Source organism: Dreissena polymorpha, unplaced genomic scaffold (genome assembly GCF_020536995.1).
Source record: "Dreissena polymorpha isolate Duluth1 unplaced genomic scaffold, UMN_Dpol_1.0 chrUn021, whole genome shotgun sequence".
Taxonomy (NCBI): domain Eukaryota; kingdom Metazoa; phylum Mollusca; class Bivalvia; order Myida; family Dreissenidae; genus Dreissena; species Dreissena polymorpha.
In genome coordinates this window covers 316,116-388,204 of record NW_026273335.1, presented here as the reverse complement: position 1 = coordinate 388,204, position 72,089 = coordinate 316,116, and the positions used below count along the sequence as shown (strand labels likewise).

General features: G+C 33.9%; 3 protein-coding genes and 1 long non-coding RNA gene across 5 annotated transcripts; 2 read left to right on the top strand and 2 right to left on the bottom strand.

Annotated features, from left to right (window-relative positions):
* Nucleotides 1–2,679: 2,679 nt before the first annotated feature.
* On the bottom strand, nucleotides 2,680–6,107 carry LOC127863633 (uncharacterized). The gene is made up of 2 exons (XR_008041130.1): nucleotides 5,748–6,107; nucleotides 2,680–3,337 (listed from the first exon to the last, which is right to left on the bottom strand). It is a non-coding gene; the product is annotated as an uncharacterized LOC127863633 (long non-coding RNA).
* A 20,390-nt stretch (nucleotides 6,108–26,497) lies between these two features.
* Nucleotides 26,498–40,739, top strand: LOC127863634 (partner of Y14 and mago-like). Of its 2 annotated transcripts, XM_052403262.1 has the most exons (4): nucleotides 26,498–26,527; nucleotides 26,952–27,006; nucleotides 37,749–37,845; nucleotides 38,575–40,739. In XM_052403262.1, the coding sequence occupies exons 1-4, from the start codon at nucleotides 26,513–26,515 to the stop codon at nucleotides 39,038–39,040; spliced, it is 633 nt and encodes a 210-aa protein (XP_052259222.1). In that variant the 5' UTR covers nucleotides 26,498–26,512; the 3' UTR covers nucleotides 39,041–40,739. The 2 variants fall into 2 exon arrangements, with proteins under 2 accessions (XP_052259222.1, XP_052259223.1); XM_052403263.1 differs by lacking the exons at nucleotides 26,498–26,527; nucleotides 26,952–27,006 and adding an exon at nucleotides 32,535–32,693.
* A 4,290-nt stretch (nucleotides 40,740–45,029) lies between these two features.
* On the top strand, nucleotides 45,030–61,963 carry LOC127863637 (protein FAM221A-like). Its single transcript, XM_052403267.1, has 8 exons — nucleotides 45,030–45,202; nucleotides 47,212–47,290; nucleotides 51,089–51,183; nucleotides 55,283–55,473; nucleotides 56,510–56,719; nucleotides 58,005–58,118; nucleotides 60,172–60,296; nucleotides 60,660–61,963. The coding sequence occupies exons 1-8, from the start codon at nucleotides 45,126–45,128 to the stop codon at nucleotides 60,750–60,752; spliced, it is 984 nt and encodes a 327-aa protein (XP_052259227.1). The 5' UTR covers nucleotides 45,030–45,125; the 3' UTR covers nucleotides 60,753–61,963.
* Nucleotides 61,964–65,130: 3,167 nt separating this feature from the next.
* On the bottom strand, nucleotides 65,131–71,423 carry LOC127863635 (uncharacterized). The gene is made up of 3 exons (XM_052403265.1): nucleotides 71,219–71,423; nucleotides 69,584–70,872; nucleotides 65,131–65,910 (listed from the first exon to the last, which is right to left on the bottom strand). The coding sequence occupies exons 1-3, from the start codon at nucleotides 71,407–71,409 to the stop codon at nucleotides 65,444–65,446; spliced, it is 1,947 nt and encodes a 648-aa protein (XP_052259225.1). The 5' UTR covers nucleotides 71,410–71,423; the 3' UTR covers nucleotides 65,131–65,443.
* Between the last annotated feature and the right edge of the window lie 666 nt (nucleotides 71,424–72,089).

Sequence of the window (72,089 nt, the reverse complement as noted above, 5' to 3'; positions counted from 1 at the left end):
ATGTATGCATCCGATTTTACGAAATACATGAACATTTAAAACGGGCTATTTTGTACTAACATTATGTTTGAAAAAAAATCATCACGACATGTGGTGATTAATTTGATAAATAATTCATGTCTTATTCGCACATGAAGGGAGGGAAACAGGAAGCTTAAGAAAATGGCGGAAAAGCGTATATTAGCGGAGAAAAAACGTAATGCGAAACTATTATGTAGAATGCGACACATGATAATAAAGTCCAGTCTATCTTTTTCATTTACGTATGTATATACACATGATATAGCTTAATAATTTCACTGCGGGGAATCACGTGAACACAAAAGTACATCGTACGCACAAAATGGCGGAAAAAGCACTCGCTTAATGACGAAAATCAATGTATTCTCATATTTTACAATGTCAAAATAAATGATAACTATGCGCAGAGTACCCGCTTAGTCGCCTTATGTACTCAAGACGACAAACACCGAAATAAATACAGCATTTTTTTGCTTGATAACATGCTTAGAATATTTTGTACAAGGTTTTGCACGTTGTTTAAGCTTTTTTTTAGATCTGTGGCGAGGTATTTGGAAAAAAAGTACATCGTCTGAACGTGTTTTTGTTTGAGTACATCGTCTGAACGGTTTTGAGTACATCATCTGAACTGCTTCTGTTTTTACTTTTAATGCGATGTTTATCATAATAAAATTGTAAAAACATCTGTGATCAGCCAATAACTTTATTTATAACGCTAGTATTCTTTTAATTTCACTACAAAAATTAAAAGGCAAAGAAATCCTTCATGCCCATCTGTAAATGTGTGTTTATTCAATGTGTTAGTAAATGTATTTGGTGTTATATTGTCAACTGTATGTTATTATCTTTAGATCAGATTGTACTACACAAGGTCCAATAAGACTTTACCATATATACCAACAGCAAATCGAATCCGGTAATGTTCTCTCTACATATCGATGGGCAAATAAATTAAGCCCTCAATATGAAGTGGACAAATTACACTGGATTGCTTTTGATTTTTTCATATTGAGAAATAAACAACAGTGAACGGAATGAAACAAGCTTCAGTAAGGGCAATTTTATAACTGCACTACCATGACCACGAATATTTGTGCTTAGGTACAGCTGGCTTGGTTTGGACACGTCACCAGGCCCGAATCTCTGTGCAAAACTGTTATCCAGGGCACATTATAGGGAGGTCGACGCCAAGGCCGTCAGAAGAAAAGCTGGATGGATAATGTAAGAGTGGACATCCCTTTCCATGGACATGAATTACTCTAAGCAGCACACAACAGACCTGACTGGAGAAGGATTTCTGTATGGTTGTCCCTCATTTCCCCCCAACAGCCGAACCGGTCAAGGGATTGATGAGAAAATTATCACCGTGATATGACTTTAATAAATCTTGAGAATGACTGTGATAAAGAATTTATTTAATCTAACAGTCATATATTTGAATTTGTGAACATGCCATTCTATGTACTGTATATGAGCAAATTTCTTTACCTCTCTAACTATGACATAACCAATACAAAGAACTGGAATTTAGTTTAGTGCAAATAAAAATTACATTTGTTTCATAAAAAATATAACGTTTAGTTTCTTATTTTTTGCTCACCTGAGCACAATGTGCTCATGGTGTGCTTTTAGGATCACCATTTGTCCTTAATGTGTCGTCAGCATTTTTCCTTGTTAGCACTATATAGGTAACATTTATTGCTTGATTGTCATGAAACTTGGTAAGAAAAGTTGTCCCAATGATATCGTGTCGTGTTAGAAACTTAGTCACACCAGGTCAAAACCTAGGTCACTAGGTCAAAATAAAGAAAAATATTGTTAACACTAGAATATACATTTATCATTCAATCTTCTTGAAGCTTGGTCACAACGTATGTCTTAATGATATATCAGCTTTCTTTGAAAATGGTTCAGGTTCGATGAAAAAGATGGCCGCCAAGGGAGGGGGGGGGGGCATATTTGCTCACATGGCTATAGTAAAACCTTGATTACACTCTAGAAGTAACATTTATACTTCAATCTTCGTGAAACTTGGTCCGAACATTTGTTGCTATGATACCTCGGCTTAATTCGAAAATTGTTTCGGTCCGTCGAAAAGCAAAGCCACTAGGAAGCGGGGCAGTTTACCTTGTATGGCTATAGCAAAACCTTGTTTTCACTATTGTTTATAAAAAAATATTGCTGCACTGATGTTGTCTATTGGAACTCATATTTGACAATGAAGAAAATACACAAAACACTAGTTGTAATGCACCACATGCTGAAGTGTACAAATGGATAATGTCAACATTGCGCTAGGCTATCAACAGCAGAATATTCTGATAGCAAAACATTCATGTACCGGGTATAATAGATATAAAATAGATAATAAATATAAAAGTCCCCAAATTGCTTTAATCCAGTAAATTTCTCTTGAAGCATCATAACTTGTGTAAAGTGTATTTGCTGTATTTACTAATGTCTTATATGTGCCCCACCCCCATCCGATTGGGCACATGCCCGGTAGGAAGTTATTTTATCTGTTATTTTACTTATTTAGCTTCAATAAAATATTTTACTTCCTGCGTGTGGCCACTTCTGACCCCAGTCAAGATTAAATAACACATACATGTATTCGAGGGCCTCTATATGATGTTGCATTTAAAATATAACACTAGATCATAATGACTTTTTTATTAACATTAAATTTTATTTCATGAAATAACATTAACATAATTTGGATTTGGCATAAAATAGCACAAAGCATTCTTAAAGCATTATTAAAGTCTATAACAATTCATAAAAATGGTATCAAAAGGAGGTGGTAGAATCTGATAAGAGTTAATATTTGAGATGTAGATATACAACTATTTCATATCTTAGATACATTAGTACAATTTTTTTTATGAATATATATCTCGTTCAATTGTCTGCTTGTGTTGTAGCATTCTCATAGCTTTGAGATTCACACGATATCGATTCCACTTAACTGTTCGCTTTTCGTTTTGACTGATCCATTGTTTATGTTTAGAAGAAAATCTGATTCAATAGTGTCATGAAGGCCACGGCATATTTTTCACAAGATGGCTACTGCTCAAAAAGAGCTCTTGCAGAAATGCTTTTCTTTGCTCGCTTTTTGGTTGGAGATACTTTATACACTGGTAAACGAAATGGTGACTTAATGGGCGTTAGCACAGGTGTAATTTGTTGCAGACAAACTCCAGTGTGACATGCAGTTGACGAAATGCATTTTGGTGTAACTAATCGTATTGTTTGCGATGTTTTCAAGCGCTTTCTCTTCAAGCGATGAAGCGATATACTTGACATTTGGCGCATTCTGAAATAACAAAACAGCTTTATATATCAGACATCTAATTTTACCAATTTATTTTATGACATCAATATTTTATCTTCACAAAAATAATTATATATCGATTATCACATATATGTAATTCAGACTAACATTTACATTTAATATTATATACTACATATATTATTGAAGCTTGACAAAATCACCGCATGCTCAGAGGTGCCACTGTTTCGAACCGAGCATAATATTTGTAATAAGTTCTCACATGCGCCAAGTATGTAAAAAGAAAAGTAACATGCGCCAAGTATGTAAAAAGAAATGTTATGTTCAGTTTAGTTTTACTGCAAACCACATTTGGTCTTTTTGAATATAAATATGTGAAAAGCCAAGGATCTTACGTCCTCGTATTACATTATTTTCATGCCTTTATATATATGAATAACAACTTTTTTCGAGCGTGACTTGTATTTAATTAAATTAATTTAATTAAATAAAATTAAACACTATGTAAACATGTAAAAAAAACACAGATTTTGTGTTTTCTGATCACAGAACGCAACGTGATTTGGACGAAAAATCGCTTGGCTGATCACAGATGTTATTAAAATTGTATTATGATAAACATCGCATTAAATGTAAAAACAAGAGCAGTTCAGATGGTGTACTCAAAACCGTTCAGACGATGTACTCAAACAAAAAACGTTCAGACGATGTACTATTTTCCAAATTACTCGCCACAGATCTAAAAAAAGGTTAAACAACGTGCAAAACATTGTACGAAATATTCTAAGCATATCACAAAGCAAACAAAGTTGTTTTTTTTCGTTGTTTGTCGTCTTGAATTGCACACACGTCAAAATAAAGTATGTGCAGACGATGTACAATTTTCATTGTTTATTGTTCCTGAATGTTTGAGAAAACTACAAAAATCTGAAGAAAAAAAACACGACAATTACCAGAGTACATAAGGCGACTAAGCGGGTACTCTGCGCATAGTTATCATTTATTTTGATATTATAAAATATGAGAATACCTTAATTTTCGTCATTAAAGGGATCTTTTCACGCTTTGGTAAATTGACAAAATTGAAAAAAGTTGTTTCAGATTCGTAAGTTTTCGTTTTAGTTATGATATTTGTGAGGAAACAGTAATACTGAACATTAACCATGCTCTAATATAGCCATTATATGCATCTTTTGACTATTTTAAAACCTAAAAATTATAAAGCGTTGCAACGCGAAACGATTGAATAATTTGGAGAGTTCTGTTTTTGTCGTTAAATTTTGTGAAACTACGAATATTGCTTATATAAGGTATAAAATACGTCAAGATTGTGTACTCGGCGGAAGAGCTCAGTAGGCTAAAGCGTTTTTTCTTCAGGACTCTGGCAGGACTCCAGGGGTCACTGGTTCGAAACCTGCTCCGGACAATGTTCTTTTCCTTTTTTTATTTTTTTTTCTTGATTTTTTACTGGAGCTTTTATGATCCAATGTTTACATTTATCAATATAAAGCATTTAATGAATAAGTTAAAAAAATGCCAAAATCTGTGAAAAGGCCCCTTTAAGCGAGAGCTAGTTCCGCCATTTTGTGCGTACGATGTACTTTTGTGATCACGTTATACCGCAGTGTAATTTTTTTGCTTTAAACAAGTTGAAACACGCGGCAAAAAATTTGTGTATGCATAGGTATGTCTATTGGTATGTCAAAAACTGATACGTATAAGCGGTCAACGCCCACATAAGCTTTTGGTCGTATTATACATTTTAGTATGTCTTTTTTAAGGCAAACTTTGCTTATATTGTTTAAGTATAACCAAGCATGGGTGATTATAATCACCATAGTAGATACTATTAATAGTGAATCTCGTATTATATTTTTAAATAATGTAATTAGTGCTTCCTAATGTACAGGCAAAAGCTTATTTGATATTTTGTGATGTATATTTCAGCAAAACGATAAAGTGTATTTAGATATCAGATGAATTAACCAAAATCAAATTTCTCAAGTTAGGCCTTAGATATAGTAACCCATACAACTGTTTTCAAACGCTTTAATAGCAATATTATTTGATTTTAAAACCATGTAAGAATTTTACATTTTAAAAATCTGTTGAAAAGAGAAGAGACGACATTTAAAGAAAAAGATACATGAGAAAGTCAGTTGAAAATTCATTTTAGATTATTGAGCGTTTTCAAATCGCTGCCCCAACAACATATCTCTCATGTATCTTTACATGTCTCTATGTTATTATTATAATTATTGTTGTTGTAGTTATTAAACAAAATTTTAATTTATGAATTACTGTAAGTATTGAAAGTATCGCGATAAATACACATACATACAACCAATTATTAAAAACAACAAATAAATAAATAATAATAATTATAATAATAGTCCCAGTTGTAAATTTGATTAAAACAATTTTTATATATTACCTGTTATCTTGGGCCATTTAAGCCAGTACTATGATCGACAATGATAGTCTTGATTGCATAAATACCCCATTGTTTTTATTCGATTATCTTCTTCAAACTGAACAAATATTGTTTACATAGCGAAATATTATGAATCCTGTTTCACTTTCGGTTTGGATTTTTGTAATCACCGTCAATTCATTTTCAAATGTGGATTATAATGTGGTGAAATAATATTATAAAAGTAAATTGTTTGGATCAGAAATGCACAAGAAATAACCGTTTACAGTGTTCTTTTCATCGAAATTTCGGCAGAAAGGTTGGCTCTAGTTTTAAAAAAAGATGGCTCTTAAAAGACACGAGATCTATCTTGCGGAGGAGTCCGGAGATAGTCGATGTATCACGAGTGAAATCAATTAATGTGAATTATATCCCTTTGAGATTTGTGTATATTGCTTTTTGTCTTCAAAACCGTAACGGCAACATTTTGATAAACACAGTTTTATCAGGTTTCTTTGATTAAAACATTATACATAACGATTACAACGAAAGCCAATAAAAGTAAAAAAAAAGATTTTAAAGTATTAAAAATATTTAAACAAAACAGTACAGTGACAACGATTTAACAGGCTAAGTAGAAGTAGCCAACCACCATTTCACAGCGTATATATACAAGAAATGACTTCATGATAGAGTAAGGTCGCCGTGGTGTAATGAATATGGTGTCCGTCTAGCGACCCGGAGGTCATGGGATCGATCCACACCGTGGGAGCGTTCGGTAGATCTCCCCCAAGGACACCAAGTACTGGTTCTGCCCAGGAAATAGGTCCGATGTATGCGAGCGGTAAAAACCCTCAGAGAGTTATGAAAAAGTAAAAAAAAATACCCTCATTATCGCTGTTTAAATAGTATGGCTTCGGTGGAATACCGTTAAAGGGAAAAAAATAACCCTCATTATCGCTGTTTAAATAGTATGTCTACGGTGGAATACCGTTCAAGGGATTGTCTAAACAGATAACTGCACGCATGCTAAATTAGACCTTTTTGTCGCTTAATTTATGATTGGTGACTTTTGTTAATATGTCATATCATGTACATGAGTGGCCAGGTGGTCAGGACGTGAAAATCTATAGCGGACAATAGAAAATATATTTTTGAGTGATTTAAAGTGTTTATTTTCGTGCAACTTAGCATAAAATGGAAAGCTGTTGTGAGGAATATAGTGGTGTCAGTAGTGGTGACGAGGATTTTGACGTTTGTGAGGATATATCGCTTAAAAAAATCGTTTTGTGCTTTGTGATTTCGGACAAAGGAGAAAATGGCGGGAAATGGCAAGCCGTGACAAAGAAAAGAAAAAAGGCAAGTAGTAGTAGCAACGAAAGTTTTGCTAACTTGTCTACTGATGAGAAACTAAACAGTATATTCGCTCAGTTAAACAAAAACTTTGAAAAGATAAGTGATGTAGAAAACGCGTGCAGGAGGGACATTCAAAATGTGAACAAGTACTGTAGCGAACTTGAAAACAAAATTGTCAAAATGGGACAAATGTGTGAGAGACAGGAGCATATGTCAAAGGTACTGTGCTAAAGATCAATAGACATTGAGGCACAGAGCATGAGAAACAATCTGATATTTTATGGAGTAACGGAAAAGTTTACGCACAAATTCGGAGATAAACACTTAGTACTTCGTTTTTTGGAAAATGAGTTAGACATAAACACAGAAGATAAAGTAATTGAGAGGGCACATCGATTAGGACGAACGTCCCCGCAATATACAGACATGGAAGTGACCAGAAGCGTCCTTTAATTGCAAGGTTTAGGGACTATAATGACACTGAAGTGATCATGCGAAAAGTGTACCTTCTGAAGAACAGCGGCTTCGGGATAGATAGAAAATACCCAAAAGAAATCTCTACAGCAAGATAGGCACTGTACAAGTCAAAAGAAGCAGTGGATGCCAGATCGAGCAGAAGAAATGTCCAGATACGTTACCCAGCCAGATTATTTATTGACGGCAGGTGCGTAAATAGATATTTTTCCTGACTGGTTCAACGTGCTAGGGACAAATATACTAGTCGGATTTAATACGAAGTTAACAAAAGAAGAAGACGTAGGCACGAAGTCAAAATCAAGGGTGTATTACAATGAGACAATAGAAGACACTCTCGAAAGCAGCGTCTTTATTGAGGACAACAACGCATCATCACAGACATGACCCGCCCACACAAATGTAAACAATCCGGATATTAGGTCAGGCACGTGCGATGAACTTACAGAATGTAAAGAAACTGTTGACTTATCCGCAAGTGCACAACAATCCACATCTCGTCAAAAAAGCACAAGTAAAAATAACAAAACAACAAGAAATGACAACAACGAAACTACTAATAGACTGATCCCGGAAAAGCACGAGTTTAGAAAAACCCACTAATCACCCCGGTACAAACAACGCTGGTCCATTATATCAACCAATGATAGCTTCCTTTAAATAATAACGGTTTATACGGTGTGGGATTTTGAAAGGATTATAAATGGGTCATGTTTATCTGTACCAGTAGATTAGTGGGTTTTCCATAAAGTTGCTTTTTCCGGGACACATATATTATCAAACATCTACAAAATCATCTGAAAACCCCAATACGAGGAACCGCGAGCAAAACGTGATAAGCGAGCATACCATTGGCAGTCAATGTGATAAAATTGGCGTGGGGAGAAAGAAACTTTCTGTGGGATCCCACTCTTGTAAACAGCGTACAGCGGATGGAGATTCGAAACAAGACAATGTGAAAGGCTGCAAATCTGGAGTGACCAATCAGACATCAAAAAACAAGAATACGTAGGACAGCGATGAGGTCAACAACGAGATCAACCTGTGTTTACTAAATGTGCAAGGACTTATTGGTAAACAATATAACAAACTTGACTGTTCAGAAATGAATTTATTAATTTGTTCATATGACATTTTATTACTGACTGAAACATGGTCAAATTATACTTTTAATTATAATGTTGAGAATTTCACATCCTTTACTTTACTTTACGCAGACAAATTAAATTAAAAAGTTATAAAAGAAGAAGTGGTGGAATTAATATGTATGTTCATAATAAACTGAAAAAATATGTAAAATTTATTAAAAATACAAGTGATTGTATAATGTGGATTAAACTAGATGGAAAACTGTTCAATTTAAACAATAATTTATTGTTGTGTTTAGTTAACAATGCACCACAAGGCTGTGGCAGAGAGTACCTTTCAGAAAATAATGCATTTGAATTGATTACAGATGACAGTCTTCATTTTAAAGATATGTTTGAGTATGAAAATTGTGAATTCCTTATTTGTGGAGATTTTTATGCTAGAGTTGGGGAGAGACCAGATTTTGTTTTACATGACACTGTTCATGTCTCTGTGGAAAATGTGTTACCTGATGATTATGTACAAGATGTAAGGTGCCTGTACCACGTGACTTTTTCGGCTATGTGTGGGACAATCGGATGTCAACAAACCATCGCTCCAGGTACGTTTCTGATAATTTCTTCATTAATTCAAAACCATTTTCAAAAAAAAAAACTAAGACGAGAGCCCGGTCATTGTAAAAATACACAACTGTGTTAAGTTTGCGCAAAATTAATTAAGTATTTTTTTTCCAAAAAGTGCAACCGCGTGTTTGAAAACACACAAAGTGAAATGCTAAGTGTGGTATATTTGTTATTCAATCAACAAAAACGTTCATTATAATATTGCTGAAGGTTTAAAAAATAGGGCGGATATTGTAATTCTTCATAGAGTAGCTACATATATTGTATGTTTGCACATATACATCTGATTCGGAGTCTGTGTATAAAAATGCAATAATGCTATGTGTGTGGGACACATTTTTGAAATGCTATTTGTGGTATGCAAGAATTTTCCCGTCAGTTCTGCGTTTAATCTGAACACAGTTTTGTAGGAATCTAAAACATATACTTCAGTCTGTACTGCAAATATATCAAATTAACCAAATGTTACATGATGGGATACTGAAGTAATTTTGTTATGTTTAAACAATTTATGTTTAATTGAACATAAATTTTAAATAAAATACACTGCGTTATTGTTATCCAACCAATGGTCTTTTTCACAAACACGTTATGTTGAACTATAATATATATTTTTTTACTTATTGTCTTTAAATAAATATCATGATTGATATTTCTGCCTGATTATTAAATTCGGTCCTTTTTTATAAATGAATGACAAAGAAAGGAAAAGCACTTGCTTTAAAATGGGTTTTACTTCTGTTGGTTTTCAGACTTGACAAGGATTAGTCGAAGGATTTGTAATGCTTTAAGGCGCGAAGCTGTATTAGAATAAGATGAACACCAACTATGCAAACATACCATTTAATATGTATTTTGGCATAATTAAAACAAAGTGCATGTATTGATATTTGTGTATATTTATGTGTTTTGTATCTATGTTATTAATGAAATTGATTAGATGAATATAAAATCTGAGTATATATGTTAATAAAGCAATTGTTTCATAACAAATAACAATATAAATCCAATGATGATTGTTTGTGGTCTATTAAGTTCATTTAGTTTCCAATATCATCTCCATATGAATATCTTAAGTATATCAACGATAAACACTTCAATAATAATAACATTGCTTTATAACCAGCATGCACATGTTACAATAGAAATTAAAGCACCAAGTACATAAAGAAGTACATTAGTATTCGCAAAGTAACAAATCTTGCTATACAAACATATAAATGATCTAATTAACACGTAACAAATCATCATCGCAAAAAAGTCTTGGCTTTGGGGGTTTATTATACCAACAAACATATTTAATTATATTAATACTCCATGAACTCAATTTAAAATGAAATCTGAATAACTGAAAATTGTGTAAGATGTTTAATGAAAATACTCATTCGACCCGGTCGTGAAAGTGGCTGCAAGTTCTTGTTACCACCGCACCAAGTAATAAACAATACATGTTATTGATCCTTTTGTCTATTTGTTTAAATAATGCTGTATTATCTCTTTATGTTTATGTAATAACTCTCGTTACGGTATAATATGTTTACACATTCCTGATAAAAAGCACACAACAATAAGTTCAATAACACTTTTTGTAAATTTGTTACAATTATATTAACATGACACCATGCACAAACAATCCTTACGATTTTGTGTATTAAACAAGTGCCTTAGTTGGAAGTAACAATTCACTGAAAATTTAACATTTTGTAATAATCAATTTTATAGAAACTCACAAGAAAAGGTTTGCCGCAACAGAAAAATTTTCCTTCCCGTGCGTATGTGGCTTTGTGTTTGGAGATGCCCGACTGTGTTTTGACCTCTCTACCACACTGTTCCCAAACAAATGGCATTCTACAAGTAAAAAATATGAATATAAATGATCAACAATCATGATAATTTTGAGTAACATGTACGTCGTAATTATCATATTTTAAGCACGCAAAACAGTACCAATAATGTTTTATTGACCAACTTTTGTAATTTAGACAGACTTAAAATATTATTTATGTTTATATCAATCTGTCGATTCTCTAGTTTAGTTTGTATACCACACATAGCATTTCAAAAACGTGTCCCACACATAGCCTTATTGCATTTTTAAGCACACACTCCGAATCAGAAGTATTTGTGCAAACATACAATGTATGTAGCTTCTCTATGAAGAATTACAATGTACGCCCTATTTTTAAAACCTTCGACAATATGATTATGAACTATTTTGTTGATTGAATAAAAAATATACCACACGTAGCATTTCAATTCGTGTCTTTTCAAACGCGCGGTTGAACTTTTTTGGAAAAATACTAAATTAATTTTGCGCAAACTTAACACAGTTGTGTATTTTGACAATGACCGGGCTCTCGTCTTTGTTTTTTTGAAAATGGTTTTGAATTAATAAAGAAATTATCAAAAACGTTACCTGAAGCGATGGTTTGTTGACATCCGATTGTCCCACACATAGCCGAAAAAGTCACATGGTACAGGCACCTTGAAGATGTAAACTTACCAAGATGTAACCTTGATTAAACTGTAAATGAGTATGGGAAGTTTTTATTGGATTTGTGTCAAATGTCAGGTTTAAGAAAAGTGAATGGTAGATTAGGTTTAGATAGAAATATAGGAAAACACACATTTATAAGTTCACAAGGTTGTAGCACACTTGTTCTCTGTAAAAGTAATATGTTACCATTGATTCATAAGTTTGAAATTTTAGATTCTAACATTTTATCAGATCACTGTGTAGTAAAATTAAGTATTGAATGTAAAACTGAGATAGAGAAATATCCCAAGAGAAATATCCCAATAGGAATAGCCATATGGAACATGATACCAAAAAGCTACCATACAGTTTTAAATGGGATAATGAAAAGAAAATGGATTATATTAATTCGTTTAATTGTGAAGATGTAATAAATACCTTTAAAACTATTAGTGGCTGTATAGATCAAACCCAAAACAGTGATTCATTGGATAGTTATTTATCCCAAGTTTGTGATGTAATTGAAAATATTAGTTCACCATTATTTAAAAAAAAGCTTGTTGACAATACAAAGTTTGTTGATAAAAACAATATTTTTAATGCTGCCTATGTTGATAATGAATGTAAGTTTAAAAAAAATATATTATTATATGAATCTTAATATGCACAGACATTATCCCTCAGAGGAAAATAGACAAATCATGGTAGAATCTAGGAGCCTTTATAAAAGCACAATTAGGAAAAAGAAATATCATTATGATAAAAATCAAACTACAAAATTAGAAAATGCAAGACTTAAAAATGCAAAACTTTACTGGAAAATGTTAAGGAATAATACATGCAAAGATAATAAGCAAGATATAAGTAGTAGGGAGTTTTTGAACTATTTTAAATCAATCAATGACCCTAACTCTAGATTTTATCAAGCTGATGAAGATGTTTTGTTTTATCAAGACCGGTACTTAAATGGAGAATTAAATATAATGTTTAGTGGGTTAAACATTGCATTTACTGATCAAGAAATTATAAGTGCTTGTAGGCAAATTCATAATGGTAAATCAGGTTGCCCTGATTATCTGCTTAATGAGTTTTTTAAATTTGGAATAAGTTGTGAAAGTTTCTTAAAAGTTGTTTGTAGTTTGTTCAATAAATTCTTTGAATATGGACACTTTCCTGAAGTTTGGTGTGAGGGGTTTATTGTTCCATTACATAAAAAAGGTGATAAACAGGATGTCAATAATTACAGAGGGATCACATTATTAAGTACTTTTGGGAGATCATTTATTAAAGTCATTAACAATAGACTTAACAATTGGGCTGAACACTATCATGTCTACATAGAGGCACAGGCAAGATTCAGGCAAAATATGGGAACTGTTGATAACATTTTTGTGTTACACGGTGTCATTTATTATTAATAATTTTTAAATGAACAAAAAAGATTGTACGCCGTATTTGTTGATTACACCAAAGCGTTTGATTATTTGGTGAGGGATATCATATGGTATAAACTGTTGAAGCTAGGCGTTAGAGGAAAAATGCTTGATATCATAAAATCTATGTATACAAATGTAAAATCAAGAAAAAAAAATAGGTAATATAATAAGTAATGAAGATTTTTCCTGTTTTTTAGGAGTTAGACAAGGAGAGTCATTATCACCTTTCCTATTTTCTATTTATTTGAACGACCTAGAAGAACATTATATGTTAAATGGTTTTAACGGAGTAGATATGGGTATGCTAAAATTATTTTTGTTGTTATATGCAGATGACATTGTTATTATGGCAGAAACTGAGGAAGAATTAATTTAAGGTTTGTCTTTGTTAGAGGAATATTGTGATAGGTGGAATTATGTGTTAACACAAATCAAACAAAGGTTATGGTTTTTTAAAGACGGGGACAACTTAGGAGGGATTTTTTTTTACAAAGACCAAGCATTAGAAATTGTTAAATCATTTACATACTTAGGAATTGTATTCACTACAGGAGGATCTTTTGCAAATACCTTTGAAACGCTTGCAGGTCAAGCCTCAAAGGCTGTATTTAAGCTTAACACATATTTAATAAATTATCCAACAATTTCAATACTTACCAAATTAGAGTTGTTTAATCAGCTTGTTTTACCAATATTAAATTATGGGTCAGAAATATGGGGCTTAACCGAATCAATTTCACTTGAAAGAGTTCACTTACATTTTTGCAAAAAACTACTTGGCGTGAAAATTCAAACATAAAATAATTTTGTACATGGGGAACTTGGAAGAACATCCTTGATAACTAAAAGAGTCATAAATGTAATACGGTATTGGTTGAAAATTATACAGTTAGAAAATCATAAGTATGTAAAGTGTATTTATAGCCATATGTGTGAGAATTTAATAAATAAACCAAATAAACATTCTTGGGCAAAATCTGTATGTAATCTGTTGCAGACCTTAGGCTTTCAATATGCATGGCTGAACCAAGGTGTACGTGATGAAAAGTGTTTTTTTATCCTTGGTAAAGTCTAGATTGAATTATATATTTATCCAAAATTGGATGTCAGAACTTAATGATTCCTCAAGATCAATAAGTTACCGGCAGTTTTGCAAATTTAAATTGCAACCTTACTTTAAAAAATGTTAGCATAACTAAGTTAAGATCGGATATTTGTACATTAAGGGTTTCATCCCATAGATTAAAAGTAGAATCAGGCAGATGGCACAAACCTGAAGCCATACCATTTCAAGATAGAAAATGTCAACATTGCAATGTTCTTGAGGATGAATATCATTCTTTATTAGAATGTTCTTTATATGATAATATTAGGTAATTGTATATAAATAAATATTACTGGAAAAGACCAAACATGATCAAATTTATTGAACTAATGCAATCGGATAATACAAGTACCAACAGAAACTTAGCTATGTATGTACATAAAGCATTTAGTCAAAGAAACCTGTATAATTATTATTATGATTAATTGTATATAATGCATTACTCAAACTTGACTTCTTTCTCTCTAATAGATTCGTCTTTGTTGTTTTTGATGTTATCGTTTATAGCATTGATTGTTAAATAGATTCTAAATGTTGTAATCTAAAAATAATGTGTCCTTGACCTTTCTATGTATTGATACTTTATTTAACAACTTATGGAATTCAATACTGATCACATGTCATGCCTTTAAATATGTTACTATGTTTTGATCATGTATACTCATGGACTGTTTGTCTATTGTATATATTGAATCAACCATGTTTTTTATCAGAAGATTCTGAAATGGTGTAGGAAAGGCGAGCTTTATCGAGCCTTATCACGCTCCATTCGAAACTTAAATTACACCCACGGTAGACCAGTTATTACATGTATTTCCATTGTCTGCGTTAATATATGCATTAATTGATTCTTGCATTACATGGTGAAATAGGGCTGGTATCGAAAAACTGCTGGATCAATGGTACTGATGTTATTTCTTCCTGATAAATTATTTTATTAGTATCGAAAACAACCGGTGTGTAGTTGATTCGTTACAAATTGTTTGAGTAACATGGTTTACAGTAAAGATGGTGTAGTTTTACGGAAAATGAAGTTGCACTCTTGTTTCTATTATAGCATATATAAAGCAAGATGTGTTTGTGAAACACTATGTCCCACCCAAATATTTGACATTTGACCTTGAAGGATGACCTTGACCTTTCACCACTCAGAATGTGCAGCTCCATGAGATACAAATGCATGCCAAAGATCAAGTTGCTATCTTCAATATTGCAAAAGTTATGGCAAATGTTAAAGTTTGACGAAAACCAACAAACCAACAAACAAACCAACAGACAGAGCAACAACAAGATGTCCCCCACTATATTGTTGGGGGACATAAACATAAATAAATAATACTATGGGCTTTCCTCCTGTGGTTAAGGAGAGGGCGTGAAAGATGAGGGACAATGACGTCACTCTGTTGCAATAATCAAAACGCTGTACGACGAAGATAAAACTGAAAGTGGAACACGTTCAAACAACGATTAAATGCCAAAAAGCTCTTCAATTCTTCCATAAATATGTAAAAACGTACTATTACATTTTGAGTGATATCGAATAATTCTTTAATATAAGTCTATGTTACCGTATAGTATTTATGTGCTTGTGACAAATGATTTTAAATACTTTTTAAATTCAGTATCACCCTATTCTAGTTGATGCCGTTTATAATGTTCATTTTAGGGCGCGCTCGGGTGCGTGCGTGCGTGTGTGAGCGTGCGTGTGAGTGCCTGAATTCGCGTATGTACTTGTGTATGTGTGCGTGTGTTGCGTGTGATTTGCATTTGACTGACGTTTTGAACAACTTGGTATCCAAACCACAGTTGCTCTGTTTTCTTAATTGGTACGTAATATTATTGCTTGTATACATGTATAACAGGCCGCTATAAACCTATATTTTTTTGTGATATAACATGTTTATAATTACCTTTCTGATATGTAGTGCGCATGTTAAATGGGTTTAATTAAAATGCTGTATTTATGAAATGTAGATTTTATAAAATATTGTTAACTGCATTTCGAGTTATAGTTTTCTTGTTTGCGTGTATTCACACTAAACAGCTTGCTTATTGTATTTTCTACTCATTTGATTTCGTTTATAAAAATAATGATGTTTTTGGTGTAATATTTGTATACATGTTCTAGTATACAGAAATAAGTGAGGCCCCTTCGTTTCGAAGCTTTATAAACGGCATTTAATGAGCAAGGCTGTATCTCCATCCACCTGTTCAATTTAATGTTAGAATCATTTGATGCATTTTGAAACATGGCTAGAATAACAAGCACCTGTGTAGATATTTTTATTGGAGCCTTGTTCTGAGAAAACTGGGCTCGGTTCATGTGCGTTAAGTGTCATCACAGATTACCAAGTGCAAGTGCAGTGCGTAAAGTGTTATCACAGATAAGCAAGTGCAGTGCTTATAGTGTCAACCCAGATTAGCAAATGCAGTGCGTATAATGTCATCACAGATAAGCAAGTGCAGTGCGTAAAGTGTCAACACAGATTAGCAAGTGCAGTGTGGAAAGTGTCATCCCAGATTAACAAGTGCAGTGCGTACAGTGTCATCCCAGATAAGCAAGTGCAGTGCGTAAAGTGTCAACACAGATTAGCAAGTGCAGTGCGGAAAGTGTCATCACAGATTAGTAAGTGCAGTGCGTCAGTGTCATCACAGAGTAGTAAGTGCAGTACGTAAAGTGTCATCACAGATTAGCAAGTGCAGTGCGTATAGTGTCATCACAGATTAGCAAGTGCAGTGCATATAGTGTCATCACAGATTAGCAAGTGCAGTGCGTAAAGTGTTATCACAGAGTAGCAAGTGCAGTGTGTATAGTGTCATCACAGATTAGCAAGTGCAGTGCATAAAGTGTTATCACAGATTAGCAAGTGCAGTGCGTATAGTGTAATCACAGATTAGCAAGTGCAGCGCATAAAGTGTAATCACAGATTAGCAAGTGTAGTGCGTATAGTGTTATCACAGATTAGCAAGTGCAGTGCGTAAAGTTTCATCACAGATTAGCAAGTGCAGTGTGAAAAGTGTCATCACAGAGTAGTAAGTGCAGTACGTAAAGTGTCATCACAGATTAGCAAGTGCAGTGCGTACAGTGTCATCACAGATTAGAAAGTGCAGTGCATACAGTGTCATCACAGATAAGCAAGTGCAGTGCGTACAGTGTCATCACAGATAAGCAAGTGCAGTGCGTAAAGTGTCAACACAGATTAGCAAGTGCAGTGCGGAAAGTGTCATCCCAGATTAGCAAGTGCAGTGCATATAGTGTCATCACAGATTAGCAAGTGCAGTGCATACAGTGTCATCACAGATTATCAAGTGCAGTGCGTAAAGTTTCATCACAGATAAGCAAGTGCAGTGCGGAAAGTGTGAACCCAGATTAGTAAGTGCAGTGCCTACAGTGTCATCACAGATTAGCAAGTGCAGTGCGTAAAGTTTCATCACAGATTAGCAAGGGCAGTGCGGAAAGTGTCATCACAGATTAGTAAGTGCAGTGCGTACAGTGTCACCACAGATTAGCAAATGCAGTACGGAAAGTGTCATCACAGATTAGCAAATGCAGTGCGTACAGTGTCATCACATATTAGTAAGTGCAGTGCGTACAGTGTCATCACAGATTTGCAAGTGCAGTGCGTAAAGTGTCAACACAGATTAGCAAGTGCAGTGCGAAAAGTGTCATCCCAGATTAGCAAGTGCAGTGCGTATAGTGTCATCACAGATTAGCAAGTGCAGTGCATATAGTGTCATCACAGATTAGCAAGTGCAGTGCGTAAAGTGTTATCACAGAGTAGCAAGTGCAGTGTGTATAGTGTCATCACAGATTAGCAAGTGCAGTGCATAAAGTGTTATCACAGATTAGCAAGTGCAGTGCGTATAGTGTAATCACAGATTAGCAAGTGCAGCGCATAAAGTGTAATCACAGATTAGCAAGTGTAGTGCGTATAGTGTTATCACAGATAAGCAAGTGCAGTGCGTAAAGTTTCATCACAGATTAGCAAGTGCAGTGTGAAAAGTGTCATCACAGAGTAGTAAGTGCAGTACGTAAAGTGTCATCACAGATTAGCAAGTGCAGTGCGTACAGTGTCATCACAGATTAGAAAGTGCAGTGCATACAGTGTCATCACAGATAAGCAAGTGCAGTGCGTACAGTGTCATCACAGATAAGCAAGTGCAGTGCGTAAAGTGTCAACACAGATTAGCAAGTGCAGTGCGGAAAGTGTCATCCCAGATTAGCAAGTGCAGTGCATATAGTGTCATCACAGATTAGCAAGTGCAGTGCATACAGTGTCATCACAGATTAGCAAGTGCAGTGCGTAAAGTTTCATCACAGATAAGCAAGTGCAGTGCGGAAAGTGTGAACCCAGATTAGTAAGTGCAGTGCCTACAGTGTCATCACAGATTAGCAAGTGCAGTGCGTAAAGTTTCATCACAGATTAGCAAGGGCAGTGCGGAAAGTGTCATCACAGATTAGTAAGTGCAGTGCGTACAGTGTCACCACAGATTAGCAAATGCAGTACGGAAAGTGTCATCACAGATTAGCAAATGCAGTGCGTACAGTGTCATCACATATTAGTAAGTGCAGTGCGTACAGTGTCATCACAGATTTGCAAGTGCAGTGCGTAAAGTGTCAACACAGATTAGCAAGTGCAGTGCGAAAAGTGTCATCCCAGATTAGCAAGTGCAGTGCGTACAGTGTCATCACAGAGTAGCAAGTGCAGTGCGTAAAGTGTCATCACAGATTAGCAAGTGCAGTGCGAAAAGTGCCATCCCAGATTAGCAAGTGCAGTGCGTACAGTGTCATCACAGAGTAGCAAGTGCAGTGCGTAAAGTGTCATCACAGATTAGCAAGTGCAGTGCGGAAATTGTCATCACAGATTAGTAAGTGCAGTGCGGAAAGTGTCATCACAGATTAGTATTAGTGCAGTGCGTACAGTGTCATCACAGATCAGCAAATGCCGTGCGGAAAGTGTCATCACATATAAGTAAGTGCAGTCCTAAGTAACAAGAAACCAACTTATGCCTTAAAGGGACCTTTTCACAGATTTTGGAGTTTATTGAAGTTTGAAGCTTGTCATTAAATGCTTTAAATTGATAAAGGTTAACATCGGAAATAAATTGCTCCAGTAAAACAAACACAAGAATAACATCGCAGGATGAAAAAAACTAATCCTCAACTGGACTCGAACCCATGACTCTTGGAGATATAGTCTAGCACATAAACCACTTTACAAATCGTGCTCAAGAACCAATCCTTGTCATGTCACAACATATAACGATAACAAATGAACTCTCCAAATTATTCAATCGGTTTGCTTGATAATTTTGCATGTTTTTAAATCGTCAAAAGATGCATATAATGGTATTTTCGAGTATAGTTAATGTTCAGTATTACCGCTTCCTCGCAAATATCATAACTACAACGAAAAGTGGCAAATCTTTTTTTTCAATTTTGTCAATTTACCAAAACGTGAAAATGTCCCTTTAACATATATATATTTGGACGGAAAAAAACGTCAGAAATATCTAAGGAAAGGAAACATGTCGAATACAGTGAATGACTTTTTACCATCCTCAAAATTGCATATAGAATCCAATCCATCCTTCCCACATCCCAGATATTTGAAAATAAAAACGGAGCGATCGATGAATATAGTCTTCTTCGTCCGATACAGCACTCGTTCTAAAAAGAAGATTTTGTGCCTCTGCCTATTGGTTAAGAGGTGAATTAACTGTAGAAAGTTGATAAGTTCGGGAGTGAGTTTAAAATAATGTACACTGTAAGTGTTTACATGTGGATAAGGGTGACAATGACAGCTACACGAGTAAGGGTTTTTAAACGTTTTAGTTTTGCTGCATGCCTCATGTATATAGGGAGGTAGTGAAGTAGTGCTATTGCATACAATATTAACAACAGTTATAGTGAGACGTGTTAAGTAAAAGAAAAGAAAAATGCGTATACATATTTAGTCAAACATTTAGGCGTTAGTTAAATCAGGTATGTGTATAATACACATACCTGGTTAAATGTATTTGAAAACATATCGGAAGCGGATGTTATCAAATGATTAGGTAGAACATTTACAAATGGAACAGTTTCGCACAAAATATACACTTCAGTTACAGTAAACTCTCCCGTAACTTATATGCAACGTCAAAATATATAGGCCTACCCAATGCAAAAATAGCTTGTTGCATAGTGTCAGAGATAATGAGCACAAATAAATGTTCTGATGTAGTGTATAAAAGATTCCAAGCAGCTATCCATGAAATAATATGAAGACCTTTTTCTATCATAGGTTGGTGACCAGAACAACGAAAATTCGATAAGCACGCGATATGGCAATGGTGTAGATAAGTAGCGTTCCGGTTCAATTAATTAAGCTTTTAAACAATTTATAGTGTAAGCCTTTTGCACGAGAATTTATATATATCCCCTAATTTTTTGCATCGGACAGTCAACTTGTCTGGTATGAAATATGTTTAAGAAGGCAACACTGCTTCCAAGTTCATTAGTAATCCATGCGTGACCAAACCGAACATAACTACGGCAGTAAATGTTTATATGCGTTGCCTACGTTACTCGTCCAGCTTCGTCTAAGCGCCGTAATATAGACCGTTCCATAATTTAGTAATTACCCAATTATCTCCCCTGAATACTCTCCGCGTCCGCCATTACACTACTGCCAAACAACCGGTAACATATATAAGAGAGCACCGATTATTCAACGGGTGAATTTCTTTCTTTTTGTAAAACTTGTTTGTTTGTCATGCAAATTGTATGAAATAAAGTTTTTCTGCTAGAGGAGATGTTAAGTTAGTGTTATAACAGAAACATGTTTGAAAAACGTGCATTTTTTAGGTATTTGTCTAGGAAAACAAACACGTTGACACATTAAAAAAAACCCATTTAATTAAACTAAATGCAATATTTATCATTTGATTATATGCATCAATCTTAAAATCGCGTAATCCTTTGCATTCCAGTGTTGAATTGCCCGTTTGTTCTGCATAATCCGATTATCTCGTTTTGATCAGATATTATCCAGACTTAACTAATAACATGGCGTCATCCCGGGGTGTCATAAACCACACTGGGTGGCAGATGACAGTCTGGTCATTAAACACAATTGATGATGCCACCATGTCTTCTCTTTCTGGTAGTATTAAGCAGTCATTTGGTTTAATATTTTACCTCCGACATACTTAACAGTTGCGTTCATTAGATATGTTACATATTGTACAAATTAAAAGTTATGTCCAATATAGAATATCAGAAATTGTACACCGTAAAGATACTAGCCCGTTTAATCCCTGGTTTAATTTATGAAAAAAAGTATTTGATGATTATAAAATTTACCTAAAAACATAACATTTAACGTATTTAGCGGGTATCGGTTAATTAAAACTACGTCATTTCGTATGAAGATTTAATGTTACGGCAATGCACGAACGACATCATAAAACAAGAAATTACATTTGACACGAACGGGGGTAAATAATGTTTAAAAAAATATTAATATAGATATATGTGTGTTAAAATGTTAGATATTTGCCACTCATACTCACTAGTAACGAGTTTTCAATATACATGAATACACAGTTCAAATTGCATCATGTAAAGTTGTGTTTTTCAGTTGTATGTTAATATTCCTCAATAGCGTCATTCTCTGTACAAAACCCATCAAATTAAAATTACATGTTAATACTGTCATGCACTTCGCTTTTAATAGGGCTTTGTAGTACGTTTATTTTCATTTCCCCCCATATACTTTCTATTACTCACGTGTTTATCACACTAACGTACTCATGCCATTCATAATTATATTTTTATAATTAGATGTATTACTATTGTAATTTATTTAAGCTTTTCTGCAAAAAATATTACGGCTTATGCATAGAGCTCTTTGTTGTGTCAAATTGTCGGCCTTTCAGTCTTCAGATAATCTTTAATTTGATGCTTATGCCGCGTTTTTAAAGTTGCAAATAAATGTATTAATAAATTCGTTTGGGGCTTAATAATATATTTTTGAAATATTATTTAGGTGTTTTTTTCGGAGTTTTTTTGTGTGGATTAATTGACTAAACATTTGGTGTCGTTATCCATATGTTTTGCGTTACTTCAAAGACCTATAAAATACATTTTTAGTATTTTTTAGCTTTATAGATGTAAAATGATTCACAGATGAAAATATAGATATATCACATAGATCACATTCTCTTCATATTCCGAATAATCACATAAAATATCGTCAAGATTAATATCACTCTCTCATGATAAAAAGCTCGTTTTTTTAACGTGACAAAATTCCATCTAAAAAAATTAAATATAAATCCAAACCACAATTTTTTATCTTTGATATCAGTTAGAACAAGAAAAATAAAGGAATGCGTATCAAAAATATCATACTTAATATAATATGTTATGATTTTGGAATGTAGATTTTTACCACATGAGACCAATTACAAACAATTAGCGGTAATTAATTGCGCGAGAATCTTTAATAAGTATTAATTAAAATATAAATTGCTTGATGTTGCGGCTATTAAAATCAACACAACAATACATGCGTGAATTGTTTGTGAAACGTTAAAAGTAACAAGTCTAATCAAAGACATAGTATGAGCGACTGAACCGGCAAATTTTCGCCGATGATTACCACTTGATTACAGATATAAAAAAAAACAAATACACGAAAGCATTTTAAACATTTTATTTGTAACAATCAATCTCAACTTCAAACAATCATTTAAACAACAAAAATGTGATAATCGCCTCACATTAATTCATTAAGTAATTTATTTATCCGACAACGGTTAAGCGGGTATTATCTACGTTTTTGGCTTTTGGAATCACAGTCTCGCACCAGTTAGCAGCAGTGTAATGGCGGACAGTCACGTGACTGACAATATGGCGGCGGTCAATTTATCGATTATGGAACGGTCTATTAATTAACACTGCTTAGGGTATCTCGAAGTAACCATCTGTTTCAGAGTTACCCAGTATTTGACACACTTGAACATATGGACAACGTTAAGTGGTAGGCGTCAGCATTCTGCTAATGCAAAACTGTTTGTTACGTTTTGATTCAAACATGCTAACCTTTTGCAAAACTGATTACTAATGTGAACGCTTTCTATTTTATGATATCGCAAGTTTTATGTCCCCATAATTTCGCCGATGTGTTTCATTTGTGTTGCATTTTATGTTTAAAATATATTACATCTTGGTATCAAATTGTTTGTTTTCTTGTTGACCATGATATAAAAAATATAAATCAGGCAACGTTATATCAGGCAGATATCTATGCGGTGGTATGATAAAATCAAAGCGCTGAAGGCACTGAAGATGTTCGCTATTGCATAATTTAACAAGCAATTCATTTTTCAAACTCAATCGCAAGTTTGAAATGAACACACGCCATTCAACTTTATAAAGTGTGTGTCATACCGCACGGGTCGAGTTTTGTGTGCACTTTTTATCATCCTTATTATTTTATAGAAATAACTTAGACAAAATAAAAACAACATGCTTTTTGGTCGTTCTGAAAGCATAGAAAGTATGATGAAAATGGTAATGAGAACTTACTATAAAGACAATTTGCCGTCACCATCATATTAAAGGAATATGTTTTCTAATATCAAATAACTACCTCACCAAGAATATAAATTCATAATGAAAGTTCCGTGTACAAAACTTTTGACTTTTGACACCATATACAAATTCAAAAAATAAGATAATCTTCGTATCTTGTATATGGAGGAATAAAAGTATATAAACATTGCTGTTTATGCTTTACTTGTTACCCGAGCAGTTCACACGGTGTCAACAACGCTGACATAAACATAGGTATAGAGCACTAATGCGCTTTTAGGGCAATTTAGGCGTAGCTGTTTTACTCAGTTTTCATCTTAGTGACTTTTACATCACGCCAACAGACACGCATGAATATTCTCGAATATTTAATAAGCTGATTCGAGATACAACCTCTGAATTTTTGCTACATCACAGCGTATGTGCTCAATTCAAAGGATGTAGCACTGTTCAGTGTAAGGAATTCCGGACTACTCTCTGTAGGCTCAATCGACACAAATTGTGGCCCTGTTACAATTACGCGTTACAATCCATCTCGCAGAATTTCACTTTCGCCTCCAAGATGAGAAAACAATCATTAGCGAAATAGTATAGTGTCACGATAAGAGAAAATCGTTTAATTATAATACCACAATGTTTGCCATACTTGGTCAGCACGTCTGGAAATCATTCCTTAATGTGCGGATAGGCTGCCATTATTAACAAGTTTGCTATTTTGAATTCAATTTTGTATCAAAATGTGGCATTTTCAATTCGCAACGAGATTTGTAATGACCCTCGTCATGCGAAAATGGGTCTTATTCCATATGCGCCCATCATATAAATAGCCCACTCAGCTATCTCTCCTTCTGGTAAGGAGAAACATAACATATTGAGCGATTTTATAGCGAACAGCATCGCCTATGGCCTGATTGCGCAAAAGCACATGTTGGGTTTAACAAACGCTTGCCGAAACGCATAAGACCCATTTTTGCATGACGGGCGCCATTGACGTATGATTTCAATGTGTCGAAAGAAAACTGCGTTTAAATCAAATATCAACATACGATATATTTCGATAGTGAAGAAAGATACTCATAACAAGGCATATGTGGACACATATGAAGTGCTCTCCCGTAGTATATTTTATCTACTCACATTAATGTGTGGTTTGACAATGCTAGCTCACATTTCATGCGGTGAATATGCAACTTACAAGTTAAAAACACAACACAATAGTTTAACTTTTGTTTAATTGTATTTATTTATTTAGAAAAGTTAATTGCAAACTTTATTTCAAAGTCAGCGTATACGCCGACTACATTTTTAAAAGATATTTATTGTTATAAATATATTTAATATAATATATTTTGTTGTTTTCGGTTTTAGCGATTATAAACCATTTTCGAGGTTGCCTATAGTATGCCTGTAGTAATTGATGAACTCATATCCAACCGTCTATGTATTGAGAACTGTGAATATAAACAAGCTAAACCTTCTACTAACCTTCTACTATTGCGTTGCTAGCCCCCGTAAATACAAAAGATCGCCGCTATCTGTTGAGAACCAAAGAACGCTTTCCAGAAATACCCGCTGTAGTAGCACGAACGAGGTTACAAAACAGGTCATTCGTATTATTATTATAAATTGTTTGTTATATTCGGGTTTAGCGATTATGAAACATTTTTTGTTTTTGTCTATCGTATCGCTGAAGTTATTGTTGAACTTATGTTCAACGTTTTATAAATTGAGAATATAAATAAGCGTTAACTTTTTCCCGAATCTATTAATAGCCTCAATTTACGACCTGTACTACGTCATTGAGGTGTATGTGAGAGCGTAACCTATTGCGTTGTTATCGCCCGTGGACTTTCCTTTGTTTTATCGACAGGCGCATCTATTAATAGCCTCATATTATGAATGGACTGAGCAAAAATACTACTTCATGAAGACGCTGCAGAAAGTGGACTATTTTATTCATTCATAAACAGTCTCACCCGCGACACGTACAATACGATCAGAGGTTTTTGAACACATTTTTACTTGTAAGATATATGCCTAAATCCTGTTTAGAGTTTGTGCGACGGTATCGACGTAAATTATGATATTTTTCATATATCGCTTTATTACAGACCTCGTCCCACCACTCATGTTGCTTTTTTGCAATGTCTCCTTTGTATGGTTTAGGTCTTGGATAGGAGCGCTTCATACATTGACCAGCTTTTTAAAACAATGCCACAAAACCATTCAGACTATTGCCGATATTCATACCAGTAGAACTAGTAAACTCGTCAAATAATTCTCCGAACGTCTGTACAAAAACAGCTATAGTAAACTCCAGCCAGTTTAACATGCCAAAAGGTTTAACTATTGCTTTTTAAACATGATATTTAGCTTTTGATTAGCTAATTTATAGGTTGTGGCGAAGAATTCTTAGTGCCTAGTTTGCATTATTAGTTAAAATGTTCATCCTTGAGGTTACTTTGGAGTGTACGACCTAGATATTTGGTCTGATTTTCTTGTTCAAGGATGTGATCATGTAGTTTAAATGAGATTAAAGGTTTTCTGTTTGGAGCAATGCTTAGAATGTTGCATTTTCAGGGTCGAATTTCATTAACCAGTCCTGCTCCCATCGACCAACAGCTTCAATATCTAGCTTGAGATTATGGGCGTCGAAAAGGTTGTTATTATTTTTTATCATCTGCAAAATGTCTTAGAGTGCTATGTTTGATAAAATCAGCAAAGTCATTTCTATATATCAGAAATAAGATGGGTCCAACGACAGTGCCCTGTGGGACTCAACAGGTTACTGATATCTTGTCTGACATGGTTTCCTCTAGGGCAACAGTACGGGTTCATTTTGTTTGGAAGTCAGATATCCAGACAATGAAAGCATTTGAAATAATTCCATAGTAGTTTAGTTTGTATAAGAGGTGCTGGTGGGGTATTTTATCGAATGCTTAAGCAACATCCATAATGGTGATGTCAGTATGTATACCTTGATTGGTTGATTGGGTTAGGTTTTGGAGTAATGATATCAGTTGTGTATCGCAAGAACGGGAGGGTCTAAAGCCGTGTTTGAGGTCATAATTTTTTTTTTCCAGGTGGGACATGATAGAGCCAGCGATGACATGTTCAAGTATTTCACAGCAAATGCATGTAAGTTATATTGGTCTGTAATGTATAGAATTATGTTTGTCTCCTTTTTCATCGACTTTTTATACGTTTTCATGTTTTCAATCAGATGGGATTTTACCAAGAGACATGGGATTTTACCAAGAGACAGTGACTTTTAACAATTAAAGTCATGATTAGGGATATATCTGTACTGCATTCTTTTGGTACTGTGCAGGGTATTTTATCTGGATCTGAATCTTAATGGATTTTAATGTTTTGTAATTGTTTTGTAATTCTATTTTATATGATGTGGATGTCAGGAATGGATGGATTAGGGCTGGGACCTTTGTCAGGAATAACTTCCGATGTGATTTGTGTGAATGAAAATTGGAATTTTCTGTTGGGGACATAAGCTTTGTTTCGTGGTTCCGATTCAATGAGACCATTTTCCCTAAGACGAGGTATGATCTAGCTTTCATTTTTTTTTTTTAGGTTTTGATGTATGAGAATAGTTTTATTTTTATTTTATAGTGTGCTGGGTTATCTAGTTCTGAAACTGGAATGCCAACGATGAGGTTTTCAATGTATTGCCAATATTCCTGGTGCTGCTTTTTATTGGGCTTTTTAGTTTCTTTAGGTTATTGCTTTTACGGTTTAATTGTTTAGATTTAAGATATTTGCGTTTATATGCGTACTCTTTTGGTTTTAGTTCTTTAGAAAGTCAATTAAGTTTGTTGTTGTGTTTTATTAGTTTAGTTGGAATGTTTTTTGGTGGTTTTTGTAGGTTTTTTTTAAATGTATTCCAAATAGTGTCTATGTCTTGGTCAGCATATGTTTGATTCGATAATTTAATTTGTTTTTTAGGTTTGTTTTAATTTTAAGGCAATCTGCGGTTGAGTAGTGTTTTTACTTCTCTTGGGTTAGATTTGCATCTTCTAAGAGATGGGGTAAGTTCAAGAAAGAGAATATCATAGTCAGCTTCACCAATAGGCGGTATTCTTTTGAAGTTTAGATGATTTGAGCAGGATTGTCACGACGTCGTCGCTCAAATCGAGACTATAGTCAATCCTGGATCCTCCAATCCACCGTCTTTTTGTATTGTTATCGGTTATTAGGTGTCTTTGCAGCTTTGTTTGTGTGACACAATTTATGTCCGTTGTCGTGAAACCGGTTAAAGGGGCCTTTTCACGCTTTGATGAATTGACAAAATAAAAAAAAATGTTTCAAATTCGCAAATTTCCATTGTAGTTATGATATTTGTGGAGAAATAGTAATATTGAACATTTACGATGCTCTAAAATATCCATTTTATGTTTTTTTGAGGATTTAAAATCCTGCAAATTATACAGCTTTGCAACGCGAAACGATTTATTAATTTGGAGAGTTCTGTCGTTGAATTTTGTGAAACTACGAGGATTGCTTATAAAAAATATAAAATGCATCACTGATTGTATGAGCACGGATAGCCGACTGGTCTAAGCGATAGATTCTTACTCCAGGGTTCAGTGGTTCGAGCCCAGTTGAGGGTTACTTTTTTTCTTTCTTTAATTTTATTATTATTTTTTACTGGACCTTTTTCGATCCAATGTTTACATATGTATCAATTTTTTTTTATTATAACGCATTTAATGACAAACTTCAATACATGCCAAAATATGTGAAAAGGTCCCTTTATAAGCATTAAAAGAGACTATCGAAGTGAAGTTCTACCAGCACGGAAATGTATTGACCAAATCTTATAAATTTGAGCACTGTTAATGCATACAAGATGAAAGGCACCTACAGTTCTACTGAACTGGCAACTTCCTGCACAAAATTACTGCACGATCTGATTTTTGTCCCCTACCGGTTTCACCGGAGGGGACCTATGGTTTGCGCTCTGTCTGTCAGTCTGTAAGTCAGTCAGTCAGTCAGTCAGTCACACTTTCCTGGATCCTGCGATAACTTTTAAAGTACAAGTTAAATATTTTTCATGAAACTTAAAACATGAATAGAGGGCAATATGAGCATTATGCACGTCATTTCATTTTGTTCCCACGTCAAAAATTCTGGTTGCTATGAAAACAAATATACTAGAAATACTGCTGAAAATGGTGATTTTCTGGATCCTGCGATAATTTTAAAAGTTCTTATTATTTTTTTGATGGAACTTAAAACATGGATAGATGGTAATATGAACATTATGCACGTCATTTGGTGCGGTGGTCGAGTGGTAACACTCTGGTCTACCATTCCAGAGGTCCCCGGTTCAAATCCCGGCCGGGGCACTGTAAATTTCAGAAATGCTTCAAGTGTTTCCCACCCAACTAGAGATGTACTGGTATGAAACCCAGGTAATTCTCGCGTGTATCGGTGCTATACACTGAGCACGTAAAAGAACCAAGGTATCTATTCGCAAAGAGGGTCCTCGGATGTTTCGCCCCCAAGACGTTTCCGCCCTGGTCGTTTCGCACCTGGTCGTTTCGCCCCCATATTAGGTGCGAAACGACCAGGGACTAGGTGTTGAGTAGTTTAATTGGTGACCATTATATAATCATCAAAGAAAGTACCCTGAATCAATAATGTAAGTATATTAGTGGAACACTAGGTGTTGAGTAGTTAAATTGGTGACCATGATATTCAATAATGTAAGTATATCACGCATTTATCCGACAAAGGGTAGGTGATAAAAGCAATTAGCCACCATAAGTATATATATTAATGTAAAATGAATGCAGATATTTTTTTAATTGACTTGATAATCGCAATCCAATCAATTTGATATGAGTATCTTTTATAAGCGGGTTATATAGATATAGATATATATATATATGAGGCAATTGACCGTAAATTTAAATAGCATGAGTCTTAAATTAACAATGCATTTCATTCCCTCATTATGTAATTGTGATAAAACAGGTGTTAGTTATGGTAGCTATAGCGCTTACCATTTGTAGAAAACGAAATGTGAAAACATTTGGAGATCTGTATTAAAAGAATAACAGTGCTGCTATATATTGTAATGTAAATAATTACGACTCATTCAGTTTATAAATGTGCTTTGCTGTAATTTATTATTGTGTGCTATGTATACTCGAATAAACTATGTGTTCTGTTCTATTATATTCCAAAAAATATTCATGTAGTGCAATTTCATATTTAAAACAATACAATGTATGGAAATAAAACAGTTGGTTTCTTGTATGCGTGATATTCTATTAGTATTACTATTTATTAAATTCAATTAAAAAAGACTTTGTAAATGGAAATAATAATAAGAAAGTGATGACATGTGTAAATAAGTAGTAGTGTTGCTTATTTTATCTAAATAGCAGCGATAGTATATTTATTATCTCTGTTATATAATGTACTTGTGTATAGTAAGAAATTCTAGTCATAAGTTGATGGTATATTGAATATATTTTGTGTATAGAATCTATTATATAGGAAAAATACAGAAAGCCACTGTTAACCAGTTCACTTAGGTCGTCGCTCTTTTACACCATTTTTCACTATGCGCATTAGTACCCAGTTTTACAAGCACCAGTGTTGTATCAACTTCAATATTTTATAACAGGTGTTTAACATAAGGTTAACAGGGGCAAATCTGTAAGATTGGCCATGCATGTTTGTAAATTGTGTTATTTTATGTATTATTATATTGTACATGTCATGGACGAGAAATAAACCTTGAAACTCTATGTTTAAGTCGTAAGACATAATTAAACATCTTAATTGCGATAAGTTCCATTGATTAACTTGACAGCTTACGCACAAAGTGGTGCTTAGGCAACAATCAATTACTGACACCCGCCTTCGATTGTCAATAAATAAACAAATCAGTTTTCTTTTAAAGTACTCCCTAAATGGATATTTGATAAACAGTATGAACAGGTGTTATAAACATGCCATTCAATGCGGACAGCTTATTTTAACATTGCCACTAATCCGATGTTGTTGCGTAATATTATTTTAACTATCAGATAAAGATCGTCGTGTATTCGCTTCACAGTAAAAATGATTTTAAAAATGTCGTTTTTTTAGGGTTATTATTATTATTTATTTATAATGAAATGATAAGTCAACTCGTTCATCTATGTACTTGATTTACTAATAAAACGATATACATTTACTTATTATAAAAAAGTTATTATATAATCCATCGATATATTATATGTAATTAATTAAATAACATTGCTATAGTCTAAGTAGTTTTGTATGTATTTGACAAAAAGACAGTAATTCATCAGTACTTAATCTATAAAATTATATCTTAAATTGTAATACGAGAAAATTGAAGAATTATTTACTTATACAAACATTAAATTACATGGCAGTAGTTTTGTATGTATTTTTTCGTATTAATTTATAATAGTGAAAAGTCTATGTAGAGCTCTATTTTCGCGTTCTGCTAGTGTTTGGGCTGTTATACCTAAGTATTTAAAGGATGTCACTATTTCTAATAATTCTCCGTAAAGGTAGAAGTTGTAATTTGTATGGCGATTACTTTTTTCTTAGATCGAGGCCTTTGTTTTAGATGTATTTATTTTAAGAGACGCTATGCAGTAATTAAACAATAATTCCTTCGTTTCACAGGTATTTCTCTTGAGGAATACAAAGCCGCTGTGACGTCAGGATGCGAGCTTGACTTCGTCTGCAGTCCTTGTTCTAAAAAAGAACAGACACATAGATCAGAGGCCGATATGACTTTAATGGATGTAATCTAATTTCATTGTGAAGAATTGCCCATCTCCTTTTCTAAATCGTTTTATGTAACTAAACTACTGAATTATCGTATGTGTTCATCGCGATGTTTTACAACACTGTAATTCTACGTTATTTTATGCCAAATAAAAAAACAAATAGACTCTACGGACTTTTCTTTGTGTTGCTTATACGCTGTTGTGTTTATGTGGTTCATAAAATATATAAATAAAGAATGCTTTCATTGTCGTTTTATGTAACTAAACTACTGAAATATCGTATGTGTTCATCACGTTGTTTTACACTGTTATTCTACGTTATTGTATGTCAAATGAATAAATAGGTCAGATCTCTTTTTAGTTTTTTGTTACTACTCTAGAGTCTAGACTATAAGTTTAGTCATTGACGTGATAAATATCCTCTTAATAAAATTATATAATTGTCATCAATTAAACTACTCAACAACTATTGTTCCGCTAGTATGGGGGCGAAACGACCAGGTGCGAAACGACCAGGGCGGAAACGTCTTGGGGGCGAAATAACTAGGGTGCGAAAAGACTTGGGCGCGAAACGTCTGTAAATCGCAAAGAGCTAGGGTATCGCACCCGGATTCCTTGTATCTCAATACTGTCTCTTCTGCTTGCTGTCTCTTCAGCAAACCCAAAGGACCCCATAGGAAATAAGTGCTTGCACTTTCATGGGTTATCCTTGACCGCAAGGTCAAAATAAATACAACTACAACAGCAACATTTCATTTTGTTCCTACGTCTATGGCAACAAATATAAAAAATCTGACAATAGTGGAATTTCTGACAATAGTGGAGCCGGTAGGGGACAATATTGCTTGGCAATTTAGTCTTGTTCTATTTACTTTGTGTTAAATGTTAATGAGTAACTTGCTTTCTCTTTTAACTTTGGGGTAATACACAAAATAAACATGTTTGAATAGCAAGTTATTATTTTTTGTTTTTGATTTAAATAAAACGACAAAGACATGGCCAGCACACCAATTGAACGTTCAGGGATTGTCCAAGATGAGGCAACCGGTAAGTAGTCGATGAACTGAAGGCAGTTTTAGTATACAGCTTCAGTGGATGTACCATTCGGATCTGCAATTTTCGGATAGATGCACAATTTGTATTTTGCAAAGTTTAAAAAAATGTTAAAACGTGTGTGGGCATGTTAAATAAATCAAATTCATACCTATAAAAGGCTATATACGATAGCATGGTGTACGATGCTGTCCGGTAATCTTGCGCAGTTAAGGGTCAATTGGTTTAAAAACATGTTCTTGTATATCGTGTAAGTACCTGTTATCGAACAGTACCTATTTTCGGACGTTTTGTTTTGGTTCTGTATGCACATGCGCAAAAGTGTGCATGACGTCACATTGATAAACAAATGGTCGCACATGAAGTCCATGACCTACTTGCCTACTAAGCTTAAAACAAATACGCCGAAAACAGGTTAAAGGAATGCATTTATTGTTATTTACATCGTTTTGTGTGTTTTTTGCTATTACTTTTTAAATGCATTTATCAAAACGTGCATTTACACACCAAAAAGCATATTTCCGTTTGCAATTTTGATTGCAGCAGACGCAGTTTTTTTCGCCGAGTCAGGGTCACGTGATAGTCATGTGACTTTTTATATACTGGAGTAGTATTTATGAAGTGTCGGGTAATAGGTCATGTTTACATCGGCCGCCATTTTGTTTTATCTGCTAGGGGTGACAATAATCAGGGAATCACTGTTATAAATTCATGAAGGTAGTTTACTGGAAAACTCTACAGATAAATCATTCAATGATTGAACTGTTAGTCATTTGTTAAAACAAAATAATTTTGTCATTTTAGATGTTTCAATAGTCATTTGTTAAAACAAAATAATTTTGTCATTTTAGATGTTTCAATTCTCAGGTTATTTAACGGAATTTCTTAGGTGTTCGATAACTGGTTCGTCCACCATAAATTGACAATATATAATACTATTTTATTTAATTATGAAAATAAGAATTTCATGTGCTTATTAACACAAAAATATGTCATTAATTCAGTGAGGAACTGTCCGATTTGATTTCAAAACAAACATGACTCACCTCATTTTCAAACTGTCAGCGTGTCCGGTAATCTTGTGCACTTGATGTAATGACCTCATTTAGGCAAAATTGTAGACATATGGTGTCCAAGTAGTGCCAACAAACATTCCAGAAAATTAATTTAAAAATCACTTTGTAAAACCATTCAAATTTAATTAGGATTTCTAGTGCAGTTTTGGTGATGATGGTGGTGGCATTCTGTTGACTGTAGCAAAAGAAACAATAAAAATATAAAATGATTGATATCTAGCGTGAAAAAATGTTTATGCATAGCAGGTTTAATTTAACCCCGGATCATACTTCCATAGTTCACAGAAAATATCAAAACTAGGCCATTGCGCATGCGGACATCATACCAAATGTGGTTTGACAGAATGGCGGGAAATGATAACAATGTCGTCTGATAGGATATATTTTTAATGGCCAAAAATACATAACTGATAGGTATTATGAAGTGGAATGCTAAATTACACGTTGGATTTATGAATTTTTAATTTAAAGTATGAAAAACGCTAGAGACCGCAGGGAATCGGTGATTCATTTAGAATTTATCGTAAGTATGTCGGTGTTTACGATACATGTTCAATCTATAAAGATGACGTAACCGGTGTTAAAATGTTATAATCCCATTTTTGTTTTGCATGGAATATGTACATTTTAAATCCGTTAATTCTTAAAAATGTGAAATTCCATATTTCATCACTAAATAACACCATTTTACGTTGCTACTGCGGAGTGCGCAAGATTACCGGACGCGCAAGATTACCAGACTTACCTGTATTGCAGAGCTCCAGATAATGGTCGTATTTTCGTAATTACAAATTATTTTCAAGTCTGTAATGTATTTATTTTAAAATCTTGTCGTACCATTAAGAATTACAAAATCAAGTTTCGAATATTATTTTTACATCGGTTGGTATCGATTTTTATTAGGTTCTTTTCGCGTTTTAAAGATCTTTTCGGTGCTTATATAGAATGGTTATCAGGTTTGTTTAACAAAGCGCATTTTTTCCAATAAAAGCTGTGTGTACAGTCTATCTGTCATAAAACAATGGCGGCGCCTAGAGAGCGTCCTAAAAAACTGCAAAGCGTGCAAAAACACGCTTTTAACATATTGTACACAAAGTGAGCCGAAGTTGAATGTTAAGAAAGACATAGAAAAGATCTTATACGATTTTGTATGTTCAGTTGCCGACACAGTCGGAAAAGCTAAAAAACGCAACACGATGGGTCCAAAATTAAACAACAAAAAATCATTGAATGAGTGGAAGGGACAATATCCGTGGCTAATCGTTGAATAGATTGAAGGGGAGACTCATTTTAATTGTGTAATATGTAAAAATTCATCGAAGGCATGCAATCTAAGCACAGTTTGGGCATATGAAGGTATTTGAAAAATAAACTTGTATAATACTGAATAGACACTGTTGAACTCCTATAACTAAAGTTTCTAGTATGTTTATTTTGATTTTTTGCATGAAAATAACAATTATTATTTATTTTTTGGTCATTTAGAAAAGTTAAGAATTATTTTCCAAAACTTTTTAATAGGAGTAACGTTAAGAATAAAATTTCAGTGGTAAGAATTCTTTTTGAAAATCTGGTAGTAACGTTAAGAATTTCACAAAACCTTATTTGGAGCTCTGTTATTGGTTTGCAATGTTGGTGGATCAATTTATTATCAGGGGTTTCACTGGCCCAAAAAGTTGTCGCCACTTTATTGCGGTGTGAAAACCGCCGGTTAATCCGACTTTATTAATAAGGACAATCATTTAAGGAACCTTACTACATTAATGAATAATGACATTGACTATATTTTCATTACTTTTAGAAGTATGTTAATACATAAATAGCAATAAGTACCTTCATAAGTCTTAATAAGCTTTATTTTTATAAAGCTTTATTTTTATATAAATAACATTTTTTCCACTTTAATAAACCAAATAACCAGCATAATATAATTTTGTTAACAATCATGTAACAATATGCTGCATAAATGTTTCAGAATTATTTATTAAAACATAGAATCACACAAATGTACATCGTCTGAAAGGAAAAATAAATCAAACATCAGAAAATAAAGCATCTCAATTCAAATTGTTAAACAGTTACATTTGCATGGTCATTGGACATGATATACATCATCTTCTGTTTATTATCAAATTTCACACATTCTAAAACAAACACCTATTGTTGAAATGTTTTTTATGCCCCCGGTAGGTATCAGTTCAGTATGTCATAAAGGAGCGGTGAATCTGATAATAACCCCCATAAACTTGACTATATCAGTAAAAACACAGTCTGTAACACTTACATGCTTCAGTGATTTCAATTTGCACTCTGTCTTGTACATGTACAAGGTCGCTTGCGTAGTTGTAAATCAATATTTACAAGTGACAGACGACCTGCATTACAATTTCTTATAGTATTTTACCGATTTTATTTAAGTCGCCACTTTAAAAAAAATTATCGCCACTTAAATATGTTTAGCGCCATTTGAGACAGTGGCGATCGACAGCGAAATCCCTGTATTATCAGCTGCATACATGTATAAAAGGCCCAATTTAAACACAATTAAACAGTTGCAAACATTAACCAGTTGCCAGATAATCCAAACTTAGGTGGAAATTTCCCCCTAACTTTGAAAAATAGGAGGGAATTTTTAGAAACAGGGGGGCAATAATCAAATACCATTTGTATGCATTTTAGTTTGAATGTTAAATTGATTTTACATACAGACATACTGTCAGGTAAGTGAAATACTATGGTAATTGCTGTTAAATATAATAGCACTTTACATACTATTACATAAAAAAATAAAAAATATGTTCTTAGATGATATTTGTGATCATCAAAATTAATAAAAAAATACACATACACTGATTTGCATGTCTCAACTCGTTTGTCTGTTATGAGTTGTTGTTAAAACTCGAGTTGCATACATGCACCATGATTTTATAATCAAAGTTCTAATTTTTTATTTATTTACTCACATGTTCATTCACACACAAATTCTTTAATTTGTATTAACCTTTGTATCACAGAGTTAGTGACTTCTGGATTTTCAATTAAAAATTCAAAGCAGAATTGAGCAGTTTTAAGATTCAAGGCCCTCAATCTATCAAATCTGCGGCCGAATTTCAGCCCTAGTCCCCAACCTGAAAAGTATACCTTTTTCCCCTTTTGGTGGGAAAAATTCCCACTGAAATATATTTTTTTTTTAATGTGTCCCATGTTTATTATATCTCAAATCTATTTCAATTTAATATTGTCAAACTTACTAAATTATGAAAGAAGAAATGCATATAGAGCAAACATGTCCAAATGTAATAATGAGAGAGTAATTAAAAAAATCCCCCAAATAGTTAAACGCCGCGAAAATTCCCCCTCATGAGGGTAGCGACCCGCTTCCCCTAAAATGGATTGAGGGCCCTGAAGATTAATAAAAAGATATTTAGTGAGGGAATTTTCTCGTGCACATGCTGAAAATGTGTGCAACCTTTAGTAAAATAGCGTGAAGCACATAATCTAGAATAGACAGTGCATAATTTCCCAATCATGTTCAATAATAAATTGTGCAGATATGGCCATTGCATTTTCTGAATAGGCCCCTTTCAGAATCCAGATAAAATTAGTGATCAAGGAAAAAGTAAAGAATTCCAAATTTGCCATCCAGAAAATTCCCCAAAATAAGGAAAGCTACGTCAATTTTGTTCCAAAAATGCATTATCTGCAAGTTAACACATCAATTGAACAATGAAAATGAACATTTCAGCAAAAAAGGCATGTACAAAAATATTAAGATGGTTTGTGCAGTTAAGAACAAAGCAATTAAAATGACCCATAATGTCAATAGTGAACATTTTACAATTTGAATTTTCCCAGTTTCAGGTTTTTCCCAACAATTGGCATGGTAATGGTATTTTTCCCAACAGGGCGAAAACAATTGCTGAACATTCATAGTTTCTTAAGTCTGTAGTCTAGTGTGCTTTCTTCTTTTAAGGTCAACTCTACATTCCTGGCAGTCGAAGACCTGATGGCACTTGGCGAAAACCAAGACGAGTAAAAGATGGATATGTACCTCAAGAAGAAGTGCCTGTGTAAGAACTGCAATCTTAGCATATGAGTGCGCTGTCTGGAAACATGTCTTAATGCATGTGCATAAAGTGTTGTCCAAGGCTAATTCGGGACGACACTTTCGTAGGGACTGGATTTTTGTTTAGAAGAGACCTCCTTTAAAACCTTAAAAGCTGGATGTTTGGTCCTCTAAAAGTTTGTTTCGAAATCACATGATTTTTATAGACTTAGATATTACAATAACTTTTTGGGGAGAACTACCGTGTACTTTTTGTTGTATATAACATTGAAAATGGTCTACAATTACACAATTATGACAAGCTTTGGTTGTATTTGATATTGTTGTGTAATATATAACACTACCATTAATTATTTTCATGTCCAAACTATCATAATAAACAACTGTACAGGTTTGGGATTTGTCATTTATTCATAGTGCTTTAAAGTTTCAGTTAATGTTTTATTTTTTAACCTTAATGATTTCATTGAACTGTGTCCCTTTCATAAGCAAAACTGAAAATGTCGAAATGCATCCAGCTTAAAACTAGAACAGCCTGCTAGTAACTTGCAGTCTGTCTAGGTTTTTTTACTGTTTGCAGTACCAATGGGTTGCAAATAAAGCCTTTAAAAAGATTGAATCTGAGAAGGAAGGTCTTAAATTTAATTTGATTTATTACGGGACTTCAAATTAGTCAAGTTCTGGTCTGAGTTGTAAGATTTTATATATTATAACCAACTTCTGTTTCCTTTAGATATGAGTCCAAAGCGGCTCAGTTCCAGAAGAGCAAACCCAGTCTACCACCGGGCTTAAGCCCAGATATGGCAGCCCAAGCCTCCAACAGGAAGGTCCCTGTCGGGATGCCAGCTGAACAAATGTCCAAGACTGCCAAGAGAAACGCTCAAAGAAAAGAGAAAAAGAAACAGAATCAACCACATCCTGAAAATGACTCTGGTAGCCTTCCTGTGCAGAATATTGCAGAGCAGTTGGCCAGGGCTCAACTCAGTTCAAATAAAAGTGGGGAGTCGGCAGGGGACAAGAGTGAACATTTAAAGCAAGTCAGAAAGTTGAGAAAGAAGTTAAAGCAGATAGAAGAGCTAGAGAGACGTATTGCCTCTGGTGATATCAAGGAGCCTGATAAAGATCAGATGGAGAAGATGGCCAAAAAGCAAGCTATAGTGGAGGAGATGGAGCAATTACAAGCAGAAATGGATGATTGAGACAATGCATTGTCAGTCCTCCAGCTAGGCATAAACGGGAGGGTGAAGCACCCCGCTGCCTTAAGGTCCCTCCCTGCCCCTTCAGAACCTTACCATGCCCTTATATAAAATCTAATCATTGTATTATACAGTCTAGTTTTATTTGAAATTAAAATAAATTTACTTAATATTTACACTGAAACTAGTTTTCTTAATTTCAGAATCAATAGTTTGAATGAATATATTTAACATGAAATATAATAGATACATATAACATATGCTGTTTTGAAAATATGCCACTGTGATGATTTGATCGTGCAAGTTTAAGTGCCCTTTTGATAACAAAGCACCCTGCCCTTTTTAAATCATAGCTGGGGCACTGCATATTTGTAAATAAAAAACCATTACAAATTGCAGAGTATTTTCTTACTAGTTTTGATAATGTACCCTCACCAGTGAAACATTTGGAATTTTATTAATTTCATCAATACTTAAATGTTTAAAATATTGCATGTAAAAAAACTGTAAAATCTGTTAAATTAAAGTTAAATAAGTTAAACAAAGTCAATAAGTTTGGACATAATAAAAGCTTTGTTCTGGGAAAACTAGGTTTAACGTGTGTGTATAAAGAGTGGTACCAGATTAGCCTGTGAAGTCTGCACAGGCTAATCAGGGATGATATTTCCGCTTGTATGCATTTTTTGCATAAAGGAAGTATGTTCTAAACAAAAATACATTTAACGCATAAAGTGTCGTCCCTGATTAGCACTGTATATGTAGAGGAAAAGCGCTGATTTCTCATTGAATCATTATAACTAAGTAACACATTTCAAATTAGCTATTTAAATATGTGAATATGATTTATCATTTGTTACATACCTTCATGCTTTGTGTAAAGGGGCCTTTTCACAGATTTTGGCATATTTTGAAACTTGTCATTAAATGCTTTATATTGATAAATGTTAACATTGGATCTTTAAAGCTTCAGTAAAAAATCTAGAATAAAATTAAAAAAAGGAAAAAAAGTAGCCGGTACCATGACTCGAACCAGTGACCCCCGGAGTCCTGGAGTTAGTCTGAAGTAAAAACGCATTAGCCCTCTCGGCTATTCCGCCAGGTATACACAGGTGTAAGTATTTTATACCGTATATATGCAATCTTCATAGTTTCGTAAATTTAAACGACAACAACAGAACTCTCCAAATTATTCAATCGTTTCGCGTTGCAACGCTTTATAATTTTTAGGTTTTCAAATCGTCAAAAGATACATATAATGGCTATATTGGACTATGGTAAATGTTCAGTAATACTGTTTCCTCACAAATATCATAACTAAAACGAAAACTTGCGAATCTGAAACAACTCTTTTAAATTTTGTCAATTTACCAAACCGTGAAAAGATCCCTTTAATAGGTATCATGGGAACTCATTCATTTGTTTGACTGCTCTTAATTTAAATTAAGATTTTCAAGAAATAGGAACATGTTGATTTATATTTCTAATCAATTAAATGTTTTGCATGTATATTTATTTGAAAGGTACATTAACTTTTATGTGTATTTATTATATGATAATTTACAATATTACTATGAACCAGTATTTATTTATGGATACTGTTTTAACTCTCGTCAAATTGTCAATAATAACTTTGCTATGAGATATGTATCTGTAATGAAATAGGTCGGTATTAAAATTAACACAGTGAAAGTGTTACTACATATCTGTTTGTTCAATTGCCCATGATTGGAGAATTATTTTTTTTTGTTTTATTAAGGTATTAATTACACGACCGGGTAATTCACATGATGTCACAGTTTCATAAATTTCATTGCCTGAATTTCTCGAATAATTTATAGTTTTCAGTATATAGAAAAAATATGAATAAATAATGTTAATAGTATTTTATTTGAATACTCACGATTTCTAAATAAACTTATATCAAGATATAAAATTCGTTATGAAAAAAGGGAGAGCATCGATATGTATGTACATGTAATTATAGCATACATGTATCGGTATAATTTTGTTTCAATGGTGTGTGTGTAGCAAAAATTAAATTAGATATGCTAGAACAAATACTATACAATATCTAAATGTTGGGGTTCTTTTTCATTAGTTACACTCTGACACTAATGATTGTGTGTGGGAAAATCTTCACGAAATTCGCGAGTACGGGCAAGGCGTTATGAAATTAAGAGGAAGTCGTTATGAAATTAGGGGCAACGTGTTATAAATGTAGGGGTAATTTGTTATGAAATTAGGGGCCAACTGTTATGAATTATGGTGAACTGTTAAGGGGACTTTAAAATTCCACGGATTCTAGATTACACGGATAAGAAACGGGGCCGTTACGCCAAATAATTTGTTGTGTCTAAGTCACGTGACCGTGTCGTAACTATCGATCTTTTATCGAAGCGCCGAGGTTATAAATTTGATGTACCCACTCACGTATTTTGTTAAATTATAGTTTCATTTCTAGGCCGATTTTGACAAATTATATATCATTAGAAAGCTTACGTAACGTAGTTTTCAGATATATCAATATATATTAAGTTTTTCTTCTGATTTCGGCAGCCCGGCGAGTTATAACTTTAACTTTTGCAAATAACATACTGTTTTGGAGTTTTAGAATCTAGATTTACGGTTGACATGTTTGTACTTTATACCGATTTGTAGCGTTTATATTTGGAGTTCAGTTTTAAAAATAACATCTTGCTTAGGAGAATAGAATTCTGTATACGATAGAAAAAAAATTGTTTAAAAACGAAAGTAATTAAGGAATGAAGGCGGGAAAATGTAGCGCGCGTTCCTAACGCACTGAACTGATGCTACGGTCTTGGCGATTATGCTTTTGTTTAGATACCGGCCATTGAATTTCCTTTGCCATGATTATTATATTTTTTATGAAATATATTGAAATATTTTGTTCTAGAGACATATCCATAAAGCTAAGTATTAATGAAGCTTAATAAATTTACGATTTCAGCTCTTGATTATAACACAGAAAGGGTGTTAATTTTATGATGAAACAGCGTATACAAATGTTTAGCGGACCCTCTTGATATTTTTCGGCTTTGCATACTTCAAATATAATGGGTGTCAAAACATTCATCGTTTGTTGTTTATTATCAAAAAAGTAATTATGTAAAATTATATGAAAGGTTATTATCCATAAATTATCAATTAATTAAAATTATTTAAAGATTCTTGAAAATCACGGTCAACTGTCTATGCATGTATATTGAAATATCTTTATAAGTTAACAGAGTTATAAATATATAGAATTCTAAATTAAAACTCTGTATTATTTGTATTTTTCGGAAAGATTATTTAACCCCGTTGTGGTCAAATGAGAATGCTGTTTTTAATTATGTTGTTCCGTACACTACCATACACTCTTTATATGACTACGAAATGACGGAGTTTTTTTTACCGGTACCCGCTAAATACGTTAAATGTTAAGTATTATATTTTTTAAACGTTTAAAATGTACATGTAAAGGTATTAAGCACTTATAATTATTGTGATTTAGCTGGCTGACATCTATACAGTATTTAGTTTATGGCAATCTGTATGGGCAGATGACTATAAATGTTTTCAATACGCTACATATCTTATAAACGCAAAATTGAGTATTTGGCGTTACATTACTCCAAGAAATGACCACTACTATCACGAGAAGACACGGAGGTATCATAAAAAGTGTAATCTGACCAGACATTGCCACCTGTGGTTAGGGACCAATATACAAGTATAGGTCCCTGCTGTGGCGTATGACACCATAGTGTTATTTAGTATTGGTCGGCACAGTATCTGATCATAACGAGATAATTGGTTTGTGCTGAACACAGGGGCAATAAAACCACAGATCTATCAATAAACAAGATTATTGAGATATCTTTTTTTGAACACCGCGATAAAAATGCTCAAACCATGGACTCTAGATTACACGGATAAGAAACATGGCAACATTCTCAGAATCATCACTGCTATATGTGTAATCACCTAACAATTCGTCTAAAAATAATTTATATATTTGAGTTGAAGACGATGTACTATTGTTAAAGTCTGAATAAACTATCTGTCTGCCTGTCTAAATCCAAGCCGTCATCGTCCCGGTGAAAAAAAATCTGATTTTCAATAATTGGACTTGATGCCCTGATGTCAGAATACGAAATGACCCGCGTAACACGGACCGTGATTTTCAAGAATCTTTAATAAATTGATAATTTAAGGTAAATAACATTTCAAATAATTATACATAATTACCTTGTTGATAATAAACAGCAAACGATGAATGTTTTTGACACCCATTTTATTTTCAAGTATGCATGCAAAGCCGAATAATATCGAGAGGGTCCGCTATATACGCTGTTTCATCATAAATTTTACACCCTTTCTGTGTTATAAACAAGAGCTGAAATCGTTAATTTATTAAGATTCATTTATAATAAGCTTTTTTGATATGTTTCGTGAACAAAATACTACAATATATTCCATAAAAAATATAATAAGATGGCAAAAGAAATTCAATGGCCGGTTTCTAAACAAAAGCATAATCGCCAAGACCGTAGCATCAGTTCAGTGCGTTAGGAACGCGCGCTACATTTTCCCGCCTTCATTCCTTAATTACTTTCGTTTTTAAACAAATTTTTGTTCTATCGTATACAGAATTCTATTCTCCTAAGCAAGATGTAATTTTTAAAACTGAACTCCAAATATAAACGCTACAAATTGGTATTAAGTACGAACATGTCAACCGTAAATCTAGATTCTAAAACTCCAAAACGGTATGATATTTGCAAAAGTTAAAGTTATAACTCGCCGGGCTGTCGAAATCAGAAGAAAAACTTAATATATATTGATATAATTGCTTTCTAATGATATATAATTTGTCAAAATCGGCCGAGAAATGAAACTATAATTTAACAAAAGACGTGAGTGGGTACATCAAAATGTATAACCTCGGCGCTTCGCTGTACGCTAATCGTAAAAGATCGATAGCCACAACACGTTAAAACGCGCGGTGGTAAAACATAAAATGTGTATTTCTTGTGTTTAACTCGCTACAAATCCATTTATAACAACGGGAATATACTAAAAGTTATATTTTTTTGAAAGAGGAATTAATAAGCAACAAGATAACGTATAAACCAATAAAATCGGATGAATAGTTTTTGCATAAGATTGAATTTACTACAGTAAGGGTCAAATACTCGATTCATCTCCTGTCAATATACACTCCGTGAAAATTCACACTACACCATCAAAGCAATTCGGTCAGTAAAGTCAAAGACCTATAGAAATTAAAGGTCTTTGGTAAAGTAGATTTATACGGGTTGTGAATTTTCAATTATTTTTTCTTAACTTCTTTTATGAGAAAATTAAATAAACTTTGAGATATGCACCTTTTAAATTTTGTTTTTTTTTACCGTGAAAGAAATTTCCTTGTTAATTTGGCTTTAGTTTTGTCAGAAATATTTTGTTTCACAGCAGTAAACTACAGGTGGTTAGCGTGTGGCTATGATATTAATTAGTAAAAACATAATTTTGAATGATAAATAATCATATTATAACGAAAAATTAACTTTTCTGAAAAAAAAATATTTCACTATCAAATATATATATAACAAGGTATGCAACTCAAAATCAGCCCAAAACGGGGTGCATCGCTTTGAACAGTCATATCTTCATCAATTGTGCAGCGATTTTCACGATCTCGGTCTTATTCAACGCAGAAATGAATTTCCTTTCTGGAAATGTATATGTCTTGCAATATTTTTACAAATGCTGGGTCAACTTTTAAGAAAAAACACGATACACAACTCGCATACTCTACTTAGTAGAGTAACAAAGTAATCAATTTAGAAATGACAAACATATAAATAAAAGCATATGAGGAATGCAGCTGCTTTTTATAAATTTTACCGAGACTATTATTCGAATGCGTGTAACCTTTATATTTCAAGGAAAATGGTGTGTAACCATTCTAGTACGGTTGACAGAATAAATCGTCTGTGCGATACAGATTACATGTATTTTGTTTACAAATGGCGACTGGAATGATTGATGGTAGTAACACGGACATTTAAGTTAAGTTAATCAAATGAGTGATCGACAAGTCTATATGAAGTTTGGTGGGAATGCAGCAGCAAGTGTCGATGCTTATCTGGAGTATAAAAGGTTAGTATATAATATACAGTCGATTTGTGTATGTATAGCGGATTTTAGTGAGTAACGAATAGGTTAAAGGTTTTTTTGCAGAATACTTTTATTTATGTTAAGATTTATAGTTTTCTATGAATTGAATACAAAAAGCCTATCGTTGTTAAGTCGATTCATGTTTTTGCTGACGTGTGTCAATGTTTACAACTGATTCTTTTTTCGAAAGCAAAACAAGGTCATGTTATGTACGCACCGTTTTTGTGACGACAGGAAAAGTGCAGACGAATCCTTTCTTGAATTTTGCAGATTTTGTTTGGTAAACATAATGTTCATTGATGTAATATTTTAGTATTATGTGTCCTTTACAAAAGTAAGAATGCTCAGAAACCAAATTGATGCGTACCATATAAAATAAGCATGAAAGCTGCAACTCGGGATTTAGTGAATAACCGACATGTGGTGACCCATATTCAGGAATGTGAGAATGTCTCAAAATAAATATAAACTCAATTGAAGTTGTCCAATACACATGTGGTCAGCGTGTGGCTATGATATTAATTAGTGAAAACATAATTTTTAATGAAAAATAATCAAATTATAACAAAAATCGATTTCTCTGAAAACATATTTTTCACTATCAAATCTATATATATAACAAGGTATTCAACTAAAAATGACCTGAATATAGGGTGCATTGCTTTGAACAGCCATTACTTCATCAATTGTGCAGCGATTTCCATGAACTTGGTCTGATTAAACACAGAAATGAATTTCCTTTCTGGAAACGTACATATATTGAAATTATTTTTTTACAAATGCTGTGTCAAATTTCAAGAAATAACACGATACACATGTAATCCGATAAAGACCTAAGCAATCCAGTAATGGCTGAATCAGTGTACCATGAATTTCACGCTGTAAACAAATAATATTTTTTCGGAAATTTAAAACCGCTGTCATGTTTCAATAGAAAAGACATGTGTCTATCTAGGTTTAATGGTTTAATTACTGAATGCATGGTGTTTACGTTGAAATGAGACTCGAAGTCCTTAGCTATCCGTTATACACCAATTGACTGTATATTAACTTTATAACTTAAACTTTAATAACAATTTTCACGAAATGGTACTCGGAATATAAATGCTATAGCCTCTAAATTGCGATCTCAACCAATATATAACAAAATAGTTTGAAGAATCTAGTAGTTTAGGGTTGTGTTTTCTAGTTTTCCTTACGCATTTGGCATTTAATGGTGTCATTTTCTTAATTAGAAAGATTACTAAACTAGTTCCAACTCACAGCTTCTTACCTGCCGGGAGTTGCAACTCCTTATGGTGTTTTTTTTCCAAATGAACTTGCTGCCTGGATACAGGTGACACTGAAATTGGTATAACAAGCCACATAAAGTTAACCATTTATGACATCATAACAGCTCAAAGCATAAAAAACTGAAAATGTAACCATAAATACTCGCATTGTTACACAAAGTCAGGTATATTTCTGTGAGAAATTTAAAATAAAAAAGAATAATTAAAATATTTTTATGTAATTGAAACTAACATGAACAACATCATAATTTTTGCTTTCTTAATACAATGCCTGAACTACATAATAGTGAAACCAATAGTAGGTTTGTTTTGTTCACCACCAATGCACATTTGTTACTTTAAAAATGAAAATCCTCTTTCTCTTGATTATTATTTAGAAGAGACCTCTTTTCAATAAAAATTCCTTAAAAGCTTTCAGCATGCAAAGGGTTAAAAGCTGACACACTAAGCCCAGTTTTGCCTGAGCAAGGCTCATTTGATTTCTGCAGCCATATTCCCACTACCTTTGATTCAAATAGGGTATCTATATCATGTGCCCTTTATACAAGTTAACTGCTTAGATTAGCTATATTTTCCAAAAAAGCTTGAGCAAGTAAACTTACTGCCATTACGAATATATGACTGACATTTTGATTATTGTTTACTACAGTGAAAAATCCAACTGACCAATCTAGAATGTTTTTACATGATCTTTTCCAGGATCGTTGGTGAAGATGATGGCGGTGTTATGTTCACTCCTGATCAGTATGAAGCATACAAGAAAAAAGTTCTACCAATGGTAATGTTCTTTTGTTTTCGGACCAGTTATATTAGTGTATTACAGAAAGTTTTTGGTTGCATGGTCTCAGATGGTTAGGACTTTTTTTGTGGCATGTCTTTATCAAAATATTTTTCCAACAATTTTTAGCTTGACTATTCACTGAATTGTCCAAATTATGCTTCTCACCTGAAAGTTGGCGTAAGCATCTGCATAATGTTATAGTTAAAGTTAACCTGCAATTACTCTAAATCTCTATTTTTATGCCCCCCTTCAAAGAAGAGGGGGAATATTGTTTTGCACATGTTGGTCGGTCCGTCCATATGTCCGTATGTCCGTCCGTCCACCAGATGGTTTCCGGATGATAACTCAAGAACGCTTAGGCCTTGGATCATGAAACTTATAGGTACATTGATCATGACTCGCAGATGACTCCTATTGATTTTGAGGTCACTAGGTCAAAGATCAAGGTCACGGTGACCCGAAATAGTAAAATGATTTCCAGATGATAACTCAAGAACGCTTATGCCTAGGATCATGAAACATCATAGGTACATAGATCATGATGTATTTTCAGGTCACTAGGTCAAAGGTCAAGGTCATGGTGACCCGAAATAGTAAAATGGTTTCCGTATGATAACTCAAGAACGCTTATGCCTAGGATCATGAAACTTCATAGGATCATTGATCATGACTCGCAGATGACCCCTATTGATTTTCGGGTCACTAGGTCAAAGGTCAAGGTCACGGTGACCCGAAATAGTTAAATGGTTTCTGTATGATAACTTATGCCTAGGATCATGAAACTTCATAGGTACATAGATCATGACTTGCAGATGACCCCTATTGACTTTCAGGTTACTAGGTCTAAGGTCAAGGTCAATGTGACCTGAAATAGTAAAATGGGTTTCGGTTGATAACTCAAGAACACTTATGCCTAGGATCATGAAACTTCATAGGTACATTGATCATGACTCGCAGATGACCCCTATTAGTAGTTAAATGGTTTCTGGATGATAACTCAAGAACGCTTATGCCTAGGATCATGAAACATCATAGGTACATAGATCATGACTTGCAGATGACCCCTATTGACTTTCAGGTCACTAGGTCAAAGGTCAAGGTCACGGTGACTTGAAACAGTAAAATGGTTTCCGGATGATAACTCAAGAAAGCTTACGCCTAGGATCATGAAACTTCATAGGTACATTTATTATAACTCGCAGATGACCCCTATTGATTTTTCTTTATAAATTCATTTGAAACTTAACACATGAACTGATTGTGTAAAGTAACGGACCATGTTCCTTTACTCTGATGTACATTTTAGCCTCAAATGTAGCTTGTTACTACTCTAGAGGCCACATTTTTTATCATGACTTAATGAAACTAGGTCAGAATGTATATCTGGATAATATATGGGCCAAGAGATCGAACCTGGGTCACGTGGGTCCACTAGGTTAAATCTTGAAAACACCTAGTTGCCATTCTTGAGGCCATGTTTATGACTCCATGTGGATGAAACATGATCACAGTGTTTATTTTTACAATATCAAGTGTGAATCTGAATAACATGAATAACCTTATTATAAGGTTAATGTTTTAAAAGCTACTTTTTGTTAGTAAAAAGCTCTATGTCATGCCACCACCACAAAGGACCACAATGGAAATAAGAGTCGCTCTTTTTTGTGTTATCCTAGGTGTTGATGTGCATGTCATGGTTTATTTATTCTCATGTGTTTTACGATTCTGTATTATACATGTTGTTTTAAATGTCCATGTATGTGTATTCCATGCCAAAATCAATCAATCAATCAATCAATCAATGCATCTAAGATGAAGGTCACCAGGTGAAATCTTAGAAAACCTTTTTTAAAGTTCATGAAGCCACATTATAACTTATCTTTGATAAAACTTAGTTGGAATGTTTATCTTTATAATATCTAGGCTTTAAAAAAAACACAAGTCTGATGCATCCAAAAACTAGGTAATCTGTTCCAATCTTAGAAAAAAAAGTTTACTTTAATTCATATTTATGACTCATTCTTGGTGAAAAATTGGTTTGAATTTTTGTTATCCCCGCCAAATTTTTTTTCGGAGGGGATATAGTAATTGGTCCCGTCTGTCCGTCCGAAACTTTGTCCGGAGCATAACTTTAAATCTATTCAATGGATTTACTTTAAACTTAAAATGTAAACAGATGGCAACTAGGAGAAGTGCAGTGACCAAGAACCATAACTCTATCTACCTTAGTTTTTGAATTATCTCCCCTTTTATATAACTTTAAAGTAATTTTTTGTCCGGAGCACAACTCTAAATCTACTTAAGGGATTTACTTGAAACTTTAAACATAAAAAGATGGCAACTAGGAGAAGTGCAGTGACCAAGAACCATAACTCTATCTACCTTAGTTTTTGAATTATCTCTCCTTTTATATAATTTTAAAGTAAATTTTTGTCCGGAGCATAACTCTAAATTTACTAAAGGGATTTACTTGAAACTTTAAACATAAACAGATGCCAACTAGGAGAAGTGCAGTGACCAAGAACCATAACTCTTTCTACCTTAGTTTTTGAATTATCTCCCGTTTTATATAATTTTCAAGTAAATTTGTCCGGAACATAACTCCAAATCTACAGAAGGGATTTACTTGAAACTTAAAATATAAACAGATGGCAAGTAGGAGAAGTGCAGTGACTAAGAACCATAACACTATCTACCATAGTGTGAATAATCTCACTTTTTTTAATTACAAAGTACATTTTTGTCCGGAGCATAACTCTAAATCTACTGAAGGGATGTACTTGAAACTAGAAATATAAACAGATGGCAACTAGGAGAATTGCAGTGAACATGAACCATAACTCTTTCAGCCATAATTTTTGAATAATCTCCCTTTATTTGTTTTCCAAATATTCTACTCTCTAAAACAAATGTTGTCATACAAGCAAACACATTTCGGCGGGGATTTTGGCACTACTGTGACAAGCTCTTGTTTTGACAATATCTAGGCTCAGTTTGAATCTGGGTCATATATATCTATAAATTAGGTCTCCAGGTGAAATCTTAAATTATTACCACTCTTGGGGCAATGTTTATATATCAAGCTTAATGAAACTTGGTCAGATATTTATGTTGACAATTTCTTAGCATAGCTTGAATCTGGGATGGGTGCGTGAACAACTTATGACACTGGCTAAAAAAAACTTGTAACCACTCAATTGGCCACATTTATGAATCAGTTTTGACAAAACTTTTTCTGAATGTTAACCTTAACGATATGAAGGCCATGTTTTAATCTGGGTCAAGTGGGGTAAAAACGAGATCACCAAGTCTAGTCTTCAACAGAAGGTGTCCATGAACTCAGTTGAAAGCTTAACAGCCATCATAGCCCTTTTGTTATACTTAGAATGTCCATATTGCCTCTCATGTTTTGATCTTAAATAAATCACTGTATTTTAGGCATGTACTCCGATATCGTTAAGGGTGAAAGAAATGTACAAACTAAGGCGATATGACATGAAGTTCACCACATATTTGAATTTTTAAATGCATACTGAATATAAAATAATGTTTTGTGTGAATGAAAGGATTAAGCAATAAAAATGAGCTTTTCTGTGCTAAAACCAGACTTAATGCATGTGTGTTAAGTGTCGTCACTGCATAAGCCTGTGAAGTCTGCTCAAGCTTTTCCCAGCGTGAGTCTGAAATCAATAAATCTCCTCTTGAAAATCCTTGTATCACACAAATTAGATTGTGTTTCTACTGGAAATATTGAAAATAAACTGTGCATGTTTGCCCTCTTGTTTCCTATTTAAGAGGTTGGAAAACCGAATCTTCACTGCTTGGAGCTCTCCAACTGGTATGGATTGTAAACTGATTGGACCAGAAACCCAATGCTTCTGTCAACACAAGTAAGACCATTAGAGCTTTTTCTGGTAAAACTGGATTTAATGCATGTGCATAAAGTGTTGTCCCTGATTAACCCCTGGGACTTACAACCTAAACTGGATTTTCTCTGAGACGATTCTACCTTTACACAAAAAAATCCATAAAAGTAGAAAGTGTGGTTCCGGATTAGTCTGTGCAAACTTCACAGGCTAATCTACAAATGTATGACGACTATGCACATGCATTAAGCCTAGTTTGTTTCAGAATGCAGCTTATTAAATGCAGTTGTTTGTGAGCCTTATGATGAACTTGTACAACACAAGTTTTATATAATATAGGGCAGCTCTCTGTGAACAGGGGGTTTCAATTTAATGCATGCGCGTAAAATGTCGTCCCAGATTAGCCTGTACAGTCCGCACAGCCTGATCAGTGATGACACTTTCCGCCTTAACTGGATTTTCATCAAGAAGAGTCTTCCTTTAAACGAAAAGAACAATAAAAGCCGAATGTGTCGTCCCTTAATATTCGCCTGTGCAGACTATTTGATTTTAGCATCTTTCGACAGTTCTTTATGTTAAACAAACAATAAATACATGTCTACCTGTACGAAATCAGCCGCCAAGTTTTAAGGCGTAAATTGAGCAAAAACCAGCTGGTTTTGATCAGAAAACCTGGCCTAAGAGACTTGTATACCAGGCGTATAGGACACATAAACCAGGCGTAAAGGACATGTAAACCTGGCGTAATATGGCGAATTATGCAAATGAGCTGGTTTTAAAACCAGGCGTCAATTTTAAAAACCAGGCGTAAAGTAGCGGACGTAATTATGTAAAATCCAGGCGTATACAGCCTGGCGGAAATTTACGAATCCAGGTGTAAATAAAAAATCCAGGCGTTAATGTTTCCAGTGTTACTGCATTATTAAGGTCATCGATTGGAAATGTGACTCCACCAGCATTCTTCCTCCCCAATCCTAAATTGAAAAAAAATTAATCTGTAATGCAAATTGATATTTAGTACAACAACATTTGAACTATTTCAAACAATGTAGTTTCAAATCAATGGCTATTTAATATTTTTTATCTAATCCAAGTCTCTGCAGCAGCTTGGATTAAAAAGGGCAGGGTGCTAATTTTAAATATAAAGTTCTTATTAAATATGAGGAAAAGCAATCTGTTCAGTATTGTGACCAGACATACAGTTTAACTTAAGAAGACAATAAGCATTAAATACAGCTATAAAAATTCAATGTACACAACTGTACACAACATATTTTTATCTATTTTTAGCTCATCTATTTTTTGAAAAAAAAATGAGCTATTGTCATCACCTTGGCGTCGGCGTTGGCGTTGGCGTCGGCGTCCGGTTAAGTTTTGCGTTTAGGTCCACTTTTCTCAGAAAGTATCAATGCTTTTGCATTCAAACTTGGTACACTTACTTACTATCATGAGGGGACTGGGCAGACAAAGTTAGATAACTCTGGTGTGCATTTTGACAGAATTATATGCCCTTTTTATACTTAGAAATTTGAAAATTTGTAAAGTTTTGTGTTTAGGTCCATTTTATTCCTTAAGTATCAAAGCTATTGCTTTCATACTTGCAACACTTACTAACTATCATAAGGGGACTGTGCAGGCAAAGTTATGTAACTCTGACTGGCATTTTGACAGAATTATGTGCCCTTTTTATACTTAGAAAATTGAAAATTTTGTAAAGTTTTGTGTTTAGGTCCACTTGATTCCTACAGTATCAAAGCTATTGCTTTCATACTTGCAACACTTATTAACTATCATAAGGGGACTGTGTAGGCAAAGTTATGTTACTCTGACTGGCATTTGGACGGAATTATGGGCCCTTTATACTTAAAAAATTGAAAATTTGGTTAAGTTTTGTGTTTTGGTCCACTTTACGCTTAAAGTATCATAGATATTGCTTTCATACTTCGAGCACTCGCAAACTATCATAAGGGTACAGTAAAAGGACAAGTTGCATAACTCTGGTTGTCATTTTTACGGAATTATGGCCCTTTTTTGACTTAGTAACTTTGAATATATGGTTAAATTTTGTGTTTCGATCCGCTTTACTTCTAAAGTATCAAGGCTATATTGCTTTCAAACTTCAAATACTTTCATGCTATCATGAGGTTACTGTACCTGGCAAGTTGAATTTTACCTTGACCTTTGAATGACATTGACTCTCAAGGTCAAATTATTAAATTTTGCTAAAATTGCCATAACTTCTTTATTTATGATTAGATTTGATTGATACTTTGACAAAACTACTCTTACCTGACATACCACAATAGACTCACACTATACCCCCCCCCACCCCACCCCCCACCCCAAATTTTTTTTGAAACGGTTAAAAAACACAAATATTTATTTTCATTATTTTATTTTTGAAATACCATCCAACCATCGCACCCAAGAATTCCCTCAGCCCCCAAGCCCCCCACCCCCGATTTTGTTTTTTTTTGCATTTTGTGCGCATTTTTGGAAGATAATGTAATAAATGTCCACACCCCCACACTATACACCCCTTCTACATTAAATGTCCACACCCCCACACTATACACCCCTCTTCACTCCACCCCTCCCTCCTTTGTGATTGAAATTGAGAGTCCCTTCACCTTTAAAAAGAAAATAGATGAGCGGCCTGCACCCGCAAGGCGGTGCTCTTGTTGTTTTTGTTTTCCATTTGAATTTTTATCTATTAATGTTTCAAATTGTGTTGTTTTTCCTTAAAATGGCATTACATTTTTAACTTGTACATTTACATTTCACAGGGACAATTATTCATAAATATGATAACATCATATTACAATAATAACTTCAATAAACTAAATAATAAAGGGATGCAGAAATGAAAATTAACAAACCTTTTACAGCTGTTCTTCAGTTTTCCAAAAAAACAGACAATTGCTGAACATTAAGACCATATCAGTGTTAACATGTGCCACCATTACAAACTTATTGTTTCCACATTGAAGTAATTACACATTGTCATTTTCACACAATACTTCATGGTTTCAGTATTTCAATACATTTAAACAACACAATTATAAGCCCTAATGTTGCTCAATTATTCCTAAAACTTAGCTCAGAGTCACTTGCAGAAACCCGCTTGTTTTCAAACAGATAACTTCCTGTGCAAGTTGACCAATTGAAAGTCTCAGATAAGATTACAGATGGTTTACAAGCAGCACGGACTCTAGTCAATATAGGCTCCATGCAAGCAGGTACTTCCCCACTGGGATGTTACTGCAGAAGAATACCTCAAGACCAGGTCAGCTGGTGGTCAATCAGGGTTAATCAGAATATTGTCATGTATATGTTCAAGTTAATTAAGATGGAGATTCAATGGAAATGTGTTTCAGAAATTTCAATTGCTATAAACTATAAGAAATTATTTTTTCTACTTGATATATTATTTGAAATAAGCTCCTGCAAATTAGCCATTAAAAAATCAGAACCGACAAAAATGAGTATTATTGATGTTGTTTGCCCAATTATTAAGAAATATTAATTTTCCACTTTGAATGTATCACAAAGAGTCATAATCCCAAAATGGTCTAATTACAATTTATGCTTTTTTTCCCTTAATTTCAGATCTCAAATCAGACTAAATCCAATTTTACGCCTTCTCTTGATATCCAAATTTTCTAAGTTCAATTTTACGCCTGGTATTAAAAAATCCGCCTGTTTTTTTCTTAAATCTGCACAATTTTACGCCAGGATTTGCAAAAGTTTCACGTGTCCGCCAGCTCTACGGGCGTAAAAGACACGTAATTCTATTTTACACCTCAAAACCAGCTGGTTCACGCCAGGATTTTACATACTGGTATACATAATACTAAGCTCATGATTATGAGCATTCTTTAGATCTCCCCTGTAGACATCAATCACTGGTTCTTCCCACGAAGCAGACTTGATAGCATTACAATATGCCTGAGGCTTTTGATGCAATTGAGCTTAAATTAATAGGTTTATACTTATTGGAAACAGTAGTTAGATGTATTATAGTCCAGTTAGTGCTGAAAAAAGGGTCAACCTAGACAAAATTGCAAAAGTCTTTCTTTTATACTTTATTGCTGACTGGACAATTATGTCATTTTGATATCAGGTATGTTCAGCACAAGACTGATTTTGAGAAGATCCCTTCAGAAAGACCAATTCTGGTTCCCTGCAAGATCAAGGGCTGCGGGTGCAAGAGTTACCATTATGTACCCAAGAACGGGACCCAGCCTATCAGGTGTTCCTGCAAGCATTTTGCTGATGAGCATTCGGCTGTCCGACCTCACAAGTGCAAGAATGGTATGAGCTGCTTTCTTGGAAACTGGGATAGTACGTGTGCGTAAAGTGTGGTCACAGATTAGAGTGTGCATTTTGTATAGGCTAATCAGGGACGACACTTACCACAAGTATGTTTTTTTTGCTTAAAGGAAGTCTTGTCTTAGTGCAAATCCAGTTTAGGCAGAAAGTGTTGTCCCCCAATAAGCTTGTGCAGAATATAAAGGCTAATCAGGGATGACAATTTACTCACATGCATTTATACCTGTTTTCCTAGAACAAGGCTTTGGACAGAAATTTGATGCCTGGTAATATACATACTAAGCTAAAGAGCAATGTTTATCCTGTATTTTTGTACATGTATTCCATTACACAACTTATGCTCTAAGGAGATATATCGTTACATGATCTTGTTCACAGATTGGCAAAATGACATTTCTAAAAGAGATATATGCATACATACATATTGTTTGTAATGAGCTATTCTAAAGCCCTAATGGCCCATTAACATGTAAGGTGTGGTTCCTGAATGTCCGGAGTTCAAATCTTGTTTAAAATTTATTGATCTTTTTTATGCCCTTGGATCGAATGATCAGGGGCATATTGTTTTTGGCCTGGCTGTCTGTCATTCTGTCCCAAAACTTTTACCTTGGTTAAAGTTTTGCGATAACTTTTGCGATATTGATATTTTGCATGCACGTGTATCTCATGAAGCTGCACATTTTGAGTGGTGAAAGGTCAAGGTCATCCTTCAAGGGCAAAAGTAAAAAAAATACAATCCAAGGGAAGTAATAAGATTTAAAAGGGAGATAATTTCTAAACCTGCCAAATGATATATTGAAATTTTATTTCAAAGTGGCGCAATAGGGGGCATTGTGTTTTTGACAAACACATCTCTTGTTTCTTGATATTATCATAATTTTAGAGTATTACATAAAAAATGATAAACATTTATGTATATTTTGCAATAATAATTTAAACACACACACACACACACAATTTCTGTTAAGAAGCCTCTTTAACAAAGCTGAACATGAATGTCTGAACTATATCCCTGCAGCAGGTTGCAAGTGCTCTGGATTCCTGAGCTCCTACACATGCGGATGTGGGCAGCCCTATGATGCCCACACGATGATCACAGAGACAAAGGAGGAAAGGGTTGCTCGGGGTCATCCAGTGGGGCAAGACGTACCCTATCAGGCCATGGGGGGACTTACAGGGTTCTCCTCACTAATGGAGGGTTACATGAGACTAGACCCAAGTGGAATTGGTGAGTAAATTATATTTTATACGTCTTGCTATGGAAAAATGAGGCTTAATGAGTGTGCAGTTTTGTGCAGTTCAGTGACGAAAGAAGGAAGTCTCTTCTTTACGAAAAACCAGTTTAGGCGGATAGTGATGTCCCTGGTTAGGTTATGACTGCATAGGCTAATCTGGGACAACCTGTTATGCACATGCATATAGCTCCATTTTTGCAGAGAGAGGTTAAATTATATTGTAAAAATAAGTCAAAGGGATTGAAATAAGCAGGGGCCTGCCAGTTCATGGCCCTTTACATTTGTGATTGGCTCATATATTTTCTGAGAAAAACTTGCAGAGCCTTTTTACAAGAAAAAGTGCAAAAAATTGGATAGGCAACTGAGGGCAAAATGTTATTCTCAAACCAAGTATTATGAAAAATTAGCAAATGTAATTGTAATAGATGAGTTTCTTTTTTATTGATCAATGTCTCTGAAAGAATGTCTGCTTTTGGGGCCTGAACAGGTAACCAAACAATTCCATTGTTTAGACCATCATCTCCTTCATTTCTTGAAAGGAACTAAGTGGAGTTCACATGTTTTCCTATTTGTGAAAAATGACATTAAATGAATATACTAACACAACTGTAATATTTTGAATATTTTTCATGGATAATTTAAATAATTATAATAATAATAGCGAAGTTCAAATTAAAAAAAGTGCCTTGCTTGGGGTTCAAACCTGGGATCTCTATAAGCACAAGCTAATGGTCTTCTACTTTCACACGCAGACTTTTGAATAAGGATGAAAGTATAAACACTTTGTTGCAATTTTAGTAAAAATGTATCGAGGAAAAGCGTTACAATGCTGTGTTATTTTTGGATTTCAATGTATACTGTTCATCATTAGATGAACATATTTACATGTTGTTTTAAGTGCAGAGTGTTATTTTGCTTGCTTTGATATAACTTATACATTCTGGTTTGAATCTATGATTATGTTTTGAATATTTTTTTGTTTTAATCAAAATTTGATCAAGTCTCTTTAAAATAAACTAAAGAAAAGCACTGTTTTGACAAAAGGCAGTTAAGATAGATCTAAAGATAGTATTGTATTGTATGTTATATGTATTATTTGACTTTTTTAAATGTAAACTATTTCCTACACTGGGAAAATTTTGCTTAAAGCATGTGTGTAAAATGTGGTCCCAGATCAGCCTTTGCAGTCCAAGCAGGCTAATCAGGTACGACACTCTCCACCTAGAAAAATACATGTAGAAATGGGTGTTTCATTGTAGCATTGTTTTCTCATTTAAGGGGCACCACCTGATGAATATTTAAATCAGCCTATCACATCGTCTGACCATCCATTTCTCCGCGCAAATGTTGAATCCATTAGACAATATAAGCTGAACCAAAAAGCTATTGCAGGTAATTAAAAGTTTATTTTTACTTAGTGACCTAATTATGTGCAACTTCTGTTAGCAAGTACTTAAGACGTTGACAGTCTTATAGTACCAAAAGGCAGCCATTTACATTTGTGTGTTTTTTATACCACCCCTTTGAGAGCCTGGGCATATAGATTTGCCCTTGTCTGCCCACACTTCCATCCCTCCATCCCATATTTTGCTGCTAGCGGGATGAAGCATTGCAAAAATATCAAATAGCAAGTGAAGTGACGCAACTCCATATTTTGAATCCTATGGTTTTCGACATAATTCGAGTTATGGCCCCTAATTAAGAAAAAATAACATTTTTAGCTCATCTATTTAAAAAAAAAAAAAGAGCTATTGTCATCACCTTGGGGTCAACGTCGGCGTTGGCGTCGGCGTCCGGTTAAGTTTTGCGTTTAGGTCCACTTTTCTCAGAAAGTATCAATGCTATTGCATTCAAACTTGGTACACTTACTTACTATCATAAGGGGACTGGGCAGGCAAAGTTAGATAACTCAGGCGTGCATTTTGACAGAATTATGTGCCCTTTTTATACTTAGAAAATTGAAAATTTTGGTTAAGTTTTGTGTTTAGGTCCATTTTATTCCTTAAGTATCAAAGCTTTTGCTTTCATACTTGCAACACTTACTAACTATCATAAGGGGACTGTGCAGGCAAAGTTATGTAACTCTGACTGGCATTTTGACAGAATTTTGTGCCCTTTTTATACTTAGAAAATTGAAAATTTGGTTAAGTTTTGTGTTGAGGTCCACTTTATTCCTACAGTATCAAAGCTATTGCTTTCATACTTGCAACACTTATTAACTATCATAAGGGGACTGTGCAAGCAAAGTTATGTAACTCTGACTGGCATTTGGACGGAATATGGGCCCTTTATACTTAGAAAATTGAAAATTTGGTTAAGTTTTGTGTTTTGGTCCACTTTACCCCTAAAGTATCATAGATATTGCTTTCATACTTGGAACACTCGCAAATTACCATAAGGGTACAGTAAAAGGACAAGTTGCATAACTCTGGTTGTCATTTTTACGGAATTATGGCCCTTTTTTGACTTCGTAAATTTGAATATATGGTTAAATTTTGTGTTTCGATCCACTTTACTTCAAGTATCAAGGATATTGCTTTCAAACTTCAAATACTTTCATGCTATCATGAGGTTACTGTACCTGGCAAGTTGAATTTTACCTTGACCTTTAAATGACCTTGACTCTCAAGGTCAAATTATTAAATTTTGCTAAAATTGCCATTACTTCTTTATTTATGATTAGATTTGATTGATTCTTTGACAAAACTACTCTTACCTGACATACCACAATAGACTCCACCCAAACCATCCCCCGTGCCCTCCCCCCCTCCCCCCGAATCCCCCCCCTAATTTTTTTTTTTTTTTTTTTTTTTTGAAGATCAACTCACAAATGACCACCACGCCCTCACACTATACCCCCCCCCCCCCCACCCCACCCCTCCATTTTTTTTGTTTTAAAATGGTTAAAAAACACAAATATTTATTTTTATTATTTTATTTTTGAAATACCGTCCAACCATCGCACCCAAGAATCCCCTCCCCCCCACCCCCCCACCCCGATTTTTTTTTCACTTTTTTTTTTCACTTTTTTTTCGCATTTTTGGAAGATAATGTAATAAATGTCCACACCCCCACACTATACACCCCTCTTCACTCACCCCTCCCTCCTTTGTGATTGAAATTGAGAGTCCCTTCACCTTTAAAAAGAAAATAGATGAGCGGTCTGCACCCGCAAGGCGGTGCTCTTGTTAAAATTGTGACATGTAACACAAACATAAGCAACAGCATATAAGCACAGGCTTATCAGGGACAACAAATACTGCATAAACGTTCTTTGTTAAGAAGAGTTACATTAAATATGAAAAATACCATAAAAGTGAAAAGTATTAACCCTGATTAGCCTGTGCAAACTGAACAGGCTTATCTGAGACTTAAAGCACAAGCATTAAAACCAGTTATCCCAGAAAGTGGCTCTTGTTTTGTCCCACTTGATTTTCGACTCTAGGGCGTCAAGGCCAAGCAGGTCCAAGTCAGGAGGAGATTGACGCTGATCTCGCCGAGAGGATGTCCGCCATGAGACGCCCTGGGGAGTCCGAGATGGACTACTATGAGAGGAGATACCAGGAACGGGTACATATGATATTTGTTATATGGGACTCCATTCTGGGCTTAATCACGTGTGTTAAAGTGTCATTTCAGCCTACTCTTTCCGCCTAAACTGGATTTTGGCAATAAAAAGAGATTCCCTTTAAACGAAGAATACCATTCAATAAAAAGTGTCGTTCCTGATTAGCCTGTGCAAACTTCACAGGCTAATCTGGAACGACACTTTACGCACATGCATTAAGTCCACAATTCCCTGAACCGGACTCTTTTACTCATGATTTGTTTCACTACTGGCTTTAATGTTCTTATATATATATATATACATTTATAAAAAGTCAAATCTAAGCAATGTTTCATAGCTACATCACATACTTGCGATACTTTCAGCAAAAGGCAGAGAGGTTAAAGGCACGAGGAGCCCGTGCATTGCCTGCAACAAAGATGGCGGTAGGAAAACGTGCTGTGGCTCCGAAAAAGTGATTGATATGATACAGAAACACTCATTTGACTGTGATATTCTTGTTTTGTTTGAAATTGTTTTATTATTCTTCTGACACATTAAGCTGACACGTTCCTTAACACATGAATACATTTTCAATCTTTTATGCCGGTTTTCTTGGTTCCCATGCTGTTAGCATGGTAAAATAGACAAAATAGACAAAGTAATTTCGTGCAAAAACAATGTTTGTGTACAAGAAATCAGCACAAATTGTGAATCATAACTTACACTCAAACATATTCCATATTTTCAGGTCCATTGTTCTGCGTATACATTTAAGAAGTGACTGGTTGAGGTGTTTGATATTTATCATGACATGTTTTTATTGCACAAGGGTATTCAGCTCTTGCAAGTAATCGATGTTATAATATGAAAAAGTATGCACCATATTGTGTGACACTTTTACTCTTATTAGGTTATCAAATTGAGCTAACTGTATTAAATGCATGTGATATGCCTTCTCTCCAACTTTAATCAAATTTAATGTAAATTATTTATGTTTTCATACATAAATTTATAAATGTTTTCTGTTTTTTGGTGATAATATCCTATTTGTTATGGTACAGTCAATGAAAGAGATTAGGATAAAATATCTTTTGCCTGAGGAAATGGTTTGATCGTCTGACCCAGAAAAACAGAAAATTCCGTGTATGATGTCTTTAATCTTAGTATCACTCTTATTTCAGATTGGCAGTTCCATTATTTTATAAACCTAATATCATTAAAATGTCTTAAATAAATTAAAAAAAACAACATCATGTTCTGGTTAATACAATTTCTTAAATCTAATTGGTGTTGTTAAAATATGTGTATATTGTAAGTAACAAACTTCAACTCTCAACTCCAAAAGTACTTTTTGCTACTTAATGTAATGAAAAAACAACTTCAATGCACTCATTCAATGGAGGGGGTTTAAGGAGTCACTCTTTCAGCGTTTGGTAATTTCATGGGTTTGATGGTCGCACTACTTTCTCGCTTCTCAAATTATTGCATTCACACTTTAATTAAGCCATAACCATGCTGTGTAGATTTGTAAGAGCATCCCCTGTGCCCAACTTTTCCATTCATGTTACTGAACAATCTACGTGGGTATATGTCTTGTTTGTGACAAGCTCTTGTTAAATGTGGAGTATGCATCGCTCTTTGGTCTCTGTTTTATTATTTGAAAATACATTGTATATTAATTCATGCACATATATTTGTTGTGTTTTTTGTTTTATTCGTTAAATGAAATCTTATTATCTGGAGCTGTTTCTTTATTGTACAACAGCTGTGGCGAATGAATTTCAATTTTGTTATATTGAAATACAATTATTTTCAAAGGTTGAAGTCATAAGTTAAACATTAAAAACAATAACGTAAAAACGGACTTTTGAAAATAGATTAGGCACCGTTTTTGACTTGCTAGCAGAGCTATTGTCTCGCTTTGGTCTTGTGATGACATAATACCTATATTTAGGCATTCCCCAAGCAGTGTCAAGGCAGCACGGAAGGGGATTTATGCAGCAAAGGGCGCGTCCTTTTCTGCATGTCGATTTTTTTTAAATTTCTACATGTTCTGAATAAAAATATATATTCTTCTTTGGAGCTATAGAACATTAGCATTTTCTTTTATTATCTATTTGCTTTTTATGCAGCCAGTAGGGTGGCATATAGCAGTTGAACTGTCCATCCGAAAACTTTAACATTGGCCATAACTTTTCCAATATTGAAGATAGCAACTTGATATTTGGCATGCACGTGTATCTCATGGAGCTGCACATATTGAGTAGTGAAAGGTCAAGATCATTCTTAATAAGTCAAAGGTATAACAAACAAATCCAAGGGAAGTAACAATTTTTAAAGGGAGATAATTTATATTTATCATTTGGCAGGTAGAGATCATTTTTACAAGGGATGTGAACATTTTTTAAGGAATATAATAAAAAACAAAAATATTTAAATAAAAGCGGCGCAGTAGGGGGCATTGTGTTTCTGACACACATATCTCTTGTTCTTTATATATTTCCTTATATTCGCGTGTAACAGTAACAAGCAAAAAACACAACAACAATCAATATAATGCAAAAGTAGATTGCAATGAAAACCAGCCTGCAATAAAACCAAGTGCACTTTTATATTTAACTACATGTTACACAAAAGTTAAACGAACATAATGGAAAACACACAGAAATCCAATGTGAAGTTTAGAAGTTGTGATTTAGTGCCTTTTCATCATGCATTTCACACAGATACCCTGCAAATAAATAACGCTTTGGGACATATTGCGTTTTACATCTTACAAGTTATCAAAATTAATACCATTACATTTGGTGCACTTATGGTAATATCATCATCCTAAGGAAAAAAAAACTTGAACCACAATCTCTGCATGACGGGCCAATATTATCATTAAGATAATAAATGATACTTATCAATATCTAATCACATTATGTAAAGGCACAACATACTATTCGTATGCAATTGACATATTTTATAAATACAGTTCTCTTGCTGGGTATTTATTTATTTCGTCACCCATTTTCTGCATTTTAAAAATTATGTCGCAATTTAAAACAACTGGCCACTTTGTAGCTCTTGTTAAATCATAGTCTGCAATGAATATACTTAAATGGTTGCTGTCATGCAACGAATATTATGGAAACAAGATGTGTTTATATTACCAATACTGTTTTATTTTAATATTCCAATTTAGTATACAACAAACATTCACATACCGGTACTCATATAATATGTCAACCAACGACGGTCTAGTCTGAACAGCTAGCATACGCACGTGAATGATGTTAGTATATGCAGTACATTCATGTTAACTTAAGAACATGCTAACTTATGGTGATTTAAAATAATTTCACAGCATAACGCTATAAACAAAATAAGTAAAACAATGCCATCAGCTTTTGAGAAAAGCTTAATAGATAAAAACCGATGCTAATTTTGCAACTTCTGTGAAATCGATGCTTAATGTATTATAAACCGTTCAAAGCATTTATGAAAAAAGCGTTATAAAGCTCGGCATTTAGTTTGATTCGTAACAAAATCTCTAAGTTAACATTATATATAATCTACCAAACATTATTTTTGCTGGTTTTATTACATTTTCATAGAATAACAGATCAACAGCCGTTTAATAGAAACACACTACCTGTACTTCACACGTTTAAATGGCATAAATAGATGGGCGCCATTATTTTATGAACTAGCTGACAATTGTTACATTTTAAAATTGACAAACAGTCATACATATTATATTGATACATCATAAGAAAGAATTTAAATTATAACACGCGGGACAATATAGGCATGTCCATGAAATGAAGTCAAGACGGTATCACATAAGCATATATAAAAAAGCTAGCGTGTATGCGCAGCTAAAGCCACAAAAAATGAGTTGCATTATAACAGCACTGGATGAACACATACATATATACACATGTGGTTTGAATTAAAATACAATCATTGTCTTTATTGTTATGTGCAAGGTGGATTTAATTTACCATTTGTTGGTTAAATCATTAGATCATGTGTCTATAATAACACCAATAAAATGGTCCCGAAAATAAAATGTTAATAGTTATCCAGAATATTGTCGGGACACAAGAATAATTCATTTCTATGTGTTACTTAATTTTAACAGAAACAATATCGGTCTAAATAAAAGAGCACAGGGCCTTAATCGGACAGTTTTAGATTGCATGCACAGTAAACACCAACAGCTCTCCAACAAGACAATCCACCATAGAGCCATATATGACCCGGTACCATGGTTTTGAAATACTAACTATAGCAGAAACAAGTTAAGTTGGACTTCATCTTGTTAAAAGTTTGTTTGAAAAACTCGCTTATTGAATTAAGCAAAGAAAACGAATTTCTTAAGACATCTCTTGAAGATTAAACGCAAGGAAAGACTTCTAAATGCATATTAATTTTAACAACTGCCTAAAATTATCGTACTAAGAAATGGCAGGAAACGGTAAAAATAATTTTACCGATTCCGTTATCACATCTACGTGCAGAAGAGAGTAAAATATGAATACCGGTTTAGTCTTTTTAAAACTTCAGCGTCTACATCTGACTACCATGTGTCTTTACGAACTTGCCCCATTCAAGCCTGTTGATGCACAATCCATAAATGTAACAAAGGAATCAATACATATTAATTAAGACAAATATTTCTTACTGAAAGTTATATTACTAAATTGGTTTCTTTCGTGTCTGATATTCAACTATTAATAAACCATCATGACTTTAGATTAATCTACTTGCTTGTAATTGTACAAACTTTACAAGGAAGCAATGTAGAAAGAGGACTTGATATAATGAATACCTTTGAATCGAAGAACACGTGATTGTCAGTGATATTAAACTGTTACTAAACAATCAAGACTTCTTACTTTATGTACTCGTGTTTGCTTGCTTTAATACAAGCTTTGAAAGAAATAAGTGCATACAATACACGAAACGCATACGGTTTAATCTCAAATTATCCCGTTATATAACATATTTTTAAGTCATAAACACTTTATTCGAGTACTAATATAAATATAAAAGTACTTGATGTTAAAACAAATGTTGTACGTCATATAAGTGCATAGCTATGTGATATTCAAAACTATATTAATGGAAAACATATTGTGTACAGCAATTCGGTTAAATGATAAACATATATGTATTAAAATGTTGCTATTGTGACAAATAACATAAATATAATAGTCAATATTTTTTTTAATGTTTTTTGTTTGTTAAAGCTCCAGCTAAGCTCTTCAATCAGTGGCTCTTTGTCAAACAACATAATGTTGTCATTGTCCTTCATTCCCACAATAAGCGATTCTTTATTCTTTCTGTAGTACACAGATATCGGCCAGTGAACACCATCCTCCTCTGTTACAACCGCTGCCATTCTCTGTTGTCCATCCCTGTCAACCTGAAGAATAGTGTGGGATTCCATGCCACATATCAAAACTTGTCCTGAGTCCATCACATGGAGGCCCGGAAGCACCACCAGGTTGCCCCAGCGTAGAGCACGGTTTTTCCGTGTGGATACCACGTTGCCATCCCTTGTTAGCGTTACCAACTGGCGTTGTTTCCAATTAACCACATATATCCTTTCTCCGTCAGCACTCACTGCACAGGAGGTGACTGTGCAGACAAGAAAGGTGATCAGTTTATGTATAACCCATTTCTGCATAGTGGACTCTCCCATCCATCTAAATATGATCAATTTATTTCCAAAATTAGGGATGTCTAGTATATTTATTTCTATATTTAGAATATTTGTTACAGAAATTTCTTTCAGCAAACAGCGCAGACCCTGATGAGACGCCGCATTATGCGGCGTCTCATCTGAGTCTACAGTGCTTGCCAAGGCTTTTTTTCTAGACGCTAGGCATAAATGAGTTAAATACACATCATACATACATTTGAGTGGAATTGAAAGGATTGAAACAAGATTTACTATAAATAAAAGTAGTTTTATTGTTAATTGGGGATGTGAACACATATTCGAATATTTAAAAATCGACCGAATATTCGATTCCAAAATAAGAATCTGAATATTCGATTTTTTATGCAAAGAATATTTAAAGAAAAAGAAGTTTTAAGTCGCATGTTTGGTTCAGTGTATACGGAGTTCGTGTTCTATAAGAAATTGTTTGGATGATAGCTGTCAACAATGAACGCGTTAATAATTGGCATACGGAAGCGTATCAAGATAGGGTGGTGTTGTTATTGTTTTTATCTGAGTGTTCACGGGTGTAAATACACCGTGTTTAATATATATTGCACAAGATTATTGACATGTTATTTTCAGTTCAGCATCTCGTAATTAATACTATATAAGACATCCCTACTTGCGTTACCTTCAAATGACAAACATTTTAAACATTATAATTGCTATATCAATATTTTAAAGAGTGGATTATTTAACCAGAATTAACGTTATCATTAACACAAAACAAATTATTTGAAATAATTTTTTTTTTACAATCTGCGATTCAGATTCTAGTTATTTATACGTTAAAGCAACTCACAATGCCACCCTCTCGTGTTGGAATTATTTCACATTATTACTAATCGATTGACTGAATTCTTTTATATAAATGTAGGTTTGTCTGAATTGTGTATCAGTATGTTGTTACTTAATTAAAGGGATCTTTTCACGCTTTGGTAAATTGACAAAATTGAAAAAAGTTGTCTCAGATTCGCAAATTTTCGTTTTAGTTATGATATTTGTGAGGAAACAGTAATACTGAACATTTACCATGGTCTAATATAGCCGTTATATGCATCTTTTGACGATTTTAAAACTTAAAAATTATAAAGCGTTGCAACGCGAAACGATTGAATAATTTGGAGAGTTCTGTTTTTGTCGTTAAATTTTGTGAAACTACAAAGATTGCTTATATAAGGTATAAAATACGTCAAGTATGTGTACACGGCGGATTAGCTCAGTAGGCTAAAGCGTTTTTACTTCAGGACTCTGGCAGGACTCCAGGGGTCACTGGTTCGAAACCTGCTACGGGCAATGTTCTTTTCCTTTTTTTAATTTTATTCGTGATTTTTTACTGAAGCCTTTACGATCCAATGTTTACATTTATCAATATAAAGCATTTAATGAATGAATTAAAAAATGCCAAAATATGTGAAAAGGCCCCTTTAATCAAAACAACTTTTGCACAATGTTTTTTTTCTGGTTTGTGTTTACTTTGGAGTAAAAAAGTAGGACATTATTTTTTACCACATTATATCAAAATTTTGACATCGTCATGGTGTAAAATCTGCTGAAATGCGATTACAAAAAAAGAACTATTATCCAGGGGTAGTTATCCAAATAATTAAGTATATAATTGAAATAAATGAGAGTAACGATATTATGTTTACCGGGAATATATTTTATCTAATGAAAATAAAATGCATTTTTCAAAAAGAATTAATCGTTGTTTTCATGAGTAATATATCTGTTTTGTTGTTTCAAAGCTGCAAAAACTATACGATTTATATTGACAATCAGGAACAGTACATTGCTCCGCAAGGTCGTTAGTACGGACATTCAAATTTAACGTTTAAAAAGCAAATATTCGAATACATTCGAATACTCACAAACGGATATTCGAATATCAGTATTGTGGGTAATACAAGAAATCAAATTAACCTTCATGACGTTTAAATTTCCCTTTATCTGCATTCTTTTAATATTTTAATATAAAATCCAATACCCATTGAACATAGCAATATTTCTTTAATTATCAACACGCTATTGGCCTCTGATGGAATGCATTTTACCGTCATATTGCTTTTCTCCGTTATACAGAGCTCTGTAAGGAGCATGTTCTAAAATTACAAAAATGCATTGTGTACTGGTGACGCGTTAGCTTTTGTTTGAAAAGGTCCCGGTTTTATGCCAAAAGGCGGACACCTTTTTAATTTAATCTGCTTATCTTCAATATAAAACTATCCCAAGTCATTCAGTTTATATAGTTAATTAATTTATCGTCATTAAAACAACTACGAAAATCTGTGAGTAAATTCATTGAAACGAAGGATCGAGCATTAACCTTTTATCTCATTTTATATAATAGCCAAGATTTAACATATTCCGTAGTATTTTGTTATCACACGATCCCCCTTTGCGGACGGATGTTCTGACGGACAGACATACGAACGGGCAGATGGATAAACATACATGGGGGACGCAACTGTTATACTAAAGACCGGTCCAGGAAATTGGTAGCGGACATAGAAAACCAGTATTGTTTGCTTTGAATTGACTGTTCCATGATTTATCACGTGTGCGTGTGAAGTATCTTTTGAATGCTATCTGTGCCCAACGACATGCATTTGTTTCAGCGCCATTAAAAAAAGTCTGCATGTTACGGTAAGGTTTCTCTCCTGATACGATGAAGCGTGTTTATCTTTCAAGAGTAACAGTATATTTTTGTTTGTACTCGCAAATAAATAACTTGAGATCTGGGCTATCGGAGACGTAACATTTATTTAACTTCTGAACAAAAAACTTTTTTAAAGGTGCCTTTTCACAGAATTTGGCATGTATTGAAGTTTGTCATTAAATGTTTTATATTTATAAATAAAAACAATGGATCAAAGAAGCTTCAGTAAAAAAACAAACAAGAATCAAATTAAAGAAAGAAGAAAAATAACCCTCCAATGGGCTCGAACCACTGAACCCTGGAATAAAAGTCTATCGCTTAAACCACTCGGTTATCTGTGTTAACACAATGAGTGATGTATTTTTTACATTATATAAGCAATTTTCATAATATCACAAAATAAAACGACAACAACAGAACTCTCAAATTATTCAATCGTTTCGCTTTGAAACGCTTAATAATGTTCAGGTTTATAAATCGTCAAATGATGCATATATATAATATCAGCTTTGTATCAGAATTTTTTGCATCAGATTAATTCAGATAATTTTTAAATGTTTCTGAAGTCCTAAACGATATAATCACCATCGTCTTATACAAGTTGTAAATAAAGAAAGCTTTATATCGAAACAACTTAAATCATAATATTCATGATGAGGCTAAATAACAATAAAAAACCTTAAATTAATTTAATTCCAAATATCTCTGATTTTTATTTCTGAAAGCAAAAGACATTCCCATTTAATTTTGGGAATTATTTTGTTAATTTAAATAGCTTTATGTTTGTGTTATTAATGAATAAATATAAATGTATATGTATAAATATAAATAAATGTTTTTTTTACCAATGTGTCATTTATTAGCTTAAAGACATTATTGACACCTTAAGATTGGTTCTTAAAGATACAGACAGCGATAATAATTACCGGTCATTCCACCTTTTGTATCTTCATACATCTTTCTCACGTCACACGTCATCAGTCGTCTCCCATCAATCTTGTAGTGGTACAGAACTGTGCCAGACGTAACATAAAGGTTGCCCTGGTGGTGGTAAATACCCATTATGGAATGTGAGAGCTTAAATGTCTCGTCATGTTGCAACTTCAGACTGCTCAGTCCTAACAAAGGTTTTTTGAGTCTGATGAAGTGGACTTCCCAGCTATTCAGAGCAACAGCCAATAGACTGGAGTCAATGATGCACGTGGACCATGGTTTTCCAGGAAGGTCACAGTGGTCAGTGACCTTGAAGGACTTGTCCAGAAGCTTAATCCTGCTGTTGTTCCAGTCTGTTACGAGGAGTTCTCCAGTAGCTGTCTCACATATACCGGATATATAGCACGTCTCTGAATCTTTCTTCATTCTCACTGTAGTCATCTTACTACTGTTCACCGTTATGAGTTGGTTTGGATCACACTTCGGCGATGATATGTTCATACTGCTGGTTGTATGTAGTTCACTTGATATTGTTTTGCAAGTTGCTGAAGCTATATTGCTTTGTGTGGCGTTCTGTTTAGTTTCCTTCACTTTCATTACTGGGTTTGTTCCAGACTTGCTATGTATTCCAGATACTTCCTCGCCCACCCGGCCTGGTTTGGATGTGCCCGATGATTCAGGGTCATTTTTGTTGTATATCATTGTAGTTTTATATACATCATGTCTTTTCTGTCCGGGTGCTGAGTTTACCTGGCTAGGTATGTAACCCAATCCAAAAAGAATGTCCACAAAAATTTGAATGGTTTTATCGGGACTGAATGCCAGTGTGGTCACATCCTTTGTTGTCATTTGTTGTAATTCCTCTTTCGTCTGGTTTAACTCTTTAAGGCATTTTCTGTATTTAATAAACTGAAGAGCTTCATTGTTATCTTTTCTGTTTAGCCAATCGTGTTTTTCAATCAACTGTTTGATTAAGTTATTGCAATGTTCAATATCAGTTTGTATGGATGTCCTCAATCTTATCAGTGATGCGTCTAATTTCTTGATAGTTTTCTTCTGCAGCTTATCCAAAGAATCATTGATTGCCTTGCGTAAATTATCGATTTCTTCCATAGTTGTCTTGTAAAGAGTGTCAAAAGACTTTAAACTGTCCTCAAAATAATCTTTCTTCTGCATCAACTGTATACGCAAGGTTTTGATAGTTGTTGTCAATTGATCTAACTCTCCTTCTAAGTGCATCTCTTTCACTTTGTCTGCAATAAGTTTAACGCGGCTGCATGTCCTGCAATGACAAACTATTTGTAAATTTCAGTGGTTGAATTAGTCATGCGCCTCGGATTAGCGATTTTAATGTGGGTAAAGATGTAGGTTATCATGTACATCGGGATTTTTTTATAGCATTTTGTTTAATGATTTACATTGTTTGGACATCAGTATTTAAGTGAAAAAGGAATATGTATCGTTTTAAAACGTGTCTATTTGTAAGGGAATTACCGTCGATATGCCCCTTTAAATTAAGTTCGATACTTTGTTAAACAATCGATTTGGTTTATTTGAAATTCCAAACAAAAAAAGTGTTTACAACTGATAACACATAACCAGCAATATGTAATTGCATCTGTACGTACTGATGATTGTATATATGACACACAGTACATAAAAGTTCATTGTGGTCCTCACAAAATGTTTCCAATGTCCTATTTATGTGTATCCGACATCGATCTATAACATCCGATGTTGCATTGGAAACAGGCCATTTGCTGATGGATTCCTTGCCCAAGGTTGCATGCTTCTGAAAGAGACTTGTATGGTGTTTCATACATTTTCCACACAAAAACGATGGAGAGTAAGTTGGTTCCTTTTTCCTAGTTCCTTATTCCTTATTCGAATAAGGAATAAGGAACAGTTCCTTATTCCTTATTCACGATTCCTTATTCGAATAAGGAATAAATAACGGTTCCTTATTCCTTATTCACGCTTAACATATTTGACTAAGCTTTTTAAGAAAAATAATGCAAACAATTCTCAATTAAATCAAAGCTAAATAACAAGAATACATTTAATTTGTGTATAACGATACATATTCATGTTTCTTCTCAGCGTTTTAATAGGATTTTTTGAATAACCCGAGCCGGCATTATCTACTTCGAATTCTAACTTCAAATCAACCAAACCTTAAGCCTGTATACTTATTTAACATTTATGTGATATAAAAATGCAATCTAGTACATTTCCTAATTTTTGTTTTCATTTAAACTCAATTTCCTTTTTCGCGGCCGAATAAGGAAACGGGAACCAGTTCCTTATTCCGTATTCAAGCCGAATAAGGAACCTGCATTTTTTTACTTAAACATCAATGAAAATGATCAAAATTGTTCAACATATAAATGAACATCATTATATACATGTGTATACATAGGTTGGATATTTAAAATACGCATTGCAATACATTTCTACTAAGTTTTAAGTAATGATAAACCAGTTCCTTATTCAGTTTGA

Bases quoted from the DNA above. Each gene is read 5' to 3' on its own strand.
- LOC127863634 (XM_052403262.1), top strand. The intron at 27,007-37,748 runs GTAAGTTATATT...TCTTCTTTTAAG, and splicing joins GTATTTCACAGCAAATGCAT to GTCAACTCTACATTCCTGGC. The intron at 37,846-38,574 runs GTAAGAACTGCA...TGTTTCCTTTAG, and splicing joins CCTCAAGAAGAAGTGCCTGT to ATATGAGTCCAAAGCGGCTC.
- LOC127863637 (XM_052403267.1), top strand. From the start codon at position 45,126: ATGAGTGATCGACAAGTCTATATGAAGTTTGGTGGGAATGCAGCAGCA. The intron at 58,119-60,171 runs GTAATTAAAAGT...TTTCGACTCTAG, and splicing joins GAACCAAAAAGCTATTGCAG to GGCGTCAAGGCCAAGCAGGT. The intron at 60,297-60,659 runs GTACATATGATA...CGATACTTTCAG, and splicing joins AGAGGAGATACCAGGAACGG to CAAAAGGCAGAGAGGTTAAA.
- LOC127863635 (XM_052403265.1), bottom strand. From the start codon at position 71,409: ATGAAACACCATACAAGTCTCTTTCAGAAGCATGCAACCTTGGGCAAG. The intron at 70,873-71,218 runs GTACGTACAGAT...TTGTCATTGCAG, and splicing joins TGTCATATATACAATCATCA to GACATGCAGCCGCGTTAAAC. The intron at 65,911-69,583 runs GTAATTATTATC...TTGTCTGCACAG, and splicing joins TACAAAAGGTGGAATGACCG to TCACCTCCTGTGCAGTGAGT.